The sequence below is a fragment of the Cervus elaphus genome, chromosome 32, assembly GCF_910594005.1.
Source record: "Cervus elaphus chromosome 32, mCerEla1.1, whole genome shotgun sequence".
Lineage (NCBI taxonomy): Eukaryota > Metazoa > Chordata > Mammalia > Artiodactyla > Cervidae > Cervus > Cervus elaphus.
This window is the reverse complement of record NC_057846.1, coordinates 7,662,039-7,734,127: the sequence shown is the minus strand read 5'-3', so window position 1 is coordinate 7,734,127 and position 72,089 is coordinate 7,662,039.

Genomic DNA, 72,089 nt, shown 5'->3' with positions numbered 1-72,089 from the left:
TCCAGAGGTACGCGGAGGTCAGTGCCTCCAAAGGAGACGATGCCTGACTCCTCGTGAAACTTGATAGGAGTCCCAGGATTCCTGTGGCACGTGGAAAGGTTCCCTTGGTCTCCCGTCTCAGCTGGAGAGGCGTCCCAATTCCCCTCCCAAGCCTCGAGGAGATTCCCGAGTTGTCCCTCGCAACTAGGCAGGAGTCCTGACGTCGCTGAACAAACACGTGTGTGGAAGGGCCATCCCCATCGTAACTCGAGAATATAACCTAGGTTCCCGCCCCAGCTCGAGAAAAACCAGGAGACTTACCCCTCGCTGCGAGATGAGGCCCGATTCCCCTGCACTGCGTGCAGAGCATTTCCGTGTTGCACATCACACATGAAAGGAGACTTGATTTCCTTGATGGCACTCCAGAGAAACCCCATGAACACTATTTCAAGGATAGAGGTATCCTGAGGTCACTGTAGCAACACAAAAGAGCTTCATGGACCAAAAATCAACTCGAGATGAGAGGTTAGTCCCTGGCTTCGACTCCAGAGGAATACCACCTTACCACAAGCACCTCAAGAGGAGGCTTCTCTCAGCTCTAGGTATGTGAGAGGGACGCAGACTTTGCGGCCCCACGTGGAATGGACACCGCGATGCGCTGACTTGAAATAAGGCCGGATATCCCTGCAGTGACTTGAATGCAGGCTCGTCTTGCATCTCCCAGGAAGGAAGGATGTCTGAATCCAGTGTGGAGACAAGATAGAAAAACCCAGTTCCCCACCTCATCGCGACCGGAGGCCTCACATCCTTTGAAAACTCCAGAGGTACGCGGAGATCACTGCCTCCAAAGGAGACGATGCGTGACTCCTCGTGAAAGTTGATAGGAGTCCCAGGATTCCCGTGGCACGTGGAAAGGAACCCTTGGTCTCCCGCCTCAGCTGGAGAGGTGTCCCAATTTCCCTGCCAAGCCTCTAGGAGAATCCCGAGTTGTCCCTCGCAACTAGGCAGGAGTCCTGACGTCGCTGAACAAACACGTGTGTGGAAGGGCCATACCCGTCGTAACTCGGGAATATACCCCACATTCCCGCCGCAACTCGAGAAACACCATGAGACTTCCCCCTCGCCGCGAGATGAGGCCCGATTCCCCTGCACTGCGTGCAGAGCAATTCCGTGTTGCACATCACACATGAAAGGAGCCTTGATTTCCTTGATGGCACTCCAGAGAAACCCCATGAACACTGTTTCAAGGCTAGAGGAATCCTGAGGTCACTGTAGCAACACGAAAGAGCTCAGTGGACCAAAAATCAACTCGAGATGAGAGGTTAGTCCCTGGCTTCGACTCCAGAGGAATACCACCTTACCACAAGCACCTCAAGAGGAGGCTTCTCTCAGCTCTAGGTATGTGAGAGGGACCCTGAGTTTGCAGACTCACGTGGAATGGACACCGCGATGCCCTGACTTGAAATAAGGCCGGATATCCCTGCAGTGACTTGAATGCAGGCTCGTCTTGCATCTCCCAAGATGAAAGGATGTCTGAATCCCCTGTGGAGACAACTGAGAAAGACCTAGTTCCCCACATCATCGCGACCGGAGGCCTCACATCCTTTGAAAACTCCAGAGGTACGTGGAGATCAGTGCCTCCAAAGGAGACGATGCCTGACTCCTCATGAAACTTGATAGGAATCCCAGGATTCTTGTGGCACGTGGAAAGGGACACTTGGTCTCCCGCCTCAGCTGGAGAGGCGTCCCAATTGCCCTGCCAAGCCTCAAGGAGAATCCCGAGTTGTCCCTCGCAACTAGGCAGGAGTCCTGACGTCGCTGAACAAACACGTGTGTGGAAGGGCCATCCCCGTCGTAACTCGAGAATATACCCCAGGTTCCCGCCGCAACTCGAGAAAAACCATGAGACTGCCCCCTCGCTGCGATATGAGGCCCGATTCCCCTGCACTGCGTGCAGAGCAATTCCGTGTTGCACATCACACATGAAAGAAGCCTTGATTTCCTTGATGGCACTCCAGAGAAACCCCAAGAACACTGTTTCAAGGCTAGAGGGATCCTGAGGTCACTGTAGCAACACGAAAGAGATCCGTGGACCCAAAATCAACTCGAGATGAGAGGTTAGTCCCTGGCTTCGACTACAGAGGAATACCACCTTACCACAAGCACCTCAAGAGATGCCTTCTCCCAGCTCTAGGTATGTGAGAGGGACCCTGAGTTTGCGGCCGCAAGGGGAATGGACACCGCATGCCCTGACTCGAAATAAGGCCGGATATCCCTGCAGTGACTTGAATGCAGGCTCTTCTTGCATCTCCCAAGACGAAAGGTTGTCTGAATCCCCTGTGGAGACCACAGAGAAAAACCTAGTTCCCCACCTCATCGCGACCGGAGGCCTCACATCCTTTGAAAACTCCAGAGGTACGCGGAGATAAGTGCCTCCAAAGGAGACAATGCCTGACTCCTCCTGAAACTTGATAGGAGTTCCAGGATTCCTGTGGCACGTGGAAAGGGACCCTTGGGCTCCCGCCTCAGCTGGAGAGGCGTCCCAAATGCCCTGCCACGCCTCGAGGAGAATCCCGAGTTGTCCCTCGCAACTAGGCATGAGTCCTGACGTCGCTGAACAAACACGTGTGTGGAAGGGCCATCCCCGTCGTAACTCGAGAATATACCCCAGATTCCCGCCGCAATTCGAGAAAAACCATGAGACTTCCCCCTCGCCGCCAGATGAGGCCCGATTCCCCTGCACTGCGTGCAGAGCAATTCCGTGTTGCACATCACACATGAAAGGAGCCTTGATTTCCTTGATGGCACTCCAGAGAAGCCCCAAGAACACTGTTTCAAGGATAGAGGAATCCTGAGGTCACTGTAGAAACACGAAAGAGCTCCGTGGACCAAAAATCAACTCGAGATGAGAGGTTAGTCCCTGGCTTCGACTGCAGAGGAATACCACCTTACCACAAGCACCTCAAGAGGAGGCTTCTCTCAGCTCTCGGTATGTGAGAGGGACCCTGAGTTTGCGGCCTCAAGTGGAATGGACACCGCGATGCCCTGACTCGAAATAAGGCCGGATATCCCTGCAGTGACTTGAATGCAGGCTCATCGTGCATCTCCCACGACGAAAGGATGTCTGAATCCCCTTTGGAGACTGCAGAGAAAGACCTAGTTCCCCACCTCATCGCGACCAGAGACCTCACATTCTTTGAAAACTCGAGAGGTACGCGGAGATCAGTCCCTCCAAAGGAGAAGATGCCTGACACCTCGTGAAACTTGAGAGGAGTCCCAGGATTCCTGTGAGCACGTGGAAAGGGACCCTTGGTCTCCCGCCTCAGCTGGAGAAGTGTCCCAATTGCCATGCCAAGCCTCAAGGAGAATCCCGAGTTGTCCCTCGCAACTAGGCAGGAGTCCTGACGTCGCTGAACAAACACGTGGGTGGAAGGGCCATCCCCGTCGTAACTCGAGAATATACCCCAGGTTCCCGCCGCAACTCGAGAAAAACCATGAGACTTCCCCCTCGCCGCTAGATGAGGCCCGATTCCCCTGCACTGCGTGCAGAGCAATTCCGTCTTGCACATCACACATGAAAGGAGCCTTGATTTCCTTGATGGCACTCTAGAGAAACCCCAAGAACACTCTTTCAAGGCTAGAGGGATCCTGATGTCACTGTAGCAACAAGAAAGAGCTCCGTGGACCAAAAATCAACTCGAGATGAGAGGTTAGTCCCTGGCTTCGACTCCAGAGGAATACCATCTTACCACAAGCACCTCAAGAGGAGGCTTCTCTCAGCTCTAGATATGTGAGAGGGACCCTGATTTTGCGGCCTCAAGTGGAATGGACACCGCGATGCCCTGACTCGAAATAAGGCCGGATATCCCTGCAGTGACTTGAATGCAGGCTCGTCTTGCATCTCCCAAGACGAAAGGATGTCTGAATCCCCTGTGGAGACCACAGAGAAAGACCTAGTTCCCCACCTTATCGCGACCGGAGGCCTCACATCCTTTGAAAACTCCAGAGGTACGCGGAGATCAGTGCCTCCAAAGGAGACGATGCCTGACTCCTCGTGAAACTTGATAGGAGTCCCAGGATTCCTGTGGCACGTGGAAAGGGACCCTTGGTCTCCCGCCTCAGCTGGAGAGGCGTTCCAATTGCCCTGCCAAGCCTCGAGGAGAATCCCGAGTTGTCCCTCGCAACTAGGCAGGAGTCCTGACGTCGCTGAATAAACACGTGGGTGGAAGGGCCATCCCCGTCGTAACTCGAGAATATACCCCAGGTTCTCGCCGCAACTCGAGAAAAACCATGAGTCTTCCCCCTCGCTGTGAGATGAGGCCCGATTCCCCTGCACTGCATGCAGAGCAATTCCGTGTTGCACATCAAACATGAAAGGAGCCTTGATTTCCTTGATGGCACTCCAGAGAAACCCCAAGAACACTGTTTCAAGGCTCGAGGGATCCTGAGGTCACTGTAGCAACATGAAAGAGCTCCGTGGACCAAAAATCAACTCGAGATGAGAGGTTAGTCCCTGGCTTCGACTCCAGAGGAATACCATCTTACCACAAGCACCTCAAGAGGAGGCTACTCTCAGCTCTAGCTATGTGAGAGGGACCCTGAGTTTGCGGCCTCAAGTGGAATGGACACTGCGATGCCCTGACGCGAAATAAGGCCGGTTATCCCTGCAGTGACCTGAATGCAGGCTCGTCTTGCATCTCCCAAGATGAAAGGATGTCTGAATCCCCTGTGGAGACCACAGAGAAAGACCTAGTTCCCCACTTCATGGCGACCAGAGGCCTCACATCCTTTGAAAACTCCAGAGGTACGCGGACATCAGTGCCTCCAAAGGAGACGATGCCTGACTGCTCGTGAAAGTTGATAGGAGTCCCAGGATTCCTGTGGCACGTGGAAAGGGACCCTTGGTCTCCCGCCTCAGCTGGAGAAGCGTCCCAATTGCCCTGCCAAGCCTCAAGGAGAATCCCGAGTTGTCCCTCGCAACTAGGCAGGAGTCCTGACGTCGCTGAACAAACACGTGGGTGGCAGGGCCATCCCCGTCGTAACTCGAGAATATACCCCAGGTTCCCGCCGCAACTCGAGAAAAACCATGAGACTTCCCCCTCGCCACTAGATGAGGCCCGATTCCCCTGCACTGCGTGCAGAGCAATTCCGTGTTGCACATCACACATGAAAGGAGCCTTGATTTCCTTGATGGCACTCCAGAGAAACCCCAAGAACACTGTTTCAAGGCTAGAGGGATCCTGAGGTCACTGTAGCAACAAGAAAGAGCTCCGTGGACCAAAAATCAACTCGAGATGAGAGGTTAGTCCCTGGCTTCGACTCCAGAGGAATACCATCTTACCACAAGCACCTCAAGAGGAGGCTTCTCTCAGCTCTAGGTATGTGAGAGGGACCCTGATTTTGCGGCCTCAAGTGGAATGGACACCGCGATGCCCTGACTCGAAATAAGGCCGGATATCCCTGCAGTGACTTGAATGCAGGCACGTCTTGCATCTCCCAAGACGAAAGGATGTCTGAATCCCCTGTGGAGACCACAGAGAAAGACCATGTTCCCCACCTTATCGCGACCGGAGGCCTCACATCCTTTGAAAACTCCAGAGGTATGCGGAGATCAGTGCCTCCAAAGGAGACGATGCCTGACTCCTCGTGAAAGTTGATATTAGTCCCAGGATTCCTGTGGCACGTGGAAAGGGACCCTTGGTCTCCCGGCTCAGCTGGAGAAGCGTCCCAATTGCCCTGCCAAGCCTCGAGCAGAATCCCGAGTTGTCCCTCGCAACTAGGCAGGAGTCCTGACGTCTCTTAACAAACACGTGTGTGGAAGGGCCATCCCCGTCGAAACTCGAGAATATACATCAGGTTCCCGCCGCAACTGGAGAAAAACCATGAGACTTCCCCCTCGTCGCGAGATGAAGCTCAATTCCCCTACACTGCGTGCAGAGCAATTCCGTGTTGCACATCACACATGAAAAGAGCCTTGATTTCCTTGACGGCACTCCAGAGAAACCCCAAGAACACTGTTTCAAGGATACAGGGATCCTGAGGTCACTGTAGCAACATGAAAGAGTTCCGTGGTCCAAGAATCAACTCGAGATGAGAGGTTAGTCCCTGGCTTCGACTCCAGAGGAATACCACCTTACCACAAGTACCTCAAGAGGAGGCTTCTCTCAGCTCTAGGTATGTGAGAGGGACCCTGAGTTTGCGGTCTCAATTGGAATGGACACCGCGATGCGCTGACTGAAAATAAGGCCGGATATCCCTGCAGTGACTTGAATGCAGGCTCGTCTTGCATCTCCCAAGACGAAAGGATGTCTGAATCCCCTGTGGAGACCACAGAGAAAGACCTAGTTCCCCATCTCATCGCGACTGGAGGCCTCACATTCTTTGAAAACTCCAGAGGTACACGGAGATCAGTGCCTCCTAAGGAGACGATGCCTGACTCCTCTTGAAACTTGATAGGAGTCCCAGGATTCCTGTGGCACGTGGAAAGGGACCCTTGGTCTCCAGACTCAGCTGGAGAGGCGTCCCAATTGCCCTGCCAAGCCTCGAGGAGAATCAAGAGTTGTTCCTCGCAACTAGGCAGGAGTCCTGACGTCGCTGAACAAACACGTGTGTGGAAGGGCCATCGCCGTCGTAACTCGAGAATATACGCCAGGTTCCCGCCGCAACTCGAGAAAAACCATGAGACTTCCCCCTCGCCGCGAGATGAGGCCCGATTCCCCTGCACTGCGTGCAGAGCAATTCCGTGTTGCACATGACACATGAAAGGAGCCTTGATTTCCTTGATGGCACTCCAGAGAAACCCCAAGAACACTGTTTCAAGGCTAGAGGGATCCTGAGGTCACTCTAGCAACACGAAAGAGCTCCGTGGTCCAAGAATCAACTCGAGATGAGAGGTTAGTCCCTGGCTTCGACTCCAGAGGAATACCACCTTACCACAAGCATCTCAAGAGGAGGCTTCTCTCAGCTCTAGGTATGTGAGAGGGACCCTGAGTTTGTGGTCTCAAGTAGAATGGACACCGCGATGCGCTGACTGGAAATTATCCCGGATATCCCTGCAGTGACTTGAATGCAGGCTCGTCTTGCATCTCCCAAGACGAAAGGATGTCTGAATCCCCTCTGGAGACCATAGAGAAAGACCTAGTTCCCCACCTCATTGCGACCGGAGGCCTCACATCCTTTGAAAACTCCAGAGGTGCGCGGAGATCAGTCCCTCCAAAGGAGACGATGCCTGACACCTCGTGAAACTTGATAGGAGTCCCAGGATTCCTGTGACACGGGGAAAGGGACCCTTGGTCCCCCGCCTCAGCTGGAGAGGCGTCCCAATTGCCCTGCCAAGCCTCGAGGAGAATCCCGAGTTGTCCTTCGCAACTAGGCAGGAGTCCTGACGTCGCTGAACAAACACGTGTGTGGAATGGACATCCTCGTCGAAACTCGAGAATATGCCCCAGGTTTCTGCCGCAACTGGAGAAAAACCATGAGACTTCCCCCTCCCCGCGAGATGAGGCCCGATTCCCCTGCACTGCGTGCAGAGCAATTCCGTGTTGCACATCACACATGAAAGGAGCCTTGATTTCCTTGATGGCACTCCAGAGAAACCCCAAGAACACTGTTTCAAGGCTAGAGGGATCCTGAGGTCACTGTAGCAATACGAAAGAGCTCCGTGGACCAAGAATCAACGCGAGATGAGAGGTTATTCCCTGGCTTCGACTCCAGAGGAATACCACCTTACCATAAGCACCTCAAGAGGAGGCTTGTCTCAGCTCTAGACATGTGAGAGGGACCCTGAGTTTGCGGTCTCAAGTGGAATGGACACGGGGAAACCCTGACTCAAAATAAGGCCGGATATCCCTGTAGTGACTTGAATGCAGGCTCGTCTTCCATCTCCAAGACGAAAGGATGTCTGAATCCCCTTTGGAGACCACAGAGAAAGACCTACTTCCCCACCTCATCGCGACTGGAGGCCTCACATCCTTTGAAAACTCCAGAGGGACGCGGAGATCAGTGCCTCCAAAGGAGACGATGCCTGACTCCTTGTGAAACTTGATAGGAGATCCAGGATTCCTGTGGCACGTGCAAAGGGACACTTGTTCTGCAGCCTCAGCTGGAGAGGCGTCCCAATTGCCCTGCCAAGCCTCGAGGAGAATCCCGAGTTGTCCCTCGCAACTAGGCAGGAGTCCTGACGTCGCTGAACAAACACGTGTGTGGAAGAGCCATCGCCGTCGTAACTCGAGAATATACCCCAGGTTCCCGCCGCAACTCGAGAAAAACCATGAGACTTTCCCCTCGCCGCGAGATGAGGCCCGATTCCCCTGCACTGCGTGCAGAGCAATTCCGTGTTACACATCACACATGAAAGGAGCCTTGATTTCCTTGATGGCACTCCAGAGAAACCCCAAGAACACTGTTTCAAGGCTAGAGGGATCCTGAGGTCACTGTAGCAACACGAAAGAGCTCCGTGGACCAAGAATCAACGCGAGATGAGAGGTTATTCCCTGACTTCGACTCCAGAGGAATACCACCTTACCACAAGCACCTCAAGAGGAGGCTTCTCTCAGCTCTAGACATGTGAGAGGAACCCTGAGTTTGCGGTCTCAAGTGGAATGGACACGGAGAAGCCCTGACTCGAAATAAGGCCGGATATCCCGGCAGTGACTTGAATGCAGGCTCGTCTTCCATCTCCAAGACGAAAGGATGTCTGAATCCCCTGTGGAGACCAGAGAGAAAGACCTAGTTCCCCACCTCATCGCGACCGGAGGCCTCACATCCTTTGAAAACTCCAGAGGTATCCGGAGATCAGTGCCTCCAAAGGAGACGATGCCTGACTCCTCGTGAAACTCGATAGGAGTCCCAGGATACCTGTGGCACGTGGAAAGGGACCCTTGGTATACAGCCTCAGCTGGAGAGGCATCCCAATTGCCCTGCCAATCCTCGAGGAGAATCCCGAGTTGTCCCTCACAACTAGGCAGGAGTCCTGACGTCGCTGAACAAACACGTGTGTGGAAGGGCCATCCCCGTCGTAACTCGAGAATATACCCCAGGTTCCCGCCGCAACTCGAGAAAAACAATGAGACTTCCCCCTCGCCGCGAGATGAGGCCCGATTCCCCTGCACTGCGTGCAGAGCAATTCCGTGTTGCACATCACACATGAAAGGAGCCTTGATTTCCTTGATGGCACTCCAGAGAAACCCAAGAACACTGTTTCAAGGCTAGAGGGATCCTGAGGTCACTCTAGCAACACGAAAGAGCTCCGTGGTCCAAGAATCAACTCGAGATGAGAGGTTAGTCCCTGGCTTCGACTCCAGAGGAATACCACCTTACCACAAGCATCTCAAGAGGAGGCTTCTCTCAGCTCTAGGTATGTGAGAGGGACCCTGAGTTTGCGGCCTCAAGTGGAATGGACACCGCGATGCCCTGACTCGAAAGAAGGCCGGATATCCCTGCAGTGACTTGAATGCAGGCTCGTCTTGCATCTGCCAAAACGAAAGGACGTCTGAATCCCCTGTGGAGACCACAGAGAAAAACCTAGTTGCACACCTAATCACCACCGGAGGCCTCACATCCTTTGAAAATTCCAGAGGTACGCGGAGATCAGTGTCTCAAAAGGAGACGATGCCTGACGCCTCGTGAAACTTGATAGGAGTCCCAGGATTTCTGTGGCTCGTGGAAAGGGACCCTTGTTCTCCCCCCTCAGCTGGAGAGGCGTCCCAATTGCCCTGCCAAGCCTCGAGGAGAATCCCGAGTTGTCCCTCGCAACTAGGCAGGAGTCCTGACGTCGCTGAACAAACACGTGTGTGGAAGGGCCATCCCCGTCGTAACTCGAGAATACACCCCAGGTTCCCGCCGCAACTCGAGAAAAACCATGAGACTTCCCCCTCGCCGCGAGATGAGGCCCGATTCCCCTGCACTGCGTGCAGAGCAATTCCGTGTTGCACATCACACATGAAAGGAGCCTTGATTTCCTTGATGGCACTCCAGAGAAACCCCAAGAACACTGTTTCAAGGCTAGAGGGATTCTGAGGTCACTGTAGCAACACGAAAGAGCTCCGTGGACCAAGAATCAACTCGAGATGAGAGGTTAGTCCCTGGCTTCGACTCCAGAGGAATACCACCTTACCACAAGCACCTCAAGAGGAGGCTTCTCTCAGCTCTAGGTATGTGAGAGGGACCCTGAGTTTGCGACCTCAAGTAGAATGGACACGGTGATGCCCTGACTGGAAATAGGGCCGGATATCCCTGCAGAGACTAGAATGCAGGCTCGTCTTGCATCTTCCAAGACGAAAGGATGTCTGAATCCCCTGTGGAGACCACAAAGAAAGACCTAGTTCCCTACCTCATCACGACCGGAGGCCTCACATCCTTTGAAAACTCCAGAGGTACACGGAGATCAGTGCCTCCAAAGGAGACGATGCCTGACTCCTCGTGAAACTTGATAGGAGTCCCAGGATTCCTCTGGCGCGTGGAAAGGGACCCTTGGTCTCCCGCGTCAGCTGGAGAGGCGTCCCAATTGCCCTGCCAAGCCTCGAGGAGTATCCCGAGTTGTCCCTCGCAACTAGGCAGGAGTCCTGACGTCGCTGAACAAACACGTGTGTGGAAGGGACATCCCCGTCGTAACTCGAGAATATACGCCAGGTTCCCGCCGCAACTCGAGAAAAACCATGAGACTTCCCCCTCGCCGCGAGATGAGGCCCGATTCCCCTGCACTGCGTGCAGAGCAATTCCGTGTTGCACATCACACATGAAAGGAGCCTTGATTTCCTTGATGGCACTCCAGAGAAACCCCAAGAACACTGTTTCAAGGCTAGAGGGATCGTGAGGTCACTGTAGCAACACGAAAGAGCCCCGTCGTCCACGAATCAACTCGAGATGAGAGGTTATTCCCTGGCTTCGACTCCAGAGGAATACCACCTTACCACAACACCTCAAGAGGAGGCTTCTCTCAGCTCTAGGTATTTGAGAGGAACCCTGAGTTTGCGGCCTCAAGTGGAATGGACACCGCGATGCCCTAACTCGAAGTAAGGCCGGATATCCCTGCAGTGACTTGAATGCAGGCTCGTCTTGCATCTCCCAAGACGAAAGGATGTCTGTATCCCCTGTGGAGACCACAAACAAAGACCTAGTTCCCCACCTCATCGTGACCGGAGTCCTCACATCCTTTGAAAACTCCAGAGGTATGCGGAGATCAGTGCCTCCAAAGGAGACGATGCCTGACTCCTCGTGAACCTTGATAGGAGTCCCAGGATTCCTATGGCACGTGGAAAGGGACCCTTGGTCTCCCGAGTCAGCTGTAGAGGCGTCCCAATTGCCCTGCCAAGCCTCGAGGAGAATCCCGAGTTATCCCTCGCAACTAGGCAGGAGTCCTGACGTCGCTGAACAAACACGTGTGTGGAAGGGCCATCCCCGTCGTAACTCGAGAATATACCCCAGGTTCCCGCCGCAACTCGAGAAAAACCATGACACTTCCCCCTCGCCGCGAGATGAGGCCCGATTCCCCTGCACTGCGTGCAGAGCAATTCCGTGTTGCACATCACACATGAAAGGAGCCTTGATTTCCTTGATGGCACTCCAGAGAAACCCCAAGAACACTGTTTCAAGGATAGAGGGATTCTGAGGTCACTGTAGCAACACGAAAGAGCTCCGTGGACCAAGAATCAACTCGAGATGAGAGGTTAGTCCCTGGCTTCGACTCCAGAGGAATACCACCTTACCACAAGCATCTCAAGAGGAGGCTTCTCTCAGCTCTAGGTATGTGAGAGGGACCCTGAGTTTGCGGCCTCAAGTAGAATGGACACCGTGATGCCCTGACTGGAAATAGGGCCGGATATCCCTGCAGTGACTTGAATGCAGGCTCGTCTTGCATCTTCCAAGACGAAAGGATGTCTGAATCCCCTGTGGAGACCACAAAGAAAGACCTAGGTCCCTACCTCATCGCGACCGGAGGCCTCACATCCTTTGAAAACTCCAGAGGTACACGGAGATCAGTGCCTCCAAAGGAGACGATGCCTGACTCCTCGTGAAACTTGATAGGAGTCCCAGGATTCCTGTGGCACGTGGAAAGGGACCCTTGGTCTCCCGCGTCAGCTGGAGAGGCGTCCCAATTGCCCTGCCAAGCCTCGAGGAGTATCCCGAGTTGTCCCTCGCAACTAGGCAGGAGTCCTGACGTCGCTGAACAAACACGTGTGTGGAAGGGCCATCCCCGTCGTAACTCGAGAATATACCCCAGGTTCCCGCCGCAACTCGAGAAAAACCATGAGACTTCCCCCTCACCGTGAGATGAGGCCCGATTCCCCTGCACTGCGTGCAGAGCAATTCCGTGTTGCACATCACACATGAAAGGAGCCTTGATTTCCTTGACGGCTCTCCAGAGAAACCCCAAGAACACTGTTTCAAGGATACAGGGATCCTGAGGTCACTGTAGCAACATGAAAGAGTTCCGTGGTCCAAGAATCAACTCGAGATGAGATGTTAGTCCCTGGCTTCGAATCCAGAGGAATCCCACCTTACGATAAGCACCTCAAGATGAAGCTTCTCTCAGCTCTTGGTATGTGAGAGGGACCCTGAGTTTGTGGCATCAAATGGAATGGACACCGCGATGTCCTGACTCGAAATAAGGCCGGATATCACTGCAGTGACTTGAATGCAGGCTCGTCTTGCATCTCCCAAGACGAAAGGATGTCTGAATCCCCTGTGGAGACCACAGAGAAAGACCTAGTTCCCCACATCATCGCGACCGGAGGCCTCACATCCTTTGAAAACTCCAGAGGTACACGGAGATCAGTGCCTCCAAAGGAGACGATGCCTGACTCCTCGTGAAACTTCATAGGAGTCCCAGGATTCCTGTGGCACGAGGAAAGGGACCCTTGGTCTCCCGCCTCAGCTGGAGAGGCGTCCCAATTGCCCTGCCAAGCCTCGAGGAGAATCCCGAGTTGTCCCTCGCAATTAGGCAGGAGTCCTGACGTCGCTGAACAAACACGTGTGTGGAAGGGCTATTCCCGTCGTAACTCGAGAATATACCCCAGGTTCCCGCGGCAACTCGAGATAAACCATGAGACTTCCCCCTCGCCACGAGATGAGGCACGATTCCCATGCACTGCATGCAGAGCTATTCGGTGTTGCACATCACAAAGGAAATGAGCCTTGATTTCCTTGTTGGCACTCCAGAGATACCCCAAGAACACTGTTTCAAGGCTAGAGGGATCCTGAGGACACTGTTGCAACACGAATGAGCTCTGTGGACCAAAAATCAACTCAAGATGAGAGGTTAGTCCCTGGCTTCGACTCCAGAGGAATACCACCTTACCACAAGCACCTCAAGAGGAGGCTTTTCTCAGCTCTAGGTATGTGAGAGGGACCCTGAGTTTGCGGCCACAATTGGAATGGACACCAGGATGCCCTGGCTCGAAATAAGGCCGGATATCCCGGCAGTGACTTGAATGCAGGCTTGTCTTGCCTCTCCCAAATGAAAGGATGTCTGAAACCCCGGTGGAGACCACAGAGAAAGACCTAGTTTCCCACCTCATCGCGACCGGAGACCTCACATCCTTTGAAAACTCCAGAGGGACGCGGAGATCAGTGCCTCCAAAGGAGACGATGCATGACTCCTCGTGAAACTTGATAGGAGTCCCAGGATTCCTGTGGCACGTAGAAAGGGACCCTTGGTCTCCCGCCTCAGCTGGAGAGGTATCCCATTGCCCTGCCAAGCCTCGAGGAGAATCCCGAGTTGTCCCTCGCAACTAGGCAGGAGTCCTGACGTCGCTGAACAAACACTTGTGTGGAAGGGCCATCCCCTTCGTAACTCGAGAATATACCCCAGGTTCCCGCCGCAACTCGAGAAAACTATGAGACTTCCCCCTCGCCGCGAGATGAGGCTCGATTCCCCTGCACTGCGTGCAGAGCAATTCCGTGTTGCACATCACACATCAAAGGAGCCTCGATTTCCTTGATGGCACTCCAGAGAAACCCCAAGAACACTGTTTCAAGGCTAGAGGGATCCTGACGTCACTGGAGCAACAAGAAGGAGCTCCGTAGATCAAAAATCAACTCGAGATGAGAGGTTAGTCCCTGGCTTCGACTCCAGAGGAATACCACCTTACCACAAGCACCTCAAGAGGAGGCTTCTCTCAGCTCTAGGTATGTGAGAGGGACCCTGAGTTTGCGGCCACAAGTGGAATGGACACCAGGATGCCCTGACTCGAAATAAGGCCGGATATTCCTGCAGTGACTTGAATGCAGGCTCGTCTTGCATCTCCCAAGATGAAAGTATGTCTGAATCCCCTGTGGAGACCACAGAGAAAGACCTAGTTCCCCACCTCATCGCGACCGGAGGCCTCACATCCTTTGAAAACTCCAGAGGTAGGCCGAAATCAGTGCCTCCAAAGGATACGATGCCTGACTCATCGTTAAACTTGATAGGAGTCCCAGGATTCCTGTGGCACGTGTAAAGGGACACTTGTTCTCCCGCCTCAGCTGGAGAGGCGTCGCAATTGCCCTGCCAAGCCTCGAGGAGTATCCCGAGTTGTCCCTCGCAACTATGCAGGAGTCCTGACGTCGCTGAACAAACACGTGTGTGGAAGGGCCATCCCCGTCGTAACTCGAGAATATTACCCAGGTTCCCGCCGCAACTCGAGAAAAACCATGAGACTTCCCCCTCGCGGCGAGATGAGGCCCGATTACCCTGCACTGCGTGCAGAGCAATTCCGTGTTGCATATCACACATGAAAGGAGTCTTGATTTCCTTGATGGCACTCCAGAGAAACCCCAAGAACACTCTTTCAAGGATGGATGTATCCTGAAGTCACTGTAGCAACATGAAAGAGCTCCGTGGACCAAAAATCCACTCGAGGTGAGAGGTTAGTCCCTGGCTTCGACTCCAGAGGAATACCGCCTTACCACAAGCACCTCAAGAGGAGGCTTCTGTCAGCTCTAGGTATGTGAGAGGGACCCTGAGCTTGCGGCCTCAAGTGGAATGGACACGGGGATGCCCTGACTCGAAATAAGGCCGGATATCCCTGCTGTGACTTGAATGCAGGCTCGTCTTGCATCTCCCAAGACGAAAAGATGTCTGAATCCCCAGGGGAGACCACAGAGAAAGACCTGGTTCCCCACCTCATCGCGACCGGAGGCCTCATATACATTGAGAACTCCAGAGGTACGCGGAGATCAGTGCCTCCAAAGGAAACGATGCCTGACTCCTCGTGAAACTTGATAGGAGTCCTAGGATTCCTGTGGCACGTGGAAAGGGACCCTTGGTCTCCCGCGTCAGCTGGAGAGGCGTCCCAATTGCCCTGCCAAGCCTCGAGGAGTATCCCGAGTTGTCCCTCGCAACTAGGCAGGAGTCCTGACGTCGCTGAACAAACACGTGTGTGGAAGGGCCATCCCCGTCGTAACTCGAGAATATACCCCAGGTTCCCGCCGCAACTCGAGAAAAACCATGAGACTTCCCCCTCACCGTGAGATGAGGCCCGATTCCCCTGCACTGCGTGCAGAGCAATTCCGTGTTGCACATCACACATGAAAGGAGCCTTGATTTCCTTGACGGCTCTCCAGAGAAACCCCAAGAACACTGTTTCAAGGATACAGGGATCCTGAGGTCACTGTAGCAACATGAAAGAGTTCCGTGGTCCAAGAATCAACTCGAGATGAGATGTTAGTCCCTGGCTTCGAATCCAGAGGAATCCCACCTTACGATAAGCACCTCAAGATGAAGCTTCTCTCAGCTCTTGGTATGTGAGAGGGACCCTGAGTTTGTGGCATCAAATGGAATGGACACCGCGATGTCCTGACTCGAAATAAGGCCGGATATCACTGCAGTGACTTGAATGCAGGCTCGTCTTGCATCTCCCAAGACGAAAGGATGTCTGAATCCCCTGTGGAGACCACAGAGAAAGACCTAGTTCCCCACATCATCGCGACCGGAGGCCTCACATCCTTTGAAAACTCCAGAGGTACACGGAGATCAGTGCCTCCAAAGGAGACGATGCCTGACTCCTCGTGAAACTTCATAGGAGTCCCAGGATTCCTGTGGCACGAGGAAAGGGACCCTTGGTCTCCCGCCTCAGCTGGAGAGGCGTCCCAATTGCCCTGCCAAGCCTCGAGGAGAATCCCGAGTTGTCCCTCGCAATTAGGCAGGAGTCCTGACGTCGCTGAACAAACACGTGTGTGGAAGGGCTATTCCCGTCGTAACTCGAGAATATACCCCAGGTTCCCGCGGCAACTCGAGATAAACCATGAGACTTCCCCCTCGCCACGAGATGAGGCACGATTCCCATGCACTGCATGCAGAGCTATTCCGTGTTGCACATCACAAAGGAAATGAGCCTTGATTTCCTTGTTGGCACTCCAGAGATACCCCAAGAACACTGTTTCAAGGCTAGAGGGATCCTGAGGACACTGTTGCAACACGAATGAGCTCTGTGGACCAAAAATCAACTCAAGATGAGAGGTTAGTCCCTGGCTTCGACTCCAGAGGAACACCACCTTACCACAAGCACCTCAAGAGGAGGCTTTTCTCAGCTCTAGGTATGTGAGAGGGACCCTGAGTTTGCGGCCACAATTGGAATGGACACCAGGATGCCCTGGCTCGAAATAAGGCCGGATATCCCGGCAGTGACTTGAATGCAGGCTTGTCTTGCCTCTCCCAAATGAAAGGATGTCTGAAACCCCGGTGGAGACCACAGAGAAAGACCTAGTTTCCCACCTCATCGCGACCGGAGACCTCACATCCTTTGAAAACTCCAGAGGGACGCGGAGATCAGTGAACCAAAGGAGACGATGCATGACTCCTCGTGAAACTTGATAGGAGTCCCAGGATTCCTGTGGCACGTAGAAAGGGACCCTTGGTCTCCCGCCTCAGCTGGAGAGGTATCCCATTGCCCTGCCAAGCCTCGAGGAGAATCCCGAGTTGTCCCTCGCAACTAGGCAGGAGTCCTGACGTCGCTGAACAAACACTTGTGTGGAAGGGCCATCCCCTTCGTAACTCGAGAATATACCCCAGGTTCCCGCCGCAACTCGAGAAAACTATGAGACTTCCCCCTCGCCGCGAGATGAGGCTCGATTCCCCTGCACTGCGTGCAGAGCAATTCCGTGTTGCACATCACACATCAAAGGAGCCTCGATTTCCTTGATGGCACTCCAGAGAAACCCCAAGAACACTCTTTCAAGGATGGATGTATCCTGAAGTCACTGTAGCAACATGAAAGAGCTCCGTGGACCAAAAATCCACTCGAGGTGAGAGGTTAGTCCCTGGCTTCGACTCCAGAGGAATACCGCCTTACCACAAGCACCTCAAGAGGAGGCTTCTGTCAGCTCTAGGTATGTGAGAGGGACCCTGAGCTTGCGGCCTCAAGTGGAATGGACACGGGGATGCCCTGACTCGAAATAAGGCCGGATATCCCTGCTGTGACTTGAATGCAGGCTCGTCTTGCATCTCCCAAGACGAAAAGATGTCTGAATCCCCAGGGGAGACCACAGAGAAAGACCTGGTTCCCCACCTCATCGCGACCGGAGGCCTCATATACATTGAGAACTCCAGAGGTACGCGGAGATCAGTGCCTCCAAAGGAAACGATGCCTGACTCCTCGTGAAACTTGATAGGAGTCCTAGGATTCCTGTGGCACGTGGAAAGGGACCCTTGGTCTCCCGCCTCAGCTGGAGAGGCGTCCCAATTGCCCTGCCAAGCCTCGAGGAGAATCCCGAGTTGTCCCTCGCAACTAGGCAGGAGTCCTGACGTCCCTGAACAAACACGTGTGTGGAAGGGCCATACCCGTCGTATCTCGAGAATATACCCCAGGTTCCCGCCGCAACTCGAGAAAAACCATGAGACTTCCCTCTCGCTGCGAGATAAGGCCCGATTCCCCTGCACTGAGTGCAGAGCAATTCCGTGTTGCACATCACACAGGAAAGCAGCCTTGATTTCCTTGATGGCACTCCAGAGAAACCCCAAGAACACTTTTTCAAGGCTAGAGGTATCCTGAGGTTACTGTAGCAACATGAAAGAGCTCCGTGGACCAAAATTCTATTGGAGATGACAGGTTAGTCCCTGGCTTCGACTCCAGAGGAATACCATCTTACCACAAGCACCTCAAGAGGAGGCTTCTCTCAGCTCTAGGTATGTGAGAGGGACCCTGATTTTGCGGCCACAAGTGGAATGGACACCGCGATGCCCTGAATCGAAATAAGGCCGCATATCCCTGCAGTGATTTGAATGCAGGCTTGTCTTGCATCTCCCAAGACGAAAGGATGTCTGAATCCCCTGTGGAGACCACAGAGAAAGACCTAGTTCCCCACCCCATCGCGACCGGAGGCGTCACATCCTTTGAAAACTCCAGAGGTACGCGGAGATCAGTGCCTCCAAAGGAGACGATGCCTCACTTCTCGTGAAACTTGATAGGAGTCCCAGGATTCCTGTGGCACGTGGAAAGGGACACTTGGTCTCCCGCCTCAGCTGGAGAGGCGTCCCAATTGCCCTGCCAAGCCTCAAGGAGAATCCGGAGTAGGCCCTCGCAACTAGGCAGAAGTCCTGAAGTCGCTGAACAAACTCGTGTGTGGAAGTGCCATCCCCGTGGTAACTCGAGAATATACCCCAGGTTCCAGCCGCAACTCGAGAAAAACCATGAGACTTCCCCCTCGCCGCGAGATGAGGCCCGATTCCCCTGCACTGTGTGCAGAACCATTCCATGTTGCACATCACACATGAAAGGAGCCTTGATTTCCTAGATGGCACTCCAGAGAAACCCCAAGAACACTGTTTCAAGGCTAGAGGGCTCCTGACGTCTCTGTAGCAACAGGAAAGAACTCCGTGGAACAAAAATCAACTCGAGATGAGAGGTTAGTCCCTGGCTTCGACTCCAGAGGAATACCACCTTACCACAAGCACCTCAAGAGGAGGCTTCTCTCAGCTCTAGGTATGTGAGAGGGACCCTGAGCTTGCGGCCTCAAGTGGAATGGTGAACACGATGCCCTGACTCGAAATAAGGCCCGATGTCCCTGCAGTGACTTGAATGAAGGCTCGTCTTGCATCTTCCAAGACGAAAGGATGTCTGAATCCCCTGTGCAGACCACAGAGAAAGACCAAGTTCCCCACCTCATCGCGACCGGAGGCCTCACATCCTTTGAAAACTCCAGAGGGACCCGGAGATCAGTGCCTCCAAAGGAGACGATGCCTGACTCCTCGTGAAAATTGATAGGAGTCCCAGGATTCCTGTGGCACGTGGAAAGGGACCCTTGGTCTCCCGCCTCAGCTACAGAGGCGTCCCCATTGCCCTGCCAAGCCTGGAGGAGAATCCCGAGTTGTCCCTCGCAACTAGGCAGTAGTCCTGACGTCGCTGAACAAACACGTGTGTGGAAGGGCCATCCCCGGCGTCACTCGAGAATATACCCAAGGTCCCTGGCCCAACTCGAGAAAAACCATGAGACTTCCCTCTCGCCACGAGATAAGGCCCGATTCCCCTGCACTGCGTGCAGAGCAATTCCGTGTTGCACATCACACATGAAAGGAGCCTTGATTTCCTCGATGGCACTCCAGAGAAACCCCAAGAACACTGTTTCAAGGCTAGAGGAATCTGAGGTCACTGTAGCAACAGGAAAGAGCTCCATGGACCAAAAATCAACTCGAGATGAGAGGTTAGTCCCTGGATTCGACTCCAGAGGAATACCACCTTATCACAAGCACCTCAAGAGGAGGCTTCTCTCAGCTCTAGGTATGTGAGAGGGACCCTGAGCTTGCGGCCTCAAGTGGAATGGTCAACACGATGCCCTGACTGGAAATAAGGCCGGATGTCCCTGCAGTGACTTGAATGAAGGCTTGTCTTGCATCTCCCAAGACGAAAGGATGTCTGTATCCCCTGTGGAGACCACAGAGACAGACCTAGTTCCCCACCTCATCGCGATCGGAGGCCTCACATCCTTTGAAGACTCCAGAGGTACGCGGAGATCAGTGCCTCTAAAGGAGACGATGCTGACTCCTCGTGAAACTTGATAGGAGTCCCAGGATTCCTGTGGCACGTGGAAAGGGACCCTTGGTCTCCCGCCTCAGCTGCAGAGGCGTCCCCATTGCCATCCCAAGCCTCGAGGAGAATCCTGAGTTGTCCTTCGCAACTAGGCAGGAGTCCTGACGTCGCTGAACAAACACGTGTGTGGAAGGGCCATCCCCGTCGTAACTCGAGAATATACCCCAGGTTCCCGCCGCAACTCCAGAAAAACCATGAGACTTCCCCCTCCCCGCGAGATGAGGCCCGATTCCCCTGCAATGCGTGCAGAGCAATTCCGTGTTGCACATCACACATGAAAGGAGCCTTGATTTACTTGATGGCACTACAAAGAAACCCCAAGAACACTGTTTCAAGGCTGAAAGGATCCTGAGGTCACTGGAGCAACACAAAAGAGTTCCGTGGACCAAAAATCAACTAAAGATGAGAGGATAGTCCCTGGCTTCGACTCCAGAGGAATACCACCTTACCACAAGCACCTCAAGAGGAAGCTTCTCTCAGCTCTAGTAATGTGAGAGGGACCTTGAGTTTGCAGCTTCAAGTGGAATGGACACGGGGATACCCTGACTCGAAATAAGGCCGGATATCCCTGCAGTGACTTGAATGCAGGCTCGTCTTGCATCTCCCAAGAGGAAAGGTTGTCTGAATCCCCTGTGGAGGCCACAGAGAAAGACCTATTTCCCCACCTCATCGCGACCGGAGGCCTCACATACTTTGAAAACTCCAGAGGTACGCGGAGATTAGTGCCTCCAAAGGAGACGATGCCTGACTCCTCGTGAATCTTGATAGGAGTCCCAGGATACCTGTGGTAAGTGGAAAGGGACCCTTGGTCTCCCGCCTCAGCTGGAGAGGCGTCCCAATTGCCCTGCCAAGCCTCGAGGAGAATCCCGAGTTGTCCCTCACAACTAGGCAGGAGTCCTGACGTCCCTGAACAAACGTGTGTGGAAGGGCCATCCCCGTCGTAACTTGAGAATATACCCCAGGTTTCTGCCGCAACTCGAGAAAAACCATAAGACTTCCCACTCGCTGCGAGATGAAGCCCGATTCCCCTGCACTGCTTGCAGAGCAATTCCGTGTTGCACATCACACATGAAAGGAGCCTAGATTTCCATGATGGCACTCCAGAGAAACCCCAAGAACACTGTTTCAAGGCTAGAGGGATCCTGAGGTCACTGTAGCAACACGAAAGAGCTCCGTGGACCAAAAATCAACTCGCGATGAGAGGTTAGTCCCTGGCTTCGAATCCAGAGGAATCCCACCTTACGATAAGCACCTCAAGATGAAGCTTCTCTCAGCTCTGGTATGTGAGAGGGACCCTGAGTTTGTGGCATCAAACGGAATGGACACCGCGATGTCCTGACTCGAAATAAGGCCGGATATCACTGCAGTGACTTGAATGCAGGCTCGTCTTGCATCTCCCAAGACGAAAGGATGTCTGAATCCCTTGTGGAAACCACAGAGAAAGACCAAGTTTCCCACCTCATCGCGACCGGAGGCCTCACATCCTTTGAAAACTCCAGAGGTACGCGGAGATCAGTGCCTCCAAAGGAGACGATGCCTGACTCCTCGTGAAACTTGATAGGAGTCCCAGGATTCCTGTGGCACGTGGAAAGGGACCCTTGGTCTCCCGCCTCAGCTGGAGAGGAGTCCCAATTGCCCTGCCAAGCCTCGAGGAGAATCCCGAGTTGTCCCTCGCAACTAGGCAGGAGTCCTGACGTCGCTGAACAAACACGTGTGTGGAAGGGCCATGCCCGTCGTAACTCGAGAATATACCCCAGGTTCCCACCGCAACTCGAGAAAAACCATGAGACTCCCCCTCCCCACAAGATGAGGCCCGATTCCCCTGCACTGCGTGCAGAGCAATTCCGTGTTGCATATCAAACATGAAACGAGCCTTGATTTCCTTGATGGCACTCCAGAGAAACCCCAAGAACACTCTTTCAAGGCTAGAGGGATCCTGAGGTCACTGTAGCAACACGACAGAACTTCGTGGACCAAGAATCAACTCGAGATGAGAGGTTAGTCCCTGGCTTCGGTTCCAGAGGAATACCACCTTACCACAATCACCTCAAGAGGAGGCTTCTCTCAGCTCTAGGTACGTGAGAGGGACCCTGAGTATGCGGCCTCAAGTGGAATGGACACCGCGATGCCCTGACTCGAAATAAGGCCGGATATCCCTGCAGTGACTTGAATGCAGGCTCGTCTTGCATCTCCCAAGATGAAAGGATGTCTGAATCCACTGTGGAGACCACAGAGAAAGACCTAGTTCCCCACCTCATCGCGACCGGAGGCCTCACATCCTTTGGAAACTCCAGAGGTACGCGGAGATCAGTGCCTCCAAAGGAGACTATGCCTGACTTCTCGTGAAACTTGATAGGAGTTCCAAGATTCCTGTGGCACGTGGAAAGGAACCCTTGGTCTCCCGCTTCAGCTGGAGAGGCGTCCCAATTGCCCTGCCAAGCCTCGAGGAGAATCCCGAGTTGTCCCTCGCAACTAGGCAGGAGTCCTGACGTCGCTGAACAAACACGTGTGTGGAAGGGCCATCGCCGTCATAACTCGAGAATATACCCCAGGTTCCTGGCGCAACTCGAGAAAAACTATGAGACTTCCCCCTCGCCACGAGATAAGGCCCGATTCCCCTGCACTGCGTGCATAGCCATTCCGTGTTGCACATCAAACCTGAAACGAGCCTTGATTTCCTTGATGGCACTCCAGAGAAACCCCAAGAACACTGTTTCAAGGCTAGAGGCATCCTGAGTTCACTGGAGCAACACTAAAGAGCTCAGTGGACCAAGAATCTACTCGAGATGAGAGGTTAGTCCCTGGCTTCGACTCCAGAGGAATCCCACCTTACCACAAGCACCTCAAGAGGAGGGTTCTCTCAGCTCTAGGTATGTGAGAGGCACCCTGATTTTGCGACCTCAAGTGGAATGGACTCCGTGATGCCCTGACTAGAAATAACGCTGGATATCCCTGCAGTGACTTGAATGCAGGCTCGTCTTGCATCTCCCAAGATGAAAGGATGTCTGAATCCCCTGTGGAGACCACAGAGAAAGACCTAGTTCCCCACCTCATCGCGATCGGACGCCTCACATCCTTTGAAAACTCCACAGGTACGCGGAGATCAGTGCCTCCAAAGGAGACGATGCTTACTCCTCGTGAAACTTGATAGGAGTCCCAGGATTCCAGTGGCACGTGGAAAGGGACCCTTGGTCTCCCGCCTCAGCTGGAGAGGAGTCCCAATTGCCCTGCCAAGCCTCGAGGAGAATCCCGAGTTGTCCGTCGCAACTAGGCAGGAGTCCTGACGTCGCTGAACAAACACGTGTGTGGAAGGGCCATCCCCGTCGTAACTCGAGAATATATCCCAGGTTCCCGCCGCAACTCGAGAAAAACCATGAGACTTCCCCCTCGCCGCGAGATGAGGCCCGATTCCCCTGCACTGCGTGCAGAGCCATTCCGTGTTGCACATCACACAGGAAAGGAGTTTTGATTTCCTCGATGGCACTCCAAAGAAACCCCAAGAACACTGTTTCAAGGCTGAAGGGATCCTGAGGTCACTGGAGAAACACGAAAGAGCTCCGTGGACCAAAAATCAACTAGAGATGAGAGGATATTCCCTGGCTTCGACTCCAGAGGAATACCACCTTACCATAAGCACCTCATGAGGAGGCTTCTCTCAGCTCTAGGAATGTGAGAGGGACCTTGAGTTTGCAGCCTCAAGTGGAATGGACACGGGGATACCCTGACTTGAAATAAGGCCGGATATCCCTGCAGTGACTTGAATGCAGGCTCGTCTTGCATCTCCCAAGACGAAAGGATGTCTGAATCCCCTGTGGAGACCACAGAGAAAGACCTAGTTCCCCACCTCATCGCGACCGGAGGCCTCACATCCTTTGAAAACTCCAGAGGTACGCGGAGATCAGTGCCTCCAAAGGAGACGATGCCTGACTCCTCGTGAAACTTGATAGGAGTCCCAGGATTCCTGTGGCACGTGGAAAGGGACCCTTGTTCTCCCGCCTCAGCTGGGGAGGCGTTCTAATTGCCCTGCCAAGCGTCGAGGAGAATCCGGAGTTGTCCCTCGTAACTAGGCAGGAGTCCTGACGTCGCTGAACAAACACGTGTGTGGAAGGGCCATCCCCGTCGTAACTCGAGAATATACCCCAGGTTCCCGCCGCAACTCGAGAAAAACCATGAGACTTCCCTCTCCCCGCGAGATGAGGCCCGATTCCCCTACACTGCGTGCAGAGCAATTCCGTGTTGCACATCACACATGATAGGAGCCTTGATTTCCTTGATGGCACTCCAGAGAAACCCCAAGAACACTGTTTCAAGGCTAGAGGGATCCTGACTTCACTGGAGCGACACTAAAGAGCTCAGTGGACCAAGAATCTACTCGAGATGAGAGGTTAGTCCCTGGCTTCGACTCCAGAGGAATCCCACCTTACCAGAAGCACCTCAAGAGGAGGCTTCTCTCAGCTCTAGGTATGTGAGATTGACCCTGAGTTTGCGACCTCAAGTGGAATGGACTCCGCGATTCCCTGACTCGAAATAACGCCGGATATCCCTGCAGTGACTTGAATGCAGGCTCGTCTTGCATCTCCCAAGACGAAAGGATGTCTGAATCCCCTGTGGAGACCACAGAGAAAGACCTAGTTCCCCACCTCATCGTGACCGGAGGCCTCACATCCTTTGAAAACTCCAGAGGTACGCGGAGATCCCTGCCTCCAAAGGAAACGATGCCTGACTCCTCGTGAAACTTGATAGGAGTCCCAGGATTCCTGTGGCACGTGGAAAGGGACACTTGGTCTCCCGCCTCAGCTGGAGACGTGTTCCAATTGCCCTGCCAAGCCTCGAGGAGAATCTCGAGTTGTCCCTCGCAACTCGGCCGGAGTCCTGACGTCGCTGAACAAACACGTGTGTGGACCGGCCATCCCCGTCGTAACTCGAGAATATACCCCAGGTTCCCGCCGCAACTCGAGAAAAACCATGAGACTTCCCCCTCACCACGAGATGAGGCCCGATTCCCCTGCGCTGTGTGCAGAGTAATACCGTGTTGCACATCACACATGAAAGGAGCCTTGATTTCCTTGATGGCACTCCAGAGAAACCCAAAGAACACTGTTTCAAGGCTAGAGGGATCCTGACGTCACTGTAGCAACACGAAAGAGCTCCGTGGACCAAAAATCAACTCGAGATGAGAGGTTAGTTCCTAGCTTCGAATCCAGAGGAATCCTACCTTACCACAAGCACGTCAAGATGACGCTTCTCTCAGCTCTTGGTGTCTGAGAGGGACCCTGAGTTTGTGGCATCAAATGGAATGGACACCGCGATGCCCTGACTCGAAATAAGGCCGGATATCCCTGCAGTGACTTAAATGCAGGCTCGTCTTGCATCTCCCAAGACGAAAGGATGTCTGAATCCCCTGTGGAGACCGCAGAGAAAGACCTAGTTCCCCACCTCATCGCGACCGGAGGCCTCACATGCTTTGAAAACTCCAGAGGTACGGGGAGGTCAGTGCCTCCAAAGGAGCCGATGCCTGACTCCTCGGGAAACTTGATAGGAGTCCCAGGATTCCTGTGGCACGTGGAAAGGGACCCTTGGTCTCCCGCCTCAGCTGGAGAGGCGTCCCAATTGCCCTGCCAAGCCTCGAGGAGAATCCCGAGTTGTCCCTCGCAACTAGGCAGGAGTACTGAAGTCACTGAACAAACACGTGTGTGGAAGGGCCATCCCCGTCGTAACTCGAGAATATACCCCAGGTTCCCGCCGCAACTCGAGAAAAACCATGAGACTTCCCCCTCGCCGCGAGATGAGGCCCGATTCCCATGCACTGCGTGCAGAGCAATTCCGTGTTGCACATCACACATGAAAGGAGCCTTGATTTCCTTGATGGCACTCCAGAGAATCCCGAAGAACACTGTTTGAAGGCTAGAGGGATCCTGAGGTCACTGGAGCAACACGAAAGAGCTCCGTGGACCAAGAATCAACTCGAGATGAGAGGATAGTCCCTGGCTTCGACTCCAGAGGATTACCACCTTACCACAAGCACCTCAAGAGGAGGCTTCTCTCAGCTCTAGGTATGTGAGAGGGACCCTGAGTTTGCGGCCTCAAGTGGAATAGACTCCGCGATGCCCTGACTCGAAATAAGGCCCGATATCCCTGCAGTGACTTGAATGCAGGCTCGTCTTGCATCTCCCAAGACGAAAGGATGTCTGAATCCCCTGTGGAGACCACAGACAAAGACCTAGTTCCCCACCTCATCGCGACCGGAGTCCTCACATCCTTTGAAAAGTACAGAGGTACGGGGAGGTCAGTGCCTCCAAAGGAGACGATGCCTGACTACTCGGGAAACTTGATAGGAGTCCCAGGATTCCTGTGGCACGTGGAAAGGGACCCTTGTTCTCCCGCCTCAGCTGGAGAGGCGTCCCAATTGCCCTGCCAAACCTCGAGGAGAATCCCGAGTTGTCCCTCGCAACTAGGCAGGAGTCCTGACGTCGCTGAACAAACACGTGTGTGGAAGGGCCATCCCCGTCGTAACTCGAGAATATACCCCAGGTTCCCGCCGCAACTCGAGAAAAACCATGAGACTTCCCCCTCGCCGCGAGATGAGGCCCGATTCCCCTGCACTGCGTGCAGAGCAATTCCGTGTTGCACATCACACATGAAAGGAGCCTTGATTTCCTTGATGGCACTCCAGAGAAACCCCAAGAACACTGTTGGAAGGCTAGAGGGATCCTGAGGTCACTGGAGCAACACAAAAGAGCTCCGTGGACCAAGAATCAATTAGAGATGAGAGGTTAGTCCCTGGCTTCGACTCCAGAGGAATCCCACCTTACCACAAGCACCTCAAAAGGAGGCTTCTCTCAGCTCTAGGTATGTGAGAGAGACCCTGAGTTTGCGGCCTCAAGTGGAATAGACTCCGCGATGCCCTGACTCGAAATAAGGCCCGATATCCCTGCAGTGACTTGAATGCAGGCTCATCTTGCATCTCCCAAGACGAAAGGATGTCTGAATCCCCTGTGGAGACCACAGACAAAGACCTAGTTCCCCACCTCATCGCGACCGGAGGCCTCACATCCTTTGAAAACTCCAGAGGTATGCGGAGGTCAGTGCCTCCAAAGGAGACGATGCCTGACTCCTCGTGAAACTTGATAGGAGTCCCAGGATTTCTGTGTCACGTTCAAATTGACCCTTGATCTCCTGCCTCAGCTGGAGAGGCGTCCCAATTGCCCTGCCAGGCCTCGAGGAGAATCCCGAGTTGTCCCTCCCAACTAGGCCGGAGTCCTGACGTCGCTGAACAAACACGTGTGTGGAACGGCCATCCCCGTCGTAACTCGAGAATATACCCCAGGTTCCCGCCGCAACTCGAGAAAAACCATGAGACTTCCCCCTCACCACGAGATGAGGCCCGATTCCCCTGCGCTGTGTGCAGAGTAATAACGTGTTGCACATCACACATGAAAGGAGCCTAGATTTCCTTGATGGCACTCCAGAGAAACCACAAGAACACTGTTTCAAGGCTAGAGGGATCCTGAGGTCACTGGAACAACACAAAAGAGCTCCGTGGAACAAGAATCAACTCGAGATGAGAGGTTAGTCCCTGGCTTCGACTCCAGAGGAATCCCACCTTACCACAAGCACCTCAAGAGGAGGCTTCTCTCAGCTATAGGTATGTGAGAGGGACCCTGAGTTTGCGGCCTCAATTGGAATGGACTCCGCGATGCCCTGACTCGAAATAAGGCCCGATATCCCTGCAGTGACTTGAATGCAGGCTCGTCTTGCATCTCCCAAGACGAAAGGATGTCTGAATCCCCTGTGGAGACCACAGAGAAAGACCTAGTTCCCCACCTCATCGCGACCGGAGGCCTCACATCCTTTGAAAACTCCAGAGGTATGCGGAGATCCCTGCCTCCAAAGGAGACGATGCCTGACTCCTCGTGAAACTTGATAGAAGTCCCAGGATTCCTGTGGCACGTGGAAAGGGACACTTGGTCTCCCGCCTCAGCTGGAGACGTGTTCCAATTGCCCTGCCAAGCCTCGAGGAGAATGTCGAGTTGTCCCTCGCAACTCGGCCGGAGTCCTGACGTCGCTGAACAAACACGTGTGTGGACCGGCCATCCCCTTCGTAACTCGAGAATATACCCCAGGTTCCCGCCGCAACTCGAGAAAAACCATGAGACTTCCCCCTCACCACGAGATGAGGCCCGATTCCCCTGCGCTGTGTGCAGAGTAATACCGTGTTCCACATCACACATGAAAGGAGCCTAGATTTCCTTGATGGCACTCCAGAGAAACCCCAAGAACACTGTTTCAAGGCTAGAGGGATCCTGACGTCACTGTAGCAACACGAAAGAGCTCCGTGGACCAAAAATCAACTCGAGATGAGAGGGTAGTTCCTAGCTTCGAATCCAGAGGAATCCTACCTTACCACAAGCACCTCAAGATGACGCTTCTCTCAGCTCTTGGTGTGTGAGAGGGACCCTGAGTTTGTGGCATCAAATGGAATGGACACCGCGATGCCCTGACTCGAAATAAGGCCGGATATCCCTGCAGTGACTTGAATGCAGGCTCGTCTTGCATCTCCCAAGACGAAAGGATGTCTGAATCCCTTGTGGAAACCACAGAGAAAGACCTAGTTCCCCACCTCATCGCGACCGGAGGCCTCACATCCTTTGGAAACTCCAGAGGTACATGGAGATCAGTGCCTCCAAAGGAGACGATGCCTGACTCCTCGTGAAACTTGATATGAGTCCCAGGATTCCTGTGGCATGTGGAAAGGGACACTTGGTCTACCGCCTCAGCTGGAGAGGAGTCCCAATTGCCCTGCCAAGCCTTGAGGAGAATCCCGAGTTGTCCCTCGCAACTAGGCAGGAGTCCTGACGTCGCTGAACAAACGCGTGTGTGGAAGGGCCATCCCCGTCGTAACTCGAGAATATACCCCAGGTTCCCGCCGCAACTCGAGAAAAACCATGAGACTTCCCCCTCCCCGCGAGATGAGGCCCGATTTCCCTGCAGTGCGTGCAGAGCAATTCCGTGTTGCACATCAAACATGAAATGAGCCTTGATTTCCTTGATGGCACTCCAGAGAAACCCCAAGAACACTGTTTCAAGGCTAGAGGGATCCTGAGGTCACTGTAGCAACACGAAAGAGCTCCGTGGACCAAGAATCAACTCGAGATGAGAGGTTAGTCCCTGGCTTCGACTCCAGAGGAATACCACCTTACCACAAGCACCTCAAGAGGAGGCTTCTCTCAGCTCTAGGTATGTGAGAGGGACCCTGAGTATGCGGCCTCAAGTGGAATGGACACCGCGAAGCCCTGACTCGAAATAAGGCCGGATATCCCTGCAGTGACTTAAATGCAGGCTCGTCTTGCATCTCCCAAGATGAAAGGATGTCTGAATCCCCTGTGGAGACCACAGAGAAAGACCTAGTTCCCCACCTCATCGCGACCGGAGGCCTCACATCCTTTGAAAACTCCAGAGGTACGCGGAGGTCAGTGCCTCCAAAGGAGACGATGCCTGACTCCTCGGGAAACTTGATATTAGTCCCAGGATTCCTGTGTCACGTGGAAAGGGACCCTTGGTCTCCCGCCTCAGCTGGAGAGGCGTCCCAATTGCCCTGCCTAACCTCGAGGAGAATCCCGAGTTGTCCCTCGCAACTAGGCAGGAGTCCTGAAGTCACAGAACAAACACGTGTGTGGAAGGGCCATCCCCGTCGTAACTCGAGAATATACCCCAGGTTCTCGCCGCAACTCGAGAAAAACCATGAGACTTCCCCCTCGCCGCGAGATGAGGCCCGATTCCTATGCACTGCGTGCAGAGCAATTCCGTGTTGCACATCACACATGAAAGGAGCCTTGATTTCCTTGATGGCACTCCAGAGAAACCCGAAGAACACTGTTTGAAGGCTAGAGGGATCCTGAGGTCACTGTAGCAACACGAAAGAGCTCCGTGGACCAAGAATCAACTCGAGATGAGAGGTTAGTCCCTGGCTTCGACTCCAGAGGAATCCCACCTTACCACAAGCACCTCAAGAGGAGGCTTCTCTCAGCTCTAGGTATGTGAGAGGGACCCTGAGTTTGCGGCCTCAAGTGGAATAGACTCCGCGATGCCCTGACTCGAAATAAGGCCCGATATCCCTGCAGTGACTTGAATGCAGGCTCGTCTTGCATCTCCCAAGACGAAAGGATGTCTGAATCCCCTGTGGAGACCACAGAGAAAGACCTAGTTCCCCACCTCATCACGACCGGAGGCCTCACATCCTTTGAAAACTCCAGAGGTATGCGGAGATCCCTGCCTCCAAAGGAGACGATGCCTGACTCCTCGTGAAACTTGATAGGAGTCCCAGGATTCCTGTGGCACGTGGAAAGGGACACTTGGTCTCCCGCCTCAGCTGGAGACGTGTTCCAATTGCCCTGTCAAGCCTCGAGGAGAATCTCGAGTTGTCCCTCGCAACTCGGCCGGAGTCCTGACGTCGCTGAACAAACACGTGTGTGGACCGGCCATCCCCGTCGTAACTCGAGAATATACCCCAGGTTCCCGCCGCAACTCGAGAAAAACCATGAGACTTCCCCCTCACCACGAGATGAGGCCCGATTCCCCTGCGCTGTGTGCAGAGTAATACCGTGTTGCACATCACACATGAAAGGAGCCTAGATTTCCTTGATGGCACTCCAGAGAAACCCCAAGAACACTGTTTCAAGGCTAGAGGGATCCTGACGTCACTGTAGCAACACGAAAGAGCTCCGTGGACCAAAAATCAACTCGAGATGAGAGGTTAGTTCCTAGCTTCGAATCCAGAGGAATCCTACCTTACCACAAGCACCTCAAGATGACGCTTCTCTCAGCTCTTGGTGTGTGAGAGGGACCCTGAGTTTGTGGCATCAAATGGAATGGACACCGCGATGCCCTGACTCGAAATAAGGCCGGATATCCCTGCAGTGACTTGAATGCAGGCTCGTCTTGCATCTCCCAAGACGAAAGGATGTCTGAATCCCTTGTGGAAACCACAGAGAAAGACCTAGTTCCCCACCTCATCGCGACCGGAGGCCTCACATCCTTTGGAAACTTCAGAGGTACATGGAGATCAGTGCCTCCAAAGGAGACGATGCCTGACTCCTCGTGAAACTTGATAGGAGTCCCAGGATTCCTGTGGCACGTGGAAAGGGACCCTTGGTCTCCCGCCTCAGCTGGAGAGGAGTCCCAATTGCCCTGCCAAGCCTTGAGGAGAATCCCGAGTTGTCCCTCGCAACTAGGCAGGAGTCCTGACGTCGCTGAACAAACACGTGTGTGGAAGGGCCATCCCCGTCGTAACTCGAGAATATACCCCAGGTTCCCGCCGCAACTCGAGAAAAACCATGAGACTTCCCCCTCCCCGCGAGATGAGGCCCGATTCCCCTGCACTGCGTGCAGAGCAATTCCGTGTTGCACATCAAACATGAAATAAGCCTTGATTTCCTTGATGGCACTCCAGAGAAACCCCAAGAACACTGTTTCAAGGCTAGAGGGATCATGAGGTCACTGTAGCAACATGAAAGAGCTCCGTGGACCAAGAATCAACTCGAGATGAGAGGTTAGTCCCTGGCTTCGACTCCAGAGGAATACCACCTTACCACAAGCACCTCAAGAGGAGGCTTCTCTCAGCTCTAGGTATGTGAGAGGGACCCTGAGTATGCGGCCTCAAGTGGAATGGACACCGCGAAGCCCTGACTCGAAATAACGCCGGATATCCCTGCAGTGACTTGAATGCAGGCTCGTGTTGCATCTCCCAAGACGAAAGGGTGTCTGAATCCCTTGTGAAAACCACAGAGAAAGACCTAGTTCCCCACCTCATCGCGACCGGAGGCCTCACATCCTTTGAAAACTCCAGAGGTACGCGGAGATCACTGCCTCCAAAGGAGACGATGCCTGACTCCTCGGGAAACTTGATAGGAGTCCCAGGATTCCTGTGTCACGTGGAAAGGGACCCTTGGTCTCCCGCCTCTGCTGGAGAGGCGTCCCAATTGCCCTGCCAAGCCTCGAGGAGAATCCCGAGTTGTCCCTCGCAACTAGGCAGGAGTCCTGACGTCGCTGAACAAACACGTGTGTGGAAGGGCCATCCCCGTCGTAACTCGAGAATATACCCCAGGTTCCCGCCGCAACTCGAGAAAAAACATGAGACTTCCCGCTCGCCGCGAGATGAGGCCCGATTCCCCTGCACTGCGTGCAGAGCAATTCCGTGTTGCACATCACACATGAAAGGAGCCTTGATTTCCTTGATGGCACTCCAGAGAAACGCCAAGAACACTGTTTGAAGGCTAGACGGATCCTGAGGTCACTGGAGCAACACGAACGAGCTCCGTGGACCAAGAATCAACTCGAGATGAGAGGTTAGTCCCTGGCTTCGACTCCAGAGGAATCCCACCTTACCACAAGCACCTCAAGAGGAGGCTTCTCTCAGCTCTAGGTATGTGAGAGGGACCCTGAGTTTGCGGCCTCAAGTGGAATAGACTCTGCGATGCCCTGACTCGAAATAAGGCCCGATATCCCTGCAGTGACTTGAATGCAGGCTCTTCTTGCATCTCCCAACGAAAGGATGTCTGAATCCCCTGTGGAGACCACAGAGAAAACCTAGTTCCCCACCTCATCGCGACCGGAGGCCTCACATCCTTTGAAAACTCCAGAGGTACGCGGAGTTCAGTGCCTCCAAAGGAGACGATGCCTGACTCCTCGGGAAACTTGATAGGAGTCCCAGGATTCCTGTGTCACGTGGAAATTGACCCTTGGTCTCCTGCCTCAGCTGGAGAGGCGTCCCAATTGCCCTGCCAGGCCTCGAGGAGAATCCCGAGTTGTCCTTCGCAACTAGGCAGGAGTCCTGACGTCGCTGGACAAACACGTGTGTGGAAGGGCCATCCCCGTCGTAACTCGAGAATATACCCCAGGTTCCCGCCGCAACTCGAGAAAAACCATGAGACTTCCCGCTCGCCGCGAGATGAGGCCCGATTCCCCTGCACTGTGTGCAGAGCAATTCCGTGTTGCACATCACACATGAAAGTAGCCTTGATTTCCTTGATGGCACTCCAGAGAAACCCCAGGAACACTCTTTCAAGGATAGAGGGATACTGAGGTCACTGGAGCAACACGAAAGAGCTCCGTGGACCAAGGATCAACTCGAGATGAGAGGTTAGTCCCTGGCTTCGACTCCAGAGCAATACCACCTTACCACAAGCACCTCAAGAGGAGGCTTCTCTCAGCTCTAGGTATGTGAGAGGGACCCTGGATTTGCGGGCTCAAGTGGAATGGACACCGCGATGCCCTGACTCGAAATAAGGCCGGATATCCCTGCAGTGACTTGATTGCCGGCTCGTCTTGCATCTCCCAAGACGAAAGGATGTCTGAATCCCCTGTGGAGACCACAGAGAAAGACCTAGTTCCCAACCTCATCGCGACCGGAGGCCTCACATCCTTTGCAAACTCCAGAGGGACGCGGAGATCAGTGCCTCCAAAGGAGACGATGCCTGACTCCTCGTGAAACTTGATAGGAGTCCCAGGATTCCTGTGGCACGTGGAAAGGGACCCTTGGACTCCCGCCTCAGCTGGAGAGGCGTCCCAATTGCCCTGCCAAGCCTCGAGGAGAATCCCGAGTTGTCCCTCGCAACTAGGCAGGAGTCCTGACGTCGCTGAACAAACACGTGTGTGGAAGGGCTATCCCCGTCGTAACTCGAGAATATACCCCAGGTTCCCGCCGCAACTCGATAAAAACCATGAGACTTCCCCCTCGCCGCGAGATGAGGCCCGATTCCCCTGCACTGTGTGCAGAGCAATTCCGTGTTGCACATCACACATGAAAGGAGCCTTGATTTCCGTGATGGCACTCCAGAGAAACCCCAAGAACACTGTTTCAAGGCTAGAGGGATCCTGAGGTCACTGGAACAACACAAAAGAGCTCCCTGGACCAAGAATCAACTCGAGATGAGAGGTTAGTCCCTGGCTTCGACTCCAGAGGAATCCCACCTTACCACAAGCACCTCAAGAGGAGGCTTCTCTCAGCTCTAGGTATGTGAGAGGGACCCTGAGTTTGCGGCCTCAAGTGGAATGGACTCCGCGATGCCCTGACTCGAAATAAGGCCCGATATCCCTGCAGTGACTTGAATGCAGGCTCGTCTTGCATCTCCCAAGATGAAAGGATGTCTGAATCCCCTGTGGAGACCACAGAGAAAGACCTAGTTCCCCACCTCATCGCGACCGGAGGCCTCACATCCTTTGAAAATTCCAGAGGTACGCGGAGACCAGTGCCTCCACAGGAGACGATGCCTGCCTCCTCTTGAAACTTGAGAGGAGTCCCAGGATTCCTGTGTCACGTGGAAAGGGACCCTTGGTCTCCCGCCTCAGCTGGAGAGGCGTCCCAATTGCCCTGCCAAGCCTCGAGGAGAATCCCGAGTCGTCCCTCACAACTAGGCAGGAGTCCTGACGTCGCTGAACAAACACGTGTGTGGAAGGGCCATCCCCGTCGTAACTCGAAAATATACCAAAGGTTCCTGCCGCAACTCGAGAAAAACCATGAGACTTCCCCCTCGCCGCGAGATGAGACCCGATTCCCCTGCAGTGCGTGAAGAGCAATTCCGTGTTGCACATCACACATGAAAGGAGCCTTGATTTCCTTGATGGCACTCCAGAGAAAGCCCAAGAAATCAGTTTCAAGGCTAGAGGGATCCTGAGGTCTCTGTAGCAACACAAAAGAGCTCCGTAGACCAAAAATCACCTCGAGATGAGAGGTTAGTCCCTGGCTTCGACTCCAGAGGAATACCACGTTACCACAAGCACCTCAAGAGGAGGCTTCTCTCAGCTCTAGGTATGTGAGAGGCACCCTGAGTTTGCGACCCCAAGTGGAATGGACTCCGCGATGCCCTGACTCGAAATAACGCCGGATATCCCTGCAGTGACTTGAATGCAGGCTCGTCTTGCATCTCCCAAGACGAAAGGATGTCTGAATCCCCTGTGGAGACCACAGAGAAAGACCTAGTTCCCCACCTCATCGCGACCGGAGGCCTCACATCCTTTGAAAACTCCAGAGGTATGCGGAGATCCCTGCCTCCAAAGGAGACGATGCCTGACTCCTCGTGAAACATGATAGGAGTCCCAGGATTCCTGTGGCACGTGGAAAGGGACCCTTGGTCTCCCTCCTCAGCTGGAGACGTGTTCCAATTGCCCTGCCAAGCCTCGAGGAGAATCCCGAGTTGTCCCTCGCAACTCGGCCGGAGTCCTGACGTCGCTGGACAAACACGTGTGTGGAACGGCCATCCCCGTCGTAACTCGAGAATATACCCCAGGTTCCCGCCGCAACTCGAGAGAAACCATGAGACTTCCCCCTCACCACGAGATGAGGCCCGATTCCCCTGCGCTGTGTGCAGAGTAATAACGTGTTGCACATCACACATGAAAGGAGCCTAGATTTCCTTGATGGCACTCCAGAGAAACCCCAAGAACACTGTTTCAAGGCTAGAGGGATCCTGACGTCACTGTAGCAACACGAAAGAGCTCCGTGGACCAAAAATCAACTCGAGATGAGAGGTTAGTTCCTAGCTTCGAATCCAGAGGAATCCCACCTTACGATAAGCACCTCAAGATGAAGCTTCTCTCAGCTTTTGGTATGTGAGAGGGACCCTGAGTTTGTGGCATCAAATGGAATGGACACCGCAATGCCCTGACTCGAAATAAGGCCGGATATCACTGCAGTGACTTGAATGCAGGCTCGTCTTGCATCTCCCAAGACGAAAGGGTGTCTGAATCCCTTGTGAAAACCACAGAGAAAGACCAAGTTTCCCACCTCATCGCGACCGGAGGCCTCACATCCTTTGAAAACTCCAGAGGTACGCGGAGATCACTGCCTCCAAAGGAGACGATGCCTGACTCCTCGTGAAACTTGATAGGAGTCCCAGGATTCCTGTGGCACGTGGAAAGGGACCCTTGGTCTCCCGCCTCAGCTGGAGAGGAGTCCCAATTGCCCTGCCAAGCCTCGAGGAGAATCCCGAGTTGTCCCTCGCAACTAGGCAGGAGTCCTGACGTCGCTGAACAAACACGTGTGTGGAAGGGCCATCCCCGTCGTAACTCGAGAATATACCCCAGGTTCCCGCCGCAACTCGATAAAAACCATGAGACTTCCCCCTCGCCGCGAGATGAGGCCCGATTCCCCTGCACTGCGTGCAGAGCAATTCCGTGTTGCACATCAAACATGAAACGAGCCTTGATTTCCTTGATGGCACTACAGAGAAACCCCAAGAACACTCTTTCAAGGCTAGAGGGATCCTGAGGTCACTGGAACAACACAAAAGAGCTCCCTGGACCAAGAATCAACTCGAGATGAGAGGTTAGTCCCTGGCTTCGACTCCAGAGGAATCCCACCTTACCACAAGCACCTCAAGAGGAGGCTTCTCTCAGCTCTAGGTATGTGAGAGGGACCCTGGATTTGCGGGCTCAAGTGGAATGGACACCGCGATGCCCTGACTCGAAATAAGGCCGGATATCCCTGCAGTGACTTGATTGCCGGCTCGTCTTGCATCTCCCAAGACGAAAGGATGTCTGAATCCCCTGTGGAGACCACAGAGAAAGACCTAGTTCCCAACCTCATCGCGACCGGAGGCCTCACATCCTTTGCAAACTCCAGAGGGACGCGGAGATCAGTGCCTCCAAAGGAGACGATGCCTGACTCCTCGTGAAACTTGATAGGAGTCCCAGGATTCCTGTGGCACGTGGAAAGGGACCCTTGGACTCCCGCCTCAGCTGGAGAGGCGTCCCAATTGCCCTGCCAAGCCTCGAGGAGAATCCCGAGTTGTCCCTCGCAACTAGGCAGGAGTCCTGACGTCGCTGAACAAACACGTGTGTGGAAGGGCTATCCCCGTCGTAACTCGAGAATATACCCCAGGTTCCCGCCGCAACTCGATAAAAACCATGAGACTTCCCCCTCGCCGCGAGATGAGGCCCGATTCCCCTGCACTGTGTGCAGAGCAATTCCGTGTTGCACATCACACATGAAAGGAGCCTTGATTTCCGTGATGGCACTCCAGAGAAACCCCAAGAACACTGTTTCAAGGCTAGAGGGATCCTGAGGTCACTGGAACAACACAAAAGAGCTCCCTGGACCAAGAATCAACTCGAGATGAGAGGTTAGTCCCTGGCTTCGACTCCAGAGGAATCCCACCTTACCACAAGCACCTCAAGAGGAGGCTTCTCTCAGCTCTAGGTATGTGAGAGGGACCCTGAGTTTGCGGCCTCAAGTGGAATGGACTCCGCGATGCCCTGACTCGAAATAAGGCCCGATATCCCTGCAGTGACTTGAATGCAGGCTCGTCTTGCATCTCCCAAGATGAAAGGATGTCTGAATCCCCTGTGGAGACCACAGAGAAAGACCTAGTTCCCCACCTCATCGCGACCGGAGGCCTCACATCCTTTGAAAATTCCAGAGGTACGCGGAGACCAGTGCCTCCACAGGAGACGATGCCTGCCTCCTCTTGAAACTTGAGAGGAGTCCCAGGATTCCTGTGTCACGTGGAAAGGGACCCTTGGTCTCCCGCCTCAGCTGGAGAGGCGTCCCAATTGCCCTGCCAAGCCTCGAGGAGAATCCCGAGTCGTCCCTCACAACTAGGCAGGAGTCCTGACGTCGCTGAACAAACACGTGTGTGGAAGGGCCATCCCCGTCGTAACTCGAAAATATACCAAAGGTTCCTGCCGCAACTCGAGAAAAACCATGAGACTTCCCCCTCGCCGCGAGATGAGACCCGATTCCCCTGCAGTGCGTGAAGAGCAATTCCGTGTTGCACATCACACATGAAAGGAGCCTTGATTTCCTTGATGGCACTCCAGAGAAAGCCCAAGAAATCAGTTTCAAGGCTAGAGGGATCCTGAGGTCTCTGTAGCAACACAAAAGAGCTCCGTAGACCAAAAATCACCTCGAGATGAGAGGTTAGTCCCTGGCTTCGACTCCAGAGGAATACCACGTTACCACAAGCACCTCAAGAGGAGGCTTCTCTCAGCTCTAGGTATGTGAGAGGCACCCTGAGTTTGCGACCCCAAGTGGAATGGACTCCGCGATGCCCTGACTCGAAATAACGCCGGATATCCCTGCAGTGACTTGAATGCAGGCTCGTCTTGCATCTCCCAAGACGAAAGGATGTCTGAATCCCCTGTGGAGACCACAGAGAAAGACCTAGTTCCCCACCTCATCGCGACCGGAGGCCTCACATCCTTTGAAAACTCCAGAGGTATGCGGAGATCCCTGCCTCCAAAGGAGACGATGCCTGACTCCTCGTGAAACATGATAGGAGTCCCAGGATTCCTGTGGCACGTGGAAAGGGACCCTTGGTCTCCCTCCTCAGCTGGAGACGTGTTCCAATTGCCCTGCCAAGCCTCGAGGAGAATCCCGAGTTGTCCCTCGCAACTCGGCCGGAGTCCTGACGTCGCTGGACAAACACGTGTGTGGAACGGCCATCCCCGTCGTAACTCGAGAATATACCCCAGGTTCCCGCCGCAACTCGAGAGAAACCATGAGACTTCCCCCTCACCACGAGATGAGGCCCGATTCCCCTGCGCTGTGTGCAGAGTAATAACGTGTTGCACATCACACATGAAAGGAGCCTAGATTTCCTTGATGGCACTCCAGAGAAACCCCAAGAACACTGTTTCAAGGCTAGAGGGATCCTGACGTCACTGTAGCAACACGAAAGAGCTCCGTGGACCAAAAATCAACTCGAGATGAGAGGTTAGTTCCTAGCTTCGAATCCAGAGGAATCCCACCTTACGATAAGCACCTCAAGATGAAGCTTCTCTCAGCTTTTGGTATGTGAGAGGGACCCTGAGTTTGTGGCATCAAATGGAATGGACACCGCAATGCCCTGACTCGAAATAAGGCCGGATATCACTGCAGTGACTTGAATGCAGGCTCGTCTTGCATCTCCCAAGACGAAAGGGTGTCTGAATCCCTTGTGAAAACCACAGAGAAAGACCAAGTTTCCCACCTCATCGCGACCGGAGGCCTCACATCCTTTGAAAACTCCAGAGGTACGCGGAGATCACTGCCTCCAAAGGAGACGATGCCTGACTCCTCGTGAAACTTGATAGGAGTCCCAGGATTCCTGTGGCACGTGGAAAGGGACCCTTGGTCTCCCGCCTCAGCTGGAGAGGAGTCCCAATTGCCCTGCCAAGCCTCGAGGAGAATCCCGAGTTGTCCCTCGCAACTAGGCAGGAGTCCTGACGTCGCTGAACAAACACGTGTGTGGAAGGGCCATCCCCGTCGTAACTCGAGAATATACCCCAGGTTCCCGCCGCAACTCGAGAAAAACCATGAGACTTCCCCCTCGCCGCGAGATGAGGCCCGATTCCCCTGCACTGCGTGCAGAGCAATTCCGTGTTGCACATCAAACATGAAACGAGCCTTGATTTCCTTGATGGCACTACAGAGAAACCCCAAGAACACTCTTTCAAGGCTAGAGGGATCCTGAGGTCACTGGAACAACACAAAAGAGCTCCCTGGACCAAGAATCAACTCGAGATGAGAGGTTAGTCCCTGGCTTCGACTCCAGAGGAATCCCACCTTACCACAAGCACCTCAAGAGGAGGCTTCTCTCAGCTCTAGGTATGTGAGAGGGACCCTGAGTTTGCGGCCTCAAGTGGAATGGACTCCGCGATGCCCTGACTCGAAATAAGGCCCGATATCCCTGCAGTGACTTGAATGCAGGCTCGTCTTGCATCTCCCAAGACGAAAGGATGTCTGAATCCCCTGTGGAGACCACAGAGAAAGACCTAGTTCCCCACCTCATCGCGACCGGAGGCCTCACATCCTTTGAAAACTCCAGAGGTACGCGGAGACCAGTGCCCCCAAAGGAGACGATGCCTGACTCCTCGGGAAACTTGATAGGAGTCCCAGGATTCCTGTGTCACGTGGAAAGGGACCCTTGTTCTCCCGCCTCAGCTGGAGAGGCGTCCCAATTAACCTGCCAAGCCTCGAGGAGAATCCAGAGTTGTCCCTCACAACTAGGTAGGAGTCCTGACGTCACTGAAAAAACACGTGTGTGGAAGGGCCATCCCCGTCGTAACTCGAGAATATACCCCAGGTTCCCGCCCCAACTCGAGAAAAACCATGAGACTTCCCCCTCGCCGCGAGATGAGGCCCGATTCCCCTGCACTGCGTGCAGAGCAATTCCGTGTTGCACATCACACATGAAAGTAGCCTTGATTTCCTTGATGGCACTCCAGAGAAACCCCAAGAACACTCTTTCAAGGCTAGAGGGATCCTGATGTCACTGGAGAAACACGAAAGAGCTCCGTAGACCAAAAATCACTTCGAGATGAGAGGTTAGTCCCTGGCTTCGACTCCAGAGGAATCCCACCTTACCACAAGCACCTCAAGAGGAGGCTTCTCTCAGCTATAGGTATGTGAGAGGGACCCTGAGTTTGCGGCCTCAATTGGAATGGACTCCGCGATGCCCTGACTCGAAATAAGGCCCGATATCCCTGCAGTGACTTGAATGCAGGCTCGTCTTGCATCTCCCAAGACGAAAGGATGTCTGAATCCCCTGTGGAGACCACAGAGAAAGACCTAGTTCCCCACCTCATCGCGACCGGAGGCCTCACATCCTTTGAAAACTCCAGAGGTATGCGGAGATCCCTGCCTCCAAAGGAGACGATGCCTGACTCCTCGTGAAACTTGATAGGAGTCCCAGGATTCCTGTGGCACGTGGAAAGGGACACTTGGTCTCCCGCCTCAGCTGGAGACGTGTTCCAATTGCCCTGTCAAGCCTCGAGGAGAATCTCGAGTTGTCCCTCGCAACTCGGCCGGAGTCCTGACGTCGCTGAACAAACACGTGTGTGGACCGGCCATCCCCGTCGTAACTCGAGAATATACCCCAGGTTCCCGCCGCAACTCGAGAAAAACCATGAGACTTCCCCCTCACCACGAGATGAGGCCCGATTCCCCTGCGCTGTGTGCAGAGTAATACCGTGTTGCACATCACACATGAAAGGAGCCTAGATTTCCTTGATGGCACTCCAGAGAAACCCCAAGAACACTGTTTCAAGGCTAGAGGGATCCTGACGTCACTGTAGCAACACGAAAGAGCTCCGTGGACCAAAAATCAACTCGAGATGAGAGGTTAGTTCCTAGCTTCGAATCCAGAGGAATCCTACCTTACCACAAGCACCTCAAGATGACGCTTCTCTCAGCTCTTGGTGTGTGAGAGGGACCCTGAGTTTGTGGCATCAAATGGAATGGACACCGCGATGCCCTGACTCGAAATAAGGCCGGATATCCCTGCAGTGACTTGAATGCAGGCTCGTCTTGCATCTCCCAAGACGAAAGGATGTCTGAATCCCTTGTGGAAACCACAGAGAAAGACCTAGTTCCCCACCTCATCGCGACCGGAGGCCTCACATCCTTTGGAAACTTCAGAGGTACATGGAGATCAGTGCCTCCAAAGGAGACGATGCCTGACTCCTCGTGAAACTTGATAGGAGTCCCAGGATTCCTGTGGCACGTGGAAAGGGACCCTTGGTCTCCCGCCTCAGCTGGAGAGGAGTCCCAATTGCCCTGCCAAGCCTTGAGGAGAATCCCGAGTTGTCCCTCGCAACTAGGCAGGAGTCCTGACGTCGCTGAACAAACGCGTGTGTGGAAGGGCCATCCCCGTCGTAACTCGAGAATATACCCCAGGTTCCCGCCGCAACTCGAGAAAAACCATGAGACTTCCCCCTCCCCGCGAGATGAGGCCCGATTCCCCTGCACTGCGTGCAGAGCAATTCCGTGTTGCACATCAAACATGAAATAAGCCTTGATTTCCTTGATGGCACTCCAGAGAAACCCCAAGAACACTGTTTCAAGGCTAGAGGGATCATGAGGTCACTGTAGCAACATGAAAGAGCTCCGTGGACCAAGAATCAACTCGAGATGAGAGGTTAGTCCCTGGCTTCGACTCCAGAGGAATACCACCTTACCACAAGCACCTCAAGAGGAGGCTTCTCTCAGCTCTAGGTATGTGAGAGGGACCCTGAGTATGCGGCCTCAAGTGGAATGGACACCGCGAAGCCCTGACTCGAAATAACGCCGGATATCCCTGCAGTGACTTGAATGCAGGCTCGTGTTGCATCTCCCAAGACGAAAGGGTGTCTGAATCCCTTGTGAAAACCACAGAGAAAGACGTAGTTCCCCACCTCATCGCGACCGGAGGCCTCACATCCTTTGAAAACTCCAGAGGTACGCGGAGATCACTGCCTCCAAAGGAGACGATGCCTGACTCCTCGGGAAACTTGATAGGAGTCCCAGGATTCCTGTGTCACGTGGAAAGGGACCCTTGGTCTCCCGCCTCAGCTGGAGAGGCGTCCCAATTGCCCTGCCAAGCCTCGAGGAGAATCCCGAGTTGTCCCTCGCAACTAGGCAGGAGTCCTGACGTCGCTGAACAAACACGTGTGTGGAAGGGCCATCCCCCGTCGTAACTCGAGAATATACCCCAGGTTCCCGCCGCAACTCGAGAAAAAAACATGAGACTTCCCGCTCGCCGCGAGATGAGGCCCGATTCCCCTGCACTGCGTGCAGAGCAATTCCGTGTTGCACATCACACATGAAAGGAGCCTTGATTTCCTTGATGGCACTCCAGAGAAACGCCAAGAACACTGTTTGAAGGCTAGACGGTCCTGAGGTCACTGGAGCAACACGAACGAGCTCCGTGGACCAAGAATCAACTCGAGATGAGAGGTTAGTCCCTGGCTTCGACTCCAGAGGAATCCCACCTTACCACAAGCACCTCAAGAGGAGGCTTCTCTCAGCTCTAGGTATGTGAGAGGGACCCTGAGTTTGCGGCCTCAAGTGGAATAGACTCCGCGATGCCCTGACTCGAAATAAGGCCCGATATCCCTGCAGTGACTTGAATGCAGGCTCTTCTTGAATCTCCCAACGAAAGGATGTCTGAATCCCCTGTGGAGACCACAGAGAAAACCTAGTTCCCCACCTCATCGCGACCGGAGGCCTCACATCCTTTGAAAACTCCAGAGGTACGCGGAGTTCAGTGCCTCCAAAGGAGACGATGCCTGACTCCTCGGGAAACTTGATAGGAGTCCCAGGATTCCTGTGTCACGTGGAAATTGACCCTTGGTCTCCTGCCTCAGCTGGAGAGGCGTCCCAATTGCCCTGCCAGGCCTCGAGGAGAATCCCGAGTTGTCCTTCGCAACTAGGCAGGAGTCCTGACGTCGCTGGACAAACACGTGTGTGGAAGGGCCATCCCCGTCGTAACTCGAGAATATACCCCAGGTTCCCGCCGCAACTCGAGAAAAACCATGAGACTTCCCGCTCGCCGCGAGATGAGGCCCGATTCCCCTGCACTGTGTGCAGAGCAATTCCGTGTTGCACATCACACATGAAAGTAGCCTTGATTTCCTTGATGGCACTCCAGAGAAACCCCAGGAACACTCTTTCAAGGATAGAGGGATACTGAGGTCACTGGAGCAACACGAAAGAGCTCCGTGGACCAAGGATCAACTCGAGATGAGAGGTTAGTCCCTGGCTTCGACTCCAGAGCAATACCACCTTACCACAAGCACCTCAAGAGGAGGCTTCTCTCAGCTCTAGGTATGTGAGAGGGACCCTGGATTTGCGGGCTCAAGTGGAATGGACACCGCGATGCCCTGACTCGAAATAAGGCCGGATATCCCTGCAGTGACTTGATTGCCGGCTCGTCTTGCATCTCCCAAGACGAAAGGATGTCTGAATCCCCTGTGGAGACCACAGAGAAAGACCTAGTTCCCAACCTCATCGCGACCGGAGGCCTCACATCCTTTGCAAACTCCAGAGGGACGCGGAGATCAGTGCCTCCAAAGGAGACGATGCCTGACTCCTCGTGAAACTTGATAGGAGTCCCAGGATTCCTGTGGCACGTGGAAAGGGACCCTTGGACTCCCGCCTCAGCTGGAGAGGCGTCCCAATTGCCCTGCCAAGCCTCGAGGAGAATCCCGAGTTGTCCCTCGCAACTAGGCAGGAGTCCTGACGTCGCTGAACAAACACGTGTGTGGAAGGGCTATCCCCGTCGTAACTCGAGAATATACCCCAGGTTCCCGCCGCAACTCGATAAAAACCATGAGACTTCCCCCTCGCCGCGAGATGAGGCCCGATTCCCCTGCACTGTGTGCAGAGCAATTCCGTGTTGCACATCACACATGAAAGGAGCCTTGATTTCCGTGATGGCACTCCAGAGAAACCCCAAGAACACTGTTTCAAGGCTAGAGGGATCCTGAGGTCACTGGAACAACGCAAAAGAGCTCCCTGGACCAAGAATCAACTCGAGATGAGAGGTTAGTCCCTGGCTTCGACTCCAGAGGAATCCCACCTTACCACAAGCACCTCAAGAGGAGGCTTCTCTCAGCTCTAGGTATGTGAGAGGGACCCTGAGTTTGCGGCCTCAAGTGGAATGGACTCCGCGATGCCCTGACTCGAAATAAGGCCCGATATCCCTGCAGTGACTTGAATGCAGGCTCGTCTTGCATCTCCCAAGATGAAAGGATGTCTGAATTCCCTGTGGAGACCACAGAGAAAGACCTAGTTCCCCACCTCATCGCGACCGGAGGCCTCACATCCTTTGAAAATTCCAGAGGTACGCGGAGACCAGTGCCTCCACAGGAGACGATGCCTGCCTCCTCTTGAAACTTGAGAGGAGTCCCAGGATTCCTGTGTCACGTGGAAAGGGACCCTTGGTCTCCCGCCTCAGCTGGAGAGGCGTCCCAATTGCCCTGCCAAGCCTCGAGGAGAATCCCGAGTCGTCCCTCACAACTAGGCAGGAGTCCTGACGTCGCTGAACAAACACGTGTGTGGAAGGGCCATCCCCGTCGTAACTCGAGAATATACCAAAGGTTCCTGCCGCAACTCGAGAAAAACCATGAGACTTCCCCCTCGCCGCGAGATGAGACCCGATTCCCCTGCAGTGCGTGAAGAGCAATTCCGTGTTGCACATCACACATGAAAGGAGCATTGATTTCCTTGATGGCACTCCAGAGAAACCCCAAGAAATCAGTTTCAAGGCTAGAGGGATCCTGAGGTCTCTGTAGCAACACGAAAGAGCTCCGTAGACCAAAAATCACCTCGAGATGAGAGGTTAGTCCCTGGCTTCGACTCCAGAGGAATACCACGTTACCACAAGCACCTCAAGAGGAGGCTTCTCTCAGCTCTAGGTATGTGAGAGGCACCCTGAGTTTGCGACCCCAAGTGGAATGGACTCCGCGATGCCCTGACTCGAAATAACGCCGGATATCCCTGCAGTGACTTGAATGCAGGCTCGTCTTGCATCTCCCAAGACGAAAGGATGTCTGAATCCCCTGTGGAGACCACAGAGAAAGACCTAGTTCCCCACCTCATCGCGACCGGAGGCCTCACATCCTTTGAAAATTCCAGAGGTATGCGGAGATCCCTGCCTCCAAAGGAGACGATGCCTGACTCCTCGTGAAACATGATAGGAGTCCCAGGATTCCTGTGGCACGTGGAAAGGGACCCTTGGTCTCCCTCCTCAGCTGGAGACGTGTTCCAATTGCCCTGCCAAGCCTCGAGGAGAATCCCGAGTTGTCCCTCGCAACTCGGCCGGAGTCCTGACGTCGCTGGACAAACACGTGTGTGGAACGGCCATCCCCGTCGTAACTCGAGAATATACCCCAGGTTCCCGCCGCAACTCGAGAGAAACCATGAGACTTCCCCCTCACCACGAGATGAGGCCCGATTCCCCTGCTCTGTGTGCAGAGTAATAACGTGTTGCACATCACACATGAAAGGAGCCTAGATTTCCTTGATGGCACTCCAGAGAAACCCCAAGAACACTGTTTCAAGGCTAGAGGGATCCTGACGTCACTGTAGCAACACGAAAGAGCTCCGTGGACCAAAAATCAACTCGAGATGAGAGGTTAGTTCTTAGCTTCGAATCCAGAGGAATCCCACCTTACGATAAGCACCTCAAGATGAAGCTTCTCTCAGCTTTTGGTATGTGAGAGGGACCCTGAGTTTGTGGCATCAAATGGAATGGACACCGCAATGCCCTGACTCGAAATAAGGCCGGATATCACTGCAGTGACTTGAATGCAGGCTCGTCTTGCATCTCCCAAGACGAAAGGGTGTCTGAATCCCTTGTGAAAACCACAGAGAAAGACCTAGTTCCCCACCTCATCGCGACCGGAGGCCTCACATCCCTTGAAAACTCCAGAGGTACGCGGAGATCACTGCCTCCAAAGGAGACGATGCCTGACTCCTCGTGAAACTTGATAGGAGTCCCAGGATTCCTGTGGCACGTGGAAAGGGACCCTTGGTCTCCCGCCTCACCTGGAGAGGAGTCCCAATTGCCCTGCCAAGCCTCGAGGAGAATCCCGAGTTGTCCCTCGCAACTAGGCAGGAGTCCTGACGTCGCTGAACAAACACGTGTGTGGAAGGGCCATCCCCGTCGTAACTCGAGAATATACCCCAGGTTCCCGCCGCAACTCGATAAAAACCATGAGACTTCCCCCTCGCCGAGAGATGAGGCCCGATTCCCCTGCACTGCGTGCAGAGCAATTCCTTGTTGCACATCAAACATGAAACGAGCCTTGATTTCCTTGATGGCACTACAGAGAAACCCCAAGAACACTCTTTCAAGGCTAGAGGGATCCTGAGGTCACTGGAACAACACAAAAGAGCTCCCTGGACCAAGAATCAACTCGAGATGAGAGGTTAGTCCCTGGCTTCGACTCCAGAGGAATCCCACCTTACCACAAGCACCTCAAGAGGAGGCTTCTCTCAGCTCTAGGTATGTGAGAGGGACCCTGAGTTTGCGGCCTCAAGTGGAATGGACTCCGCGATGCCCTGACTCGAAATAAGGCCCGATATCCCTGCAGTGACTTGAATGCAGGCTCGTCTTGCATCTCCCAAGACGAAAGGATGTCTGAATCCCCTGTGGAGACCACAGAGAAAGACCTAGTTCCCCACCTCATCGCGACCGGAGGCCTCACATCCTTTGAAAACTCCAGAGGTACGCGGAGACCAGTGCCCCCAAAGGAGACGATGCCTGACTCCTCGGGAAACTTGATAGGAGTCCCAGGATTCCTGTGTCACGTGGAAAGGGACCCTTGTTCTCCCGCCTCAGCTGGAGAGGCGTCCCAATTAACCTGCCAAGCCTCGAGGAGAATCCCGAGTTGTCCCTCAAAACTAGGTAGGAGTCCTGACGTCACTGAAAAAACACGTGTGTGGAAGGGCCATCCCCGTCGTAACTCGAGAATATACCACAGGTTCCCGCCGCAAATCGAGAAAAACCATGAGACTTCCCACTGGCCGCGAGATGAGGCCCGATTTCCCTGCACTGCGTGCAGAGCAATTCCGTGTTGCACATCACACATGAAAGTAGCCTTGATTTCCTTGATGGCACTCCAGAGAAACCCCAAGAACACTGTTGCAAGGCTAGAGTGATCCTGAGGTACCTGGAGCAACACGAAAGAGCTCCGTGGACCAAGAATCAACTCGAGATGAGAGGTTAGTCCCTGGCTTCGACTCCAGAGCAATACCACCTTACCACAAGCACCTCAAGAGGAGGCTTCTCTCAGCTCTAGGTATGTGAGAGGGACCCTGAGATTGCGGCCTCAAGTGGAATGGACATCGCGATGCCCTGACTCGAAATAAGGCCGGATATCCCTGCAGTGACTAGAATGCAGGCTCGTCTTGCATCTCCCAAGACGAAAGGATGTCTGAATCCCCTGTGGAGACCACAGAGAAAGACCTAGTTCCCCACCTCATCGCGACCGGAGGCCTCACATCCTTTGAAAACTCCAGAGGTACGCGGAGACCAGTGCCTCCACAGGAGACGATGCCTGCCTCCTCGTGAAACTTGATAGGAGTCCCAGGATTCCTGTGTCACGTGGAAAGGGACACTTGGTCTCCCGCCTCAGCTGGAGAGGCGTCCCAATTGCCCTGCCAAGCCTCGAGGAGAATCCCAAGTCGTCCCTCACAACTAGGCAGAAGTCCTGACGTCGCTGAACAAACACGTGTGTGGAAGGGCCATCCCCGTCGTAACTCGAGAATATACCAAAGGTTCCTGCCGCAACTCGAGAAAAACCATGAGACTTCCCCTTCGCCGCGAGATGAGACCCGATTCCCCTGCAGTGCGTAAAGAGAAATTCCCTGTTGCACATCACACATGAAAGGAGCCTTGATTTTCTTGATGGCACTCCAGAGAAACCCCAAGAACACAGTTTCAAGGCTAGATGGATCCTGAGGTCTCTGTAGCAACACGAAAGAGCTCCGTAGACCAAAAATCACCTCGAGATGAGAGGTTAGTCCCTGGCTTCGACTCCAGAGGAATACCACGTTACCACAAGCACCTCAAGAGGAGGCTTCTCTCAGCTCTAGGTATGTGAGAGGCACCCTGAGTTTGCGACCTCAAGTGGAATGGACTCCGCGATGCCCTGACTCGAAATAACGCCGAATATCCCTGCAGTGACTTGAATGCAGGCTCGTCTTGCATCTCCCAAGACGAAAGGATGTCTGAATCCCCTGTGGAGACCACAGAGAAAGACCTAGTTCCCCACCTCATCGCGACCGGAGGCCTCACATCCTTTGAAAACTCCAGAGGTATGCGGAGATCCCTGCCTCCAAAGGAGACGATGCCTGACTCCTCGTGAAACATGATAGGAGTCCCAGGATTCCTGTGGCACGTGGAAAGGGACCCTTGGTCTCCCGCCTCAGCTGGAGACGTGTTCCAATTGCCCTGCCAAGCCTCGAGGAGAATCCCGAGTTGTCCCTCGCAACTCGGCCGGAGTCCTGACGTCGCTGGACAAACACGTGTGTGGAAGGGCCATCCCCGTCGTAACTCGAGAATATACCCCAGGTTCCCGCCGCAACTCGAGAAAAACCATGAGACTTCCCCCTCACCACGAGATGAGGCCCGATTCCCCTGCGCTGTGTGCAGAGTAATAACGTGTTGCACATCACACATGAAAGGAGCCTAGATTTCCTTGATGGCACTCCAGAGAAACCCCAAGAACACTGTTTCAAGGCTAGAGGGATCCTGACGTCACTGTAGCAACACGAAAGAGCTCCGTGGACCAAAAATCAACTCGAGATGAGAGGTTAGTTCCTAGCTTCGAATCCAGAGGAATCCCACCTTACGATAAGCACCTCAAGATGAAGCTTCTCTCAGCTTTTGGTATGTGAGAGGGACCCTGAGTTTGTGGCATCAAATGGAATGGACACCGCAATGCCCTGACTCGAAATAAGGCCGGATATCACTGCAGTGACTTGAATGCAGGCTCGTCTTGCATCTCCCAAGACGAAAGGATGTCTGAATCCCCTGTGGAGACCACAGAGAAAGACATAGTTCCCCACCTCATCGCGACCGGAGGCCTCACATCCTTTGAAAACTCCAGAGGTACGTGGAGATCAGTGCCACCAAAGGAGACGATGTCTGACTCCTCGGGAAACTTGATAGGAGTTCCAGGATTCCTGTGTCACGTGGAAAGGGACACTTGGTCTCCCGCCTCAGCTGGAGAGGCGTCCCAATTTCCCTGCCAAGCCTCGAGGAGAATCCCGAGTTGTCCCTCACAACTAGGTAGGAGTCCTGACGTCACTGAAAAAACACGTGTGTGGAAGGGCCATCCCCGTCGTAACTCGAGAATATACCCCAGGTGCCCACCGCAACTCGAGAAAAACAATGAGACTTCCCACTGGCCGCGAGATGAGGCCCGATTTCCCTGCACTGCGTGCAGAGCAATTCCGTGTTGCACATCACACATGAAAGTAGCCTTGATTTCCTTGACGGCACTCCAGAGAAACCCCAAGAACACTCTTTCAAGGCTAGAGGGATCCTGAGGTAACTGGAGCAACACGAAAGAGCTCCGTGGACCAAGAATCAACTCGAGATGAGAGGTTAGTCCCTGGCTTCGACTCCAGAGCAATACCACCTTACCACAAGCACCTCAAGAGGAGGCTTCTCTCAGCTCTAGGTATGTGAGAGGGACCCTGAGATTGCGGCCTCAAGTGGAATGGACATCGCGATGCCCTGACTCGAAATAAGGCCGGATATCCCTGCAGTGACTTGAATGCAGGCTCGTCTTGCATCTCCCAAGACGAAAGGATGTCTGAATCCCCTGTGGAGACCACAGAGAAAGACCTAGTTCCCCACCTCATCGCGACCGGAGGCCTCACATCCTTTGAAAATTCCAGAGGTACGCGGAGACCAGTGCCTCCACATGAGACGATGCCTGCCTCCTCGTGAAACTTGAGAGGAGTCCCAGGATTCCTGTGTCACGTGGAAAGGGACCCTTGGTCTCCCGCCTCAGTTGGAGAGGCGTCCCAATTGCCCTGCCAAGCCTCGAGGAGAATCCCGAGTCGTCCCTCGCAACTAGGCAGGAGTCCTGACGTCGCTGAACAAACACGTGTGTGGAAGGGCCATCCCCGTCGTAACTCGAGAATATACCAAAGGTTCCTGCCGCAACTCGAGAAAAACCATGAGACTTCCCCCTCGCCGCGAGATGAGACCCGATTCCCCTGCAGTGCGTGAAGAGCAATTCCGTGTTGCACATCACACATGAAAGGAGCCTTGATTTCCTTGATGGCACTCCAGAGAAACCCCAAGAACACAGTTTCAAGGCTAGAGGGATCCTGAGGTCTCTGTAGCAACACGAAAGAGCTCCGTAGACCAAAAATCACCTCGAGATGAGAGGTTAGTCCCTGGCTTCGACTCCAGAGGAATACCACGTTACCACAAGCACCTCAAGAGGAGGCTTCTCTCAGCTCTAGGTATGTGAGAGGCACCCTGAGTTTGCGACCTCAAGTGGAATGGACTCCGCGATGCCCTGACTCGAAATAACGCCGGATATCCCTGCAGTGACTTGAATGCAGGCTCGTCTTGCATCTCCCAAGACGAAAGGATGTCTGAATCCCCTGTGGAGACCACAGAGAAAGACCTAGTTCCCCACCTCATCGCGACCGGAGGCCTCACATCCTTTGAAAACTCCAGAGGTAGGCGGAGATCCCTGCCTCCAAAGGAGACGATGCCTGACTCCTCGTGAAACATGAAAGGAGTCCCAGGATTCCTGTGGCACGTGGAAAGGGACACTTGGTCTCCCGCCTCAGCTGGAGACGTGTTCCAATTGCCCTGCCAAGCCTCGAGGAGAATCCCGAGTTGTCCCTCGCAACTCGGCCGGAGTCCTGACGTCGCTGGACAAACACGTGTGTGGAACGGCCATCCCCGTCGAAACTCGAGAATATACCCCAGGTTCCCGCCGCAACTCGAGAAAAACAATGAGACTTCCCCCTCACCACGAGATGAGGCCCGATTCCCCTGCGCTGTGTGCAGAGTAATAACGTGTTGCACATCACACATGAAAGGAGCCTAGATTTCCTTGATGGCACTCCAGAGAAACCCCAAGAACACTGTTTCAAGGCTAGAGGGATCCTGACGTCACTGTAGCAACACGAAAGAGCTCCGTGGACCAAAAATCAACTCGAGATGAGAGGTTAGTTCCTAGCTTCGAATCCAGAGGAATCCCACCTTACGATAAGCACCTCAAGATGAAGCTTCTCTCAGCTTTTGGTATGTGAGAGGGACCCTGAGTTTGTGGCATCAAATGGAATGGACACCGCAATGCCCTGACTCGAAATAAGGCAGGATATCACTGCAGTGACTTGAATGCAGGCTCGTCTTGCATCTCCCAAGATGAAAGGGTGTCTGAATCCCTTGTGAAAACCACAGAGAAAGACCTAGTTCCCCACCTCATCGCGACCGGAGGCCTCACATCCTTTGAAAACTCCAGAGGTACGCGGAGATCACTGCCTCCAAAGGAGACGATGCCTGACTCTTCGTGAAACTTGATAGGAGTCCCAGGATTCCTGTGGCACGTGGAAAGGGACACTTGGTCTCCCGCCTCAGCTGGAGAGGAGTCCCAATTGCCCTGCCAAGCCTCGAGGAGAATCCCGAGTTGTCCCTCGCAACTAGGCAGGAGTCCTGACGTCGCTGAACAAACACGTGTGTGGAAGGGCCATCCCCGTCGTAACTCGAGAATATACCCCAGGTTCCCGCCGCAACTCGATAAAAACCATGAGACTTCCCCCTCGCCGCGAGATGAGGCCCGATTCCCCTGCACTGCGTGCAGAGCAATTCCATGTTGCACATCACACATGAAAGGAGCCTTGATTTCCTTGATGGCACTCCAGAGAAACGCCAAGAACACTGTTTCAAGGCTAGACGGATCCTGAGGTCACTGGAGCAACACGAAAGAGCTCCGTGGACCAAGAATCAACTCGAGATGAGAGGTAAGTCCCTGGCTTCGACTCCAGAGGAATCCCACCTTACCACAAGCACCTCAAGAGGAGGCTTCTCTCAGCTCTAGGTATGTGAGAGGGACCCTGAGTTTGCGGCCTCAAGTGGAATAGACTCCGCGATGCCCTGACGCGAAATAAGGCCCGATATCCCTGCAGTGACTTGAATGCAGGCTCTTCTTGCATCTCCCAAGACGAAAGGATGTCTGAATCCCCTGTGGAGACGACAGAGAAAACCTAGTTCCCCACCTCATCGCGACCGGAGGCCTCACATCCTTTGAAAACTCCATAGGTACGCGGAGATCAGTGCCTCCAAAGGAGACGATGCCTGACTCCTCGGGAAACTTGATAGAAGTCCCAGGATTCCTGTGGCACGTGGAAAGGGACCCTTGTTCTCCCGCCTCAGGTGGAGAGGGGTTCCAATTGCCCTGCCAAGCCTCGAGGAGAATCCCGAGTTGTCCCTCGCAACTAGGCAGGAGTCCTGACGTCGCTGAACAAACACGTGTGTGGAAGGGCCATCCGCGTCGTAACTCGAGAATATACCACAGGTTCCCGCCGCAAATCGAGAAAAACCATGAGACTTCCCACTGGCCGCGAAATGAGGCCCGATTCCCCTGCACTGCGTGCAGAGCAATTCCGTGTTGCACATCACACATGAAAGTAGCCTTGATTTCCTTGATGGCACTCCAGAGAAACCCCAAGAACACTCTTTCAAGGCTAGAGGGATCCTGAGGTCACTGGAGAAACACGAAAGAGCTCCGTGGACCAAGAATCAACTCGAGATGAGAGGTTAGTCCCTGGCTTCGACTCCAGAGCAATACCACCTTACCACAAGCACCTCAAGAGGAGGCTTCTCTCAGCTCTAGGTATGTGAGAGGGACCCTGAGATTGCGGCCTCAAGTGGAATGGACATCGCGATGCCCTGACTCGAAATAAGGCCGGATATCCCTGCAGTGACTTGAATGCAGGCTCGTCTTGCATCTCCCAAGATGAAAGGATGTCTGAATCCCCTGTGGAGACAACAGAGAAAGACCTAGTTCCCCACCTCATCGCGACCGGAGGCCTCACATCCTTTGAAAATTCCAGAGGTACGCGGAGACCAGTGCCTCCACAGGAGACGATGCCTGCCTCCTCGTGAAACTTGATAGGAGTCCCAGGATTCCTGTGTCACGTGGAAAGGGACCCTTGGTCTCCAGCCTCAGCTGGAGAGGCGTCCCAATTGCCCTGCCAAGCCTCGAGGAGAATCCCGAGTTGTCCCTCGCAACTCGGCCGGAGTCCTGACGTCGCTGAACAAACACGTGTGTGGAAGGGCCATCCCCGTCGTAAGTCGAGAATATACCCCAGGTTCCCGCCGCAACTCGAGAAAAACCATGAGACTTCCCCCTCACCACGAGATGAGGCCCGATTCCCCTGCGCTGTGTGCAGAGTAATAACGTGTTGCACATCACACATGAAAGGAGCCTAGATTTCCTTGATGGCACTCCAGAGAAACCCCAAGAACACTGTTTCAAGGCTAGAGGGATCCTGACGTCACTGTAGCAACACGAAAGAGCTCCGTGGACCAAAAATCAACTCGAGATGAGAGGTTAGTTCCTAGCTTCGAATCCAGAGGAATCCCACCTTACGATAAGCACCTCAAGATGAAGCTTCTCTCAGCTTTTGGTATGTGAGAGGGACCCTGACTTTGCGGCATCAAATGGAATGGACACCGCAATGCCCTGAGTCGAAATAAGGCCGGATATCACTGCAGTGACTTGAATGCAGGCTCGTCTTGCATCTCCCAAGACGAAAGGGTGTCTGAATCCCTTGTGAAAACCACAGAGAAAGACCTAGTTCCCACCTCATCGCGACTGGAGGCCTCACATCCTTTGAAAACTCCAGAGGTACGCGGAGATCACTGCCTCCAAAGGAGACGATGCCTGACTCCTCGTGAAACTTGATAGGAGTCCCAGGATTCCTGTGGCACGTGGAAAGGGACCCTTGGTCTCCCCCCTCAGCTGAAGAGGAGTCCCAATTGCCCTGCCAAGCCTCGAGGAGAATCCCGAGTTGTCCCTCGCAACTAGGCAGGAGTCCTGACGTCGCTGAACAAACACGTGTGTGGAAGGGCCATCCGCGTCGTAACTCGAGAATATACCCCAGGTTCCCGCCGCAACTCGAGAAAAACCATGAGACTTCCCCATCGCCGCGAGATGAGGCCCGATTCCCCTGCACTGCGTGCAGAGCAATTCCGTGTTGCACATCAAACATGAAACGAGCCTTGATTTCCTTGATGGCACTCCAGAGAAACCCCAAGAACACTCTTTCAAGGCTAGAGGGATCCTGAGGACACTGTAGCAACACGACAGAGCTCCGTGGACCAAGAATCAACTCGAGATGAGAGGTTAGTCCCTGGCTTCGACTACAGAGGAATACCACCTTACCACAAGCACCTCAAGAGGAGGCTTCTCTCAGCTCTAGGTATGTGAGAGGGACCCTGAGTATGCGGCCTCAAGTGGAATGGACACCGCGATGCCCTGACTCGAAATAAGGCCGGATATCCCTGCAGTGACTTGAATGCAGGCTCGTCTTGCATCTCCCAAGACGAAAGGATGTCTGAATCCCCTGTGGAGACCACAGAGAAAGACCTAGTTCCCCACATCATCGCGACCGGAGGCCTCACATCCTTTGAAAACTCCAGAGGTTCGCGGAGGTCAGTGCCTCCAAAGGAGACGATGCCTGACTCCTCGTGAAACTTGATAGGAGTCCCAGGATTCCTGTGGCACGTGGAAAGGGACCCTTGGTCTCCCGCCTCAGCTGGAGAGGCGTCCCAATTGCCCTGCCAAACCTCGAGGAGAATCCCGAGTTGTCCCTCGCAACTAGGCAGGAGTCCAGACGTCACTGAACAAATACTTGTGTGGAAGGGCCATCCCCGTCGTAACTCGAGAATATACCCCAGGTTCCCGCCGCAACTCGAGAAAAACCATGAGACTTCCCCCTCGCCGCGAGATGAGGCCCGATTCCCCTGCACTGCGTGCAGAGCAATTCCGTGTTGCACATCACACATGAAAGGAGCCTTGATTTCCTTGATGGCACTCCAGAGAAACGCCAAGAACACTGTTTCAAGGCTAGACGGATCCTGAGGTCACTGGAGCAACACGAAAGAGCTCCGTGGACCAAGAATCAACTCGAGATGAGAGGTTAGTCCCTGGCTTCGACTCCAGAGGAATACCACCTTACCACAAGCACCTCAAGAGGAGGCTTCTCTCAGCTCTAGGTATGTGAGAGGGACCCTGAGTTTGCGGCCTCAAGTGGAATAGACTCCGCGATGCCCTGACTCGAAATAAGGCCGGATATCCCTGCAGTGACTTGAATGCAGGCTCTTCTTGCATCTCCCAAGACGAAAGGATGTCTGAATCCCCTGTGGAGACCACAGAGAAAACCTAGTTCCCCACCTCATCGCGACCGGAGGCCTCACATCCTTTGAAAATTCCAGAGGTACGCGGAGATCAGTGCCTCCAAAGGAGACGAAGCCTGACTCCTCGGGAAACTTGATAGGAGTCCCAGGATTCCTGTGTCACGTGGAAAGGGACCCTTGGTCTCCCGCCTCAGCTGGAGAGGCGTTCCAATTGCCCTGCCAAGCCTCGAGGAGAATCCCGAGTTGTCCCTCGCAACTAGGCAGGAGTCCTGACGTCGCTGAACAAACACGTGTGTGGAAGGGCCATCCCCGTCGTAACTCGAGAATATACCAAAGGTTCCTGCCGCAACTCGAGAAAAACCATGAGACTTCCCCCTCGCCGCGAGATGAGACTCGATTCCCCTGCAGTGCGTGAAGAGCAATTCCGTGTTGCACATCACACATGAAAGGAGCCTTGATTTCCTTGATGGCACTCCAGAGAAACCCCAAGAACACAGTTTCAAGGCTAGAGGGATCCTGAGGTCTCTGTAGCAACACGAAAGAGCTCCGTAGACCAAAAATCACCTCGAGATGAGAGGTTAGTCCCTGGCTTCGACTCCAGAGGAATACCACCTTACCACAAGCACCTCAAGAGGAGGCTTCTCTCAGCTCTAGGTATGTGAGAGGCACCCTGAGTTTGCGGCCTCAAGTGGAATGGACTCCGCGATGCCCTGACTCGAAATAACGCCGGATATCCCTGCAGTGACTTGAATGCAGGCTCGTCTTGCATCTCCCAAGACGAAAGGATGTCTGAATCCCCTGTGGAGACAACAGAGAAAGACCTAGTTCCCCACCTCATCGCGACCGGAGGCCTCACATCCTTTGAAAACTCCAGAGGTATGCGGAGATCTTTGCCTCCAAAGGAGACGATGCCTGACTCCTCGTGAAACATGATAGGAGTCCCAGGATTCTTGTGGCACGTGGAAAGGAACACTTGGTCTCCCGCCTCAGCTGGAGACGTGTTCCAATTGCCCTGCCAAGCCTCGAGGAGAATCTCGAGTTGTCCCTCGCAACTCGGCCGGAGTCCTGACGTCGCTGAACAAACACGTGTGTGGACCGGCCATCCCCGTCGTAACTCGAGAATATACCCCAGGTTCCCGCCGCAACTCGAGAAAAACCATGAGACTTCCCCCTCACCACGAGATGAGGCCCGATTCCCCTGCGCTGTGTGCAGAGTAATAACGTGTTGCACATCACACATGAAAGGAGCCTAGATTTCCTCGATGGCACTCCAGAGAAACCCCAAGAACACTGTTTCAAGGCTAGAGGGATCCTGACGTCACTGTAGAAACACGAAAGAGCTCCGTGGACCAAAAATCAACTCGAGATGAGAGGTTAGTTCCTAGCTTCGAATCCAGAGGAATCCCACCTTACGATAAGCACCTCAAGATGAAGCTTCTCTCAGCTTTTGGTATGTGAGAGGGACCCTGAGTTTGTGGCATTAAATGGAATGGACACCGCAATGCCCTGACTCGACATATGGCCGGATATCACTGCAGTGACTTGAATGCAGGCTCGTCTTGCATCTCCCAAGACGAAAGGGTGTCTGAATCCCTTGTGAAAACCACAGAGAAAGACCTAGTTCCCCACCTCATCGCGACCGGAGGCCTCACATCCTTTGAAAACTCCAGAGGTACGCGGAGATCACTGCCTCCAAAGGAGACGATGCCTGACTCCTCGTGAAACTTGATAGGAGTCCCAGGATTCCTGTGGCACGTGGAAAGGGACCCTTGGTCTCCCGCCTCAGCTGGAGAGGAGTCCCAATTGCCCTGCCAAGCCTCGAGGAGAATCCCGAGTTGTCCCTCGCAACTAGGCAGGAGTCCTGACGTCGCTGAACAAACACGTGTGTGGAAGGGCCATCCCCGTCGTAACTCGAGAATATACCCCAGGTTCCCGCCGCAACTCGAGAAAAACCATGAGACTTCCCCCTCGCCGCGAGATGAGGCCCGATTCCCCTGCACTGCGTGCAGAGTAATAACGTGTTGCACATCACACATGAAAGGAGCCTAGATTTCCTTGATGGCACTCCAGAGAAAACCCAAGAACACTGTTTCAAGGCTAGAGGGATCCTGACGTCACTGTAGCAACACAAAAGAGCTCCGTGGACCAAAAATCAACTCGAGATGAGAGGTTAGTTCCTAGCTTCGAATCCAGAGGAATCCCACCTTACGATAAGCACCTCAAGATGAAGCTTCTCTCAGCTTTTGGTATGTGAGAGGGACCCTGAGTTTGTGGCATCAAATGGAATGGACACCGCAATGCCCTGACTCGAAATAAGGCCGGATATCACTGCAGTGACTTGAATGCAGGCTCGTCTTGCATCTCCCAAGATGAAAGGGTGTCTGAATCCCTTATGAAAACCAGAGAGAAAGACCTAGTTCCCCACCTCATCGCGACCGGAGGCCTCACATCCTTTGAAAACTCCAGAGGTACGCGGAGATCACTGCCTCCAAAGGAGACGATGCCTGACTCCTCGTGAAACTTGATAGGAGTCCCAGGATTCCTGTGGCACGTGGAAAGGGACCCTTGGTCTCCCGCCTCAGCTGGAGAGGCGTTCCAATTGCCCTGCCAAGCCTCGAGGAGAATCCCGAGTTGTCCCTCGCAACTAAGCCGGAGTCCTGACGTCGCTGAACAAACACGTGTGTGGAAGGGCCATCCCCGTCGTAACTCGAGAATATACCCCAGGTTCCCGCCGCAACTCGAGAAAAACCATGAGACTTCCCCCTCGCCGCGAGATGAGACACGATTCCCCTGCACTGCGTGCAGAGCAATTCCGTGTTGCACATCACACATGAAAGGAGCCTTAATTTCCTTGATGGCACTCCAGAGAAACCGCAAGAACACTGTTTCAAGGCTAGAGGGATCCTGAGGTCACTGGAGCAACACGAAAGTGCTCCGTGGACCAAGAATCAACTCGAGATGAGAGGTTAGTCCCTGGCTTCGACTCCAGAGAAATCCCACCTTACCACAAGCACCTCAAGAGGAGGCTTCTCTCAGCTCTAGGTATGTGAGAGGGACCCTGAGTTTGCGGCCTCAAGTGGAATAGACTCCGCAATGCCCTGACTCGAAATAAGGCCCGATATCCCTGCAGTGACTTGAATGCAGGCTCGTCTTGCATCTCCCAAGACGAAAGGATGTCTGAATCCCCTGTGGAGACCACAGACAAAGACCTAGTTCCCCACCTCATTGCGACCGGCGGCCTCACATCCTTTGAAAACTCCAGAGGTTCGCGGAGGTCAGTGCCTCCAAAGGAGACGATGCCTGACTCCTCGGGAAACTTGATAGGAGTCCCAGGATTCCTGTGTCACGTGGAAATTGACCCTTGGTCTCCTGCCTCAGCTGGAGAGGCGTCCCAATTGCCTGCCAGGCCTCGAGGACAATCCCGAGTTGTCCCTCGCAACTAGGCAGGAGTCCTGACGTCGCTGAACAAACACGTGTGTGGAAGGGCCATCCCCGTCGTAACTCGAGAATATACCTCAGGTTCCCACCGCAACTCGAGAAAAACCATGAGACTTCCCCCTCGCCGCGAGATGAGGCCCGATTCCCCTGCACTGCGTGCAGAGCAATTCCGTGTTGCACATCACACATGAAAGGAGCCTTGATTTCCTTGATGGCACTCCAGAGAAACCCCAGGAACACTCTTTCAAGGATAGAGGGATCCTGAGGTCACTGGAGCAACACGAAAGAGCTCCGTGGACCAAGAATCAACTCGAGATGAGAGGTTAGTCCCTGGCTTCGACTCCAGAGCAATAACACCTTACCACAAGCACCTCAAGAGGAGGCTTCTCTCAGCTCTAGGTATGTGAGAGGGACCGTGGATTTGCGGGCTCAAGTGGAATGGACACCGCGATGCCCTGACTCGAAATAAGGCCGGATATCCCTGCAGTGACTTGATTGCAGGCTCGTCTTGCATCTCCCAAGACGAAAGGATGTCTGAATCCCCTATGGAGACCACAGAGAAAGACCTAGTTCCCCACTTCATCGCGACCGGAGGCCTCACATCCTTTGCAAATTCCAGAGGGACGCGGAGATCAGTGCCTCCAAAGGAGACGATGCCTGACTCCTCGTGAAACTTGATAGGAGTCCCAGGATTCCTGTGGCACGTGGAAAGGGACCCTTGGTCTCCCGCCTCAGCTGGAGAGGCGTCCCAATTGCCCTGCCACGCCTCGAGGAACATCCCGAGTTATCCCACGCAACTAGGCAGGAGTCCTGACGTTGCTGAACAAACACGTGTGTGGAAGGGCCATCTCCGTCGTAAGTCGAGAATATACCCCAGGTTCCCGCCGCAACTCGAGAAAAACCATGAGACTTCCCCCTCGCCGCGAGATGAGGCCCGATTCCCCTGCACTGCGTGCAGAGCAATTCCGTGTTCCACATCACACATGAAATGGTCCTTGATTTCCATGATGGCACTCCAGAGAAACCCCATGAACACTATTTCAAGGTTAGAGGGATGCTGAGGTCACTGGAACAACACAAAAGAGCTCCGTGGACCAAGAATCAACTCGAGATGAGAGGTTAGTCCCTGGCTTCGACTCCAGAGGAATACCACCTTACCACAAGCACCTAAAGTGGACGCTTCTCTCAGCTCTAGGTATGTGAGAGGGACCCTGAGTTTGCTGCCTCAAGTGGAATGGACACCACAATGCCCTGACTCGAAATAAGTCCTGTTATCCCTGCAGTGACTTGAATGCAGGCTCGTCTTGCATCTCCCAAGACGAAAGGATGTCTGAATTCCCTGTGGAGACCACAGAGAAAGACCTAGTTCCCCACTTCATCGCGACCGGAGGCCTCACATCCTTTGAAAACTCCAGAGGTATGCGTAGATCAGTGCCCCCAAAGGAGACGATGCCTGACTCCTCGGGAAACTTGATAGGAGTCCCAGGATTCCTGTGTCACGTGGAAAGGGACCCTTGGTCTTCCGCCTCAGCTGGAGAGGCGTCCCAATTGCCCTGCCAAGCCTCGAGGAGAATCCCGAGTTGTCCCTCACAACTAGGCAGGAGTCCTGACGTCACTGAAAAAACACGTGTGTGGAAGGGCCATCCCCGTCGTAACTCGAGAATATACCCCAGGTTCCCACCGCAACTCGAGAAAAACCATGAGACTTCCCACTGGCCGCGAAATGAGGCCCGATTCCCCTGCACTGCGTGCAGAGCAATTCCGTGTTGCACATCACACATGAAAGTAGCCTTGATTTCCTTGATGGCACTCCAGAGAAACCCCAAGAACACTCTTTCAAGGCTAAAGGGATCCTGAGGTCACTGGAGCAACACGAAAGAGCTCCGTGGACCAAGAATCAACTCGAGATGAGAGGTTAGTCCCTGGCTTCGACTCCAGAGCAATACCACCTTACCACAAGCACCTCAAGAGGAGGCTTCTCTCAGCTCTAGCTATGTGAGAGGGACCCTGAGATTGCGGCCTCAAGTGGAATGGACATCGCAATGCCCTGACTCAAAATAAGGCCGGATATCCCTGCAGTGATTTGAATGCAGGCTCGTCTTGCATCTCCCAAGACGAAAGGATGTCTGAATCCCCTGTGGAGACCACAGAGAAAGACCTAGTTCCCCACCTCATCGCGACCGGAGGCCTCACATCCTTTGAAAATTCCAGAGGTACGCGGAGACCAGTGCCTCCACAGGAGACGATGCCTGACTCCTCGTGAAACTTGATAGGAGTCCCAGGATTCCTGTGTCACGTGGAAAGGGACACTTGGTCTCCCGCTTCAGCTTGAGAGGCGTCCCAATTGCCCTGCCAAGCCTCGAGGAGAATCCCGAGTCGTCCCTCACAACTAGGCAGGAGTCCTGACGTCGCTGAACAAACACGTGTGTGGAAGGGCCATCCCCGTCGTAACTCGAGAATATACCAAAGGTTCCTGCCGCAACTCGAGAAAAACCATGAGACTTCCCCCTCGCCGCGAGATGAGACCCGATTCCCCTGCAGTGCGTGAAGAGCAATTCCGTGTTGCACATCACACATGAAAGGAGCCTTGATTTCCTTGATGGCACTCCAGAAAAACCCCAAGAACACAGTTTCAAGGCTAGAGGGATCCTGAGGTCTCTGTAGCAACACGAAAGAGCTCCGAAGACCAAAAATCACCTCCAGATGAGAGGTTAGTCCCTGGCTTCGACTCCAGAGGAATACCACGTTACCACAAGCACCTCAAGAGGAGGCTTCTCTCAGCTCTTGGTATGTGAGAGGCACCCTGAGTTTGCGACCTCAAGTGGAATGGACTCCGCGATGCCCTGACTCGAAATAAGGCCGGATATCCCTGCAGTGACTTGAATGCAGGCTCGTCTTGCATCTCCCAAGACGAAAGGATGTCTGAATCCCCTGTGGAGACCACAGAGAAAGACCTAGTTCCCCACCTCATCGCGACCGGAGGCCTCACATCCTTTGAAAACTCCAGAGGTAGGCGGAGATCCCTGCCTCCAAAGGAGACGATGCCTGACTCCTCGTGAAACATGATAGGAGTCCCAGGATTCCTGTGGCACGTGGAAAGGGACACTTGGTTTCCCGCCTCAGCTGGAGACGTGTTCCAATTGCCCTGCCAAGCCTCGAGGAGAATCCCGAGTTGTCCCTCGCAACTCGGCCGGAGTCCTGACGTCGCTGAACAAACACGTGTGTGGAACGGCCATCCCCGTCGTAACTCGAGAATATACCCCAGGTTCCCGCCGCAACTCGAGAAAAACCATGAGACTTCCCCCTCACCACGAGATGAGGCCCGATTCCCCTGCTCTGTGTGCAGAGTAATAACGTGTTGCACATCACACATGAAAGGAGCCTAGATTTCCTTGATGGCACTCCAGAGAAACCCCAAGAACACTGTTTCAAGGCTAGAGGGATCCTGTCGTCACTGTAGCAACACGAAAGAGCTCCGTGGACCAAAAATCAACTCGAGATGAGAGGTTAGTTCCTAGCTTCGAATCCAGAGGAATCCCATCTTACGATAAGCACCTCAAGATGAAGCTTCTCTCAGCTTTTGGTATGTGAGAGGGACCCTGAGTTTGTGGCATCAAATGGAATGGACACCGCGATGACCTGACTCGAAATAAGGCCGGATATCACTGCAGTGACTTGAATGCAGGCTCGTCTTGCATCTCCCAAGACGAAAGGGTGTCTGAATCCCTTGTGAAAACCACAGAGAAAGACCTAGTTCCCCACCTCATCGCGACCGGAGGCCTCACATCCTTTTAAAACTCCAGAGGTACGCGGAGATCACTGCCTCCAAAGGAGACGATGCCTGATTCCTCGTGAAACTTGATAGGAGTCCCAGGATTCCTGTGGCACGTGGAAAGGGACCCTTGGTCTCCCGCCTCAGCTGGAGAGGCGTTCCAATTGCCCTGCCAAGCCTCGAGGAGAATCCCGAGTTGTCCCTCGCAACTAGGCAGGAGTCCTGACGTCGCTGAACAAACACTTGTGTGGAAGGGCCATCCCCGTCGTAACTCGAGAATATACCCCAGGTTCCCGCCGCAACTCGCGAAAAACCATGAGACTTCCTCCTCGCCGCGTAATGAGGCCCGATTCCCCTGCACTGCGTGCAGAGCAATTCCGTGTTGCACATCAAACATGAAACGAGCCTTGATTTCCTTGATGGCACTCCAGAGAAACCCCAAGAACACTCTTTCAAGGCTAGAGGGATCCTGAGGTCACTGTAGCAACACGACAGAGCTCCGTGGACCAAGAATCAACTCGAGATGAGAGGTTAGTCCCTGGCTTCGACTCCAGAGGAATACCACCTTAACACAAGCACCTCAAGAGGAGGCTTCTCTCAGCTCTAGGTATGTGAGAGGGACCCTGAGTATGCGGCCTCAAGTGGAATGGACACCGCGATGCCCTGACTCGAAATAAGGCCGGATATCCCTGCAGTGACTTGAATGCAGGCTCGTCTTGCATCTCCCAAGACGAAAGGATGTCTGAATCCCCTGTGGAGACCACAGAGAAAGACCTAGTTCCCCACCTCATCCCGACCGGAGGCCTCACATCCTTTGAAAACTCCAGAGGTAGGCGGAGATCAGTGCCTCCAAAGGAGACGATGACTGACTCCTCATGAACTTGATAGGAGTCCCAGGATTCCTCTGGCACGTGGAAAGGGACACTTGGTCTCCCGCCTCAGCTGGAGAGGCGTCCCAATTGCCCTGCCAAGCCTCGAGGAGAATCCCGAGTTGTCCCTCGCAACTCGGCAGGAGTCCTGACGTCGCTGAACAAACACGTGTGTGGAAGGGCCATTCCCGTCGTAACTCGAGAATGTACCCCAGGTTTCTGCCGCACCTCGAGAAAAACCATGAGACTTACCCCTGGCCGCTAGATGAGGCCCTATTCCCCTGCACTGTGTGCAGAGCAATTCCGTGTTGCACATCAGACATGAAAGGAGCCTTGATTTCCTTGATGGGACTCCAGAGAAACCCCAAGAACACTGTTTCAAGATTAGAGGGATTCTGAGGTCACTGTAGCAACACGACAGAGCTCCGTGTACCAAAAATCAACTCGAGATTAGAGGTTAGTCCCTGGCTTCGACTCCAGAGGAATACCACCTTACCACAAGCACCTCAAGAGGAGGCTTCTCTCAGCTTTAGGTATGTGAGAGGACCCTGAGTTTGCGGCCTCAAGTGGAATGGACACGGGGAGGCCCTGACTGGAAATAAGGCTGTATTTCCCTGCAGTGACTTGATTGCAGGCTCGTCTTGCATCTCCCAAGAAGAAAGGATGTCTGAATCCCCTGTGGAGACCACAGAGAAAGACCTCGTTCCCCACCTCATCGAGACCGGAGGCCTCACATCTGTTGAAAACTCCAGAAGTACGCGGAGATCAGTGCCTCCAAAGGAGACGATGACTGACTCCTCGTGAAACTTGATAGGAGTCCCAGGATTCCTGTGGCACGTGGAAAGGGACCCTTGGTCTCCCGCCTCAGCTGGAGAGGCGTCCCAATTGCCCTGCCAAGCTTCGAGGAGAATCCCGAGGTGTCCCTCGCAACTAGGCAGGAGTCCTGACGTCACTGAACAAACACATGTGTGGAACGGCCATCCCCGTCGTAACTCGAGAATATACCCCAGGTTCCCGCCGCAACTCGATAAAAACCATGAGACTTCCCCCTCGCCGCGAGATGAGGCCCGATTCCCCTGCACTGCGTGCAGAGCAATTCCGTGTTGCACATCACACATGAAAGGAGTCTTGATTTCCTTGATGGGACTCCAGAGAAACCCCAAGAACACTGTTTCAAGGCTAGAGGGATCCTGAGGTCACTGTAGCAACACGAAAGTGCTGCGTGACCAAGAATCAACTCGAGATGAGAGGTTAGTCCCTGGCTTCGACTCCAGAGGAATACCACGTTACCACAAGCACCTCAAGAGGAGGCTTCTCTCAGCTCTAGGTATGTGAGAGGCACCCTGAGTTTGCGACCTCAAGTGGAATGGACTCCGCGATGCCCTGACTCGAAATAACGCCGGATATCCCTGCAGTGACTTGAATGCAGGCTCGTCTTGCATCTCCCAAGACGAAAGGATGTCTGAATCCCCTGTGGAGACCACAGAGAAAGACCTAGTTCCCCACCTCATCGCGACCGGAGGCCTCACATCCTTTGAAAACTCCAGAGGTATGCGGAGATCCCTGCCTCCAAAGGAGACGATGCCTGACTCCTCGTGAAACATGATAGGAGTCCCAGGATTCCTGTGGCACGTGGAAAGGGACACTTGGTCTCCCGCCTCAGCTGGAGACGTGTTCCAATTGCCCTGCCAAGCCTCGAGGAGAATCCCGAGTTGTCCCTCGCAACTCGGCCGGAGGCCTGACGTCGCTGAACAAACACGTGTGTGGAACGGCCATTCCCGTCGTAACTCGAGAATATACCCCAGGTTCCCGCCGCAACTCGAGAGAAACCATGAGACTTCCCCCTCACCACGAGATGAGGCCCGATTCCCCTGCGCTGTGTGCAGAGTAATAACGTGTTGCACATCACACATGAAAGGAGCCTAGATTTCCTTGATGGCACTCCAGAGAAACCCCAAGAACACTGGTTCAAGGCTAGAGGGATCCTGACGTCACTGTAGCAACACGAAAGAGCTCCGTGGACCAAAAATCAACTCGAGATGAGAGGTTAGTTCCTAGCTTCGAATCCAGAGGAATCCCACCTTACGATAAGCACCTCAAGATGAAGCTTCTCTCAGTTTTTGGTATGTGGGAGGGACCCTGAGTTTGTGGCATCAAATGAAATGGACACCGCGATGCCCTGACTCGAAATAAGGCCGGATATCACTGCAGTGACTTGAATGCAGGCTCGTCTTGCATCTCCCAAGATGAAAGGGTGTCTGAATCCCTTGTGAAAACCACAGAGAAAGACCTAGTTCCCCACCTCATCGCGACCGGAGGCCTCACATCCTTTGAAAACTCCAGAGGTACGCGGAGATCACTGCCTCCAAAGGAGACAATGCCTGACTCCTCGTGAAACTTGATAGGAGTCCCAGGATTCCTCTGGCACGTGGAAAGGGACCCTTGGTCTCCCGCCTCAGCTGGAGAGGAGTCCCAATTGCCCTGCCAAGCCTCGAGGAGAATCCCGAGTTGTCCCTCGCAACAAGGCAGGAGTCCTGACGTCGCTGAACAAACACGTGTGTGGAAGGGCCATCCCCATCGTAACTCGAGAATATACCCCAGGTTCCCGCCGCAACTCGAGAAAAACCATGAGACTTCCCCCTCGCCGCGAGATGAGACACGATTCCCCTGCACTGCGTGCAGAGCAATTCCGTGTTGCACATCACACATGAAAGGAGCCTTGATTTCCTTGATGGCACTCCAGAGAAACCGCAAGAACACTGTTTGAAAGCTAGAGGGATCCTGAGGTCACTGGAGCAACACGAAAGAGCTCCGTGGACCAAGAATCAACTAGAGATGAGAGGTTAGTCCCTGGCTTCGACTCCAGAGGAATCCCACCTTACCACAAGCACCTCAAGAGGAGGCTTCTCTCAGCTCTAGGTATGTGAGAGGCACCCTGAGTTTGCGGACTCAAGTGGAATAGACTCCGCAATGCCCTGACTCGAAATAAGGCCCGATATCCCTGCACTGACTTGAATGCAGGCTCGTCTTGCATCTCCCAAGACGAAAGGATGTCTGAATCCCCTGTGGAGACCACAGACAAAGACCTAGTTCCCCACCTCATCGCGACCGGCGGCCTCACATCCTTTGAAAACTCCAGAGGTTCGCGGAGGTCAGTGCCTCCAAAGGAGACGATGCCTGACTCCTCGGGAAACTTGATAGGAGTCCCAGGATTCCTGTGTCACGTGGAAATTGACCCTTGGTCTCCTGCCTCAGCTGGAGAGTCGTCCCAATTGCCTGCCAGGCCTCGAGGACAATCCCGAGTTGTCCCTCGCAACTAGGCAGGAGTCCTGACGTCGCTGAACAAACACGTGTGTGGAAGGGCCATCCCCGTCGTAACTCGAGAATATACCTCAGGTTCCCACCGCAACTCGAGAAAAACCATGAGACTTCCCCCTCGCCGCGAGATGAGGCCCGATTCCCCTGCACTGCGTGCAGAGCAATTCCGTGTTGCACATCACACATGAAAGGAGCCTTGATTTCCTTGATGGCACTCCAGAGAAACCCCAGGAACACTCTTTCAAGGATAGAGGGATCCTGAGGTCACTGGAGCAACACGAAAGAGCTCCGTGGACCAAGAATCAACTCGAGATGAGAGGTTAGTCCCTGGCTTCGACTCCAGAGCAATAACACCTTACCACAAGCACCTCAAGAGGAGGCTTCTCTCAGCTCTAGGTATGTGAGAGGGACCGTGGATTTGCGGGCTCAAGTGGAATGGACACCGCGATGCCCTGACTCGAAATAAGGCCGGATATCCCTGCAGTGACTTGATTGCAGGCTCGTCTTGCATCTCCCAAGACGAAAGGATGTCTGAATCCCCTATGGAGACCACAGAGAAAGACCTAGTTCCCCACTTCATCGCGACCGGAGGCCTCACATCCTTTGCAAATTCCAGAGGGACGTGGAGATCAGTGCCTCCAAAGGAGACGATGCCTGACTCCTCGTGAAACTTGATAGGAGTCCCAGGATTCCTGTGGCACGTGGAAAGGGACCCTTGGTCTCCCGCCTCAGCTGGAGAGGCGTCCCAATTGCCCTGCCACGCCTCGAGGAACATCCCGAGTTATCCCACGCAACTAGGCAGGAGTCCTGACGTTGCTGAACAAACACGTGTGTGGAAGGGCCATCTCCGTCGTAAGTCGAGAATATACCCCAGGTTCCCGCCGCAACTCGAGAAAAACCATGAGACTTCCCCCTTGCCGCGAGATGAGGCCCGATTCCCCTGCACTGCGTGCAGAGTAATTCCGTGTTCCACATCACACATGAAATGGTCCTTGATTTCCATGATGGCACTCCAGAGAAACCCCATGAACACTATTTCAAGGTTAGAGGGATGCTGAGGTCACTGGAACAACACAAAAGAGCTCCGTGGACCAAGAATCAACTCGAGATGAGAGGTTAGTCCCTGGCTTCGACTCCAGAGGAATACCACCTTACCACAAGCACCTAAAGTGGACGCTTCTCTCAGCTCTAGGTATGTGAGAGGGACCCTGAGTTTGCTGCCTCAAGTGGAATGGACACCACAATGCCCTGACTTGAAATAAGTCCTGTTATCCCTGCAGTGACTTGAATGCAGGCTCGTCTTGCATCTCCCAAGACGAAAGGATGTCTGAATCCCCTGTGGAGACCACAGAGAAAGACCTAGTTCCCCACTTCATCGCGACCGGAGGCCTCACATCCTTTGAAAACTCCAGAGGTATGCGTAGATCAGTGCCCCCAAAGGAGACGATGCCTGACTCCTCGGGAAACTTGATAGGAGTCCCAGGATTCCTGTGTCACGTGGAAAGGGACCCTTGGTCTTCCGCCTCAGCTGGAGAGGCGTCCCAATTGCCCTGCCAAGCCTCGAGGAGAATCCCGAGTTGTCCCTCACAACTAGGCAGGAGTCCTGACGTCACTGAAAAAACACGTGTGTGGAAGGGCCATCCCCGTCGTAACTCGAGAATATACCCCAGGTTCCCACCGCAACTCGAGAAAAACCATGAGACTTCCCACTGGCCGCGAAATGAGGCCCGATTCCCCTGCACTGCGTGCAGAGCAATTCCGTGTTGCACATCACACATGAAAGTAGCCTTGATTTCCTTGATGGCACTCCAGAGAAACCCCAAGAACACTCTTTCAAGGCTAAAGGGATCCTGAGGTCACTGGAGCAACACGAAAGAGCTCCGTGGACCAAGAATCAACTCGAGATGAGAGGTTAGTCCCTGGCTTCGACTCCAGAGCAATAACACCTTACCACAAGCACCTCAAGAGGAGGCTTCTCTCAGCTCTAGGTATGTGAGAGGGACCCTGAGATTGCGGCCTCAAGTGGAATGGACATCGCGATGCCCTGACTCAAAATAAGGCCGGATATCCCTGCAGTGATTTGAATGCAGGCTCGTCTTGCATCTCCCAAGACGAAAGGATGTCTGAATCCCCTGTGGAGACCACAGAGAAAGACCTAGTTCCCCACCTCATCGCGACCGGAGGCCTCACATCCTTTGAAAATTCCAGAGGTACGCGGAGACCAGTGCCTCCACAGGAGACGATGCCTGACTCCTCGTGAAACTTGATAGGAGTCCCAGGATTCCTGTGTCACGTGGAAAGGGACACTTGGTCTCCCGCTTCAGCTTGAGAGGCGTCCCAATTGCCCTGCCAAGCCTCGAGGAGAATCCCGAGTCGTCCCTCACAACTAGGCAGGAGTCCTGACGTCGCTGAACAAACACGTGTGTGGAAGGGCCATCCCCGTCGTAACTCGAGAATATACCAAAGGTTCCTGCCGCAACTCGAGAAAAACCATGAGACTTCCCCCTCGCCGCGAGATGAGACCCGATTCCCCTGCAGTGCGTGAAGAGCAATTCCGTGTTGCACATCACACATGAAAGGAGCCTTGATTTCCTTGATGGCACTCCAGAAAAACCCCAAGAACACAGTTTCAAGGCTAGAGGGATCCTGAGGTCTCTGTAGCAACACGAAAGAGCTCCGAAGACCAAAAATCACCTCCAGATGAGAGGTTAGTCCCTGGCTTCGACTCCAGAGGAATACCACGTTACCACAAGCACCTCAAGAGGAGGCTTCTCTCAGCTCTTGGTATGTGAGAGGCACCCTGAGTTTGCGACCTCAAGTGGAATGGACTCCGCGATGCCCTGACTCGAAATAACGCCGGATATCCCTGCAGTGACTTGAATGCAGGCTCGTCTTGCATCTCCCAAGACGAAAGGATGTCTGAATCCCCTGTGGAGACCACAGAGAAAGACCTAGTTCCCCACCTCATCGCGACCGGAGGCCTCACATCCTTTGAAAACTCCAGAGGTATGCGGAGATCCCTGCCTCCAAAGGAGACGATGCCTGACTCCTCGTGAAACATGATAGGAGTCCCAGGATTCCTGTGGCACGTGGAAAGGGACACTTGGTTTCCCGCCTCAGCTGGAGACGTGTTCCAATTGCCCTGCCAAGCCTCGAGGAGAATCCCGAGTTGTCCCTCGCAACTCGGCCGGAGTCCTGACGTCGCTGAACAAACACGTGTGTGGAACGGCCATCCCCGTCGTAACTCGAGAATATACCCCAGGTTCCCGCCGCAACTCGAGAAAAACCATGAGACTTCCCCCTCACCACGAGATGAGGCCCGATTCCCCTGCTCTGTGTGCAGAGTAATAACGTGTTGCACATCACACATGAAAGGAGCCTAGATTTCCTTGATGGCACTCCAGAGAAACCCCAAGAACACTGTTTCAAGGCTAGAGGGATCCTGTCGTCACTGTAGCAACACGAAAGAGCTCCGTGGACCAAAAATCAACTCGAGATGAGAGGTTAGTTCCTAGCTTCGAATCCAGAGGAATCCCATCTTACGATAAGCACCTCAAGATGAAGCTTCTCTCAGCTTTTGGTATGTGAGAGGGACCCTGAGTTTGTGGCATCAAATGGAATGGACACCGCGATGACCTGACTCGAAATAAGGCCGGATATCACTGCAGTGACTTGAATGCAGGCTCGTCTTGCATCTCCCAAGACGAAAGGGTGTCTGAATCCCTTGTGAAAACCACAGAGAAAGACCTAGTTCCCCACCTCATCGCGACCGGAGGCCTCACATCCTTTGAAAACTCCAGAGGTACGCGGAGATCACTGCCTCCAAAGGAGACGATGCCTGATTCCTCGTGAAACTTGATAGGAGTCCCAGGATTCCTGTGGCACGTGGAAAGGGACCCTTGGTCTCCCGCCTCAGCTGGAGAGGCGTCCCAATTGCCCTGCCAAGCCTCGAGGAGAATCCCGAGTTGTCCCTCGCAACTAGGCAGGAGTCCTGACGTCGCTGAACAAACACTTGTGTGGAAGGGCCATCCCCGTCGTAACTCGAGAATATACCCCAGGTTCCCGCCGCAACTCGCGAAAAACCATGAGACTTCCTCCTCGCCGCGTAATGAGGCCCGATTCCCCTGCACTGCGTGCAGAGCAATTCCGTGTTGCACATCAAACATGAAACGAGCCTTGATTTCCTTGATGGCACTCCAGAGAAACCCCAAGAACACTCTTTCAAGGCTAGAGGGATCCTGAGGTCACTGTAGCAACACGACAGAGCTCCGTGGACCAAGAATCAACTCGAGATGAGAGGTTAGTCCCTGGCTTCGACTACAGAGGAATACCACCTTACCACAAGCACCTCAAGAGGAGGCTTCTCTCAGCTCTAGGTATGTGAGAGGGACCCTGAGATTGCGGCCTCAAGTGGAATGGACACCGCGATGCCCTGACTCGAAATAAGGCCGGATATCCCTGCAGTGACTTGAATGCAGGCTCGTCTTGCATCTCCCAAGACGAAAGGATGTCTGAATCCCCTGTGGAGACCACAGAAAAAGACCTAGTTCCCCACCTCATCCCGACCGGAGGCCTCACATCCTTTGAAAACTCCAGAGGTAGGCGGAGATCAGTGCCTCCAAAGGAGACGATGACTGACTCCTCATGAACTTGATAGGAGTCCCAGGATTCCTCTGGCACGTGGAAAGGGACTCTTGGTCTCCCGCCTCAGCTGGAGAGGCGTCCCAATTGCCCTGCCAAGCCTCGAGGAGAATCCCGAGTTGTCCCTCGCAACTCGGCAGGAGTCCTGACGTCGCTGAACAAACACGTGTGTGGAAGGGCCATTCCCGTCGTAACTCGAGAATGTACCCCAGGTTTCTGCCGCACCTCGAGAAAAACCATGAGACTTACCCCTGGCCGCTAGATGAGGCCCTATTCCCCTGCACTGCGTGCAGAGCAATTCCGTGTTGCACATCAGACATGAAAGGAGCCTTGATTTCCTTGATGGGACTCCAGAGAAACCCCAAGAACACTGTTTCAAGATTAGAGGGATTCTGAGGTCACTGTAGCAACACGACAGAGCTCCGTGTAC